This window comes from Motacilla alba, chromosome 3, assembly GCF_015832195.1.
Source record: "Motacilla alba alba isolate MOTALB_02 chromosome 3, Motacilla_alba_V1.0_pri, whole genome shotgun sequence".
NCBI classification, from domain to species: Eukaryota; Metazoa; Chordata; class Aves; order Passeriformes; family Motacillidae; genus Motacilla; species Motacilla alba.
The window spans coordinates 3,815,869-3,886,330 of NC_052018.1; the positions used below are offsets into that span (position 1 = coordinate 3,815,869).

Sequence of the window (70,462 nt, forward strand, 5' to 3'; positions counted from 1 at the left end):
AGGAAAAGGATTAAGGAGCAGAAGCAAAGGCAAGTTTCAGGCTCTTGGTGAAGTCACCGTGTCCACCTCGGTGTGTTCTGAGCTCTGTGGAGCCATGGGTTATGGGCAAGGGTTTCTTCTCCACACACTGCCCCAGGCTGCCTGCAGGTTTTGGGGCTAATCTCAGAGGTGACACAGCTAACCTGTTCCCAGAGATGCCCCCAAAGGACCTGTGGCTTGGCACAGCTGATTATTCCCCTTTTTTCCCTGCTGCCACCCCAAGCACGGCCACGCTTCAGCAAGGAGAGGTGGGGAGCTCCATGCCAGTGTGCCCAGGGTAATGAAAAGGGCTGGGATTCCTTGGGAATGGGCCAGGGCAGGCTGAGAAATGCTCTCTTCCCAGGAGACTAGTACGGGGAGCTATTTTTTCCCCAGATGCAGCATGCAAGGGTGTGTTTTCAGAAAGAAAAAAACAACCTATCCTTTTTGTTTTGTTTTGTTGAGCTCCAATCTGCCCAGCACCGAGCTCAGCCCCTGCAGGGACAACGCCAGGACTCCAGCTCCCACTGGAGACCCTCAGGCTCCAAGTTAACATGATCAGGGGAGTGGGGTCAGCCCCTCAGTGACCCCCTAATCCCCTTTACATGCCCTGTGTCCCATCCAATTATCCAAACCATGATCGTCCAACCTCTGTCCTCAGACCTGTCTTCTCCCCGTGCTGAGCTGCACCGTGGGATTTAATACCATTTAAGATCAGCTGGTTGCAAACAGACCCTCCTCTCCCTCCCCCCAGAAGGGCTACGCTGCTCTGAGGCTGATTATTTTTATTTTTTTTTTTTCTGTTTCCCTGCAGTGTCTCTGCTACATTTTGCCAACACCTAATGGCTGCGGGGCTGTTGCAAGCCCAGAGCCCGGCAGAAGTCGGATTCCTCCCGTTCTGGTGGATTTTTGTGGTGTACAGACCCCCCCTCAACTCCCCCCCCCCGTGAAGGATGGGGGGGAATTTCATGGGCATTTGAAAGCAGAGAAGAGCTGGGATGCAAAAACCAGCAGCAGCTCCCGTGTGCTGAAATGATGGCTGGCACACAGCAAAGGCACAGCAGCCAAAACAGGCTCGTTCCCGCTGGAAAGCGGGGAGTTCCTCGGATACAGGGGACGAGCAGACAAAGCCAGAGGAATCAGCTCCTCGCTGGAAGCCAGGAACTTGCTTTTCATCCATTCCCACCTCCCTGCCCGCCTCCGCTGAGGTCTCCGATGTAGGAAAGCTCCGGAGGGTGCAGGATTGTGGAATAACAGGGGTAGCATGGCAGGGAAGCAGGGAGGGGGGTCCTTAGAGAGGTGCCTGTGCTGGGAGAGGTGTCAGCCCTCCCGGGCTGTGGGATGGGGATGCTGCCCCTGTGTGCAACACCCCGGGGCGTTCGGGCTGGGCTCGCACAAACACTCGTGCTGGGAGGGCTGCGGGCTGGCGCTATTATTTTAACAATTAGCCCCAAGCTGTTATAAAGGGCTCTGAAGAAGTTCTGCCTGTTTTTTTATTTTTATTTTTTTTTTTATCCCCCTCTCCTCGGTGTAAACGTGAGCTGCGAGGGCCAGACCCGAGCAGGTGGAAACCTGCTCTGCTCAGCACACGGTTCCTCATTCAAAAACCCGAGGTAGCTACGCCCTGCGAAGCCACCACGCTCACCCCACCATGTCTGCACTGCACAAGCTCACAAACCTTTCCAGGTTTGGAAAGGTTTCCAGTGCTCCCGCACATCTCGGGCTGGGGGCAGAGGGAGCAACAGGTGATTGTCCCGAAACCCTGTCACACCTCACCCAGGGCGGAAAAATCCTCCCGGAGCGGGTGAGAAGCCTCACGCTGCTCGCAGCTGAGAGCAAAATCCACAAACATCACGGGAAAGGAGGACTCAGACATTCCCAGTCAATGGGGAGCCAGCGTGCCGGCCATCTCCAGGGAATGCCGGCGGAGCAGGAGATTGCGGCAGGGGGGACGGGGACACTTTGCAGACCCCAGCCCCGCCAGAGCAGAACCGGCTCGCCAGACCCCGGCGCTGAGCTGGTGCTCGGTGGGATCCCCGTCACCCCTCTCTGCTGCTCCTGGGCTCCCCTCCAGCCCCGGGCAGCTCGCCGACAGCTCCCGTGCTGGGTGTCCCCAGGGTGGCTCTGTCCCCCCAAGCCACAAACTTACCGGGGCTGCAGTCGGAGAGGGGATTATTGCACGGACATCTTGGCTCTCTCCTTCCACCTCGGGTCCCCAACTTGGTGTTTGCAGAGCGGTGTCACCAGTGACTCCCGGAGTCTGTCTCATCCTCCTCCTCTGTGTCTCGCTTCAGCAATCTGTGCGTGTGGTGGTTGGTTTGTTGTTTTTGGTGGTTCTTTTTTTTTCATTTAGGGGACTCTTTTTTTTTTTTTTTTTTTTTTTTTTTTGTCCCCCAGCGGTTGCGTCAGGGCTGTTGCCTGGAGACAGGCGAGCTATTCCAGTTTGAGCTTTTCAGCGCCGATTTCCTCTCTCTCTTTCATTCATACCACCGAGCCCTGAACCCACCTCCCACCAAGCAATAACCCTGGAGAGACCTGGAAGGGAGGAGCTGCACAGCCCGGGTCCTAAACATCCTCCGGCACCCAGGAGAGGGAGGGAAGATCAGCGATGCTTTCGGCGTGGAGAGCAGGGATGGAGCGGTCCAGTGGAGGGCAGGTACCCTCGAGGCTTGCAGGAGATGCCCGGAGAGCTGCTGTGCTCCCTGAGGAATCTGTGGCTCTTCCCGACACCAACCTGCTGGTGTCCCCGTGCTGATCGTGTTTCTTACCATGGATACCAGCCCCACAAGGAGTTTGGGGTCCTCTGGCATTCGGGAGAGCTTTGGGATGACGTTTTCCAGGTGCCACAGCTCGCCCACTGCGTGTGCCGAGGGGAATTTTGCAAGGATGCATCAGCATCTCTGGGAAGCCCCAGGGGGGGGCCTCGGGGTTCCCTGGCTGGTACCATCCATCCCCGGGCAGAAACCAGCTTAGGAACCACCCTGTGCCTGAATTTTGGACAGGGGAAGCTCCTGTTGCTTCCACAGCTGCCCCGGCGGGGCTGGAAACCATTTTAGCTGCTTCCGAGGAGGGACTGAGAGAGGCAGTGCCCCGGCTGCCGGCGGAGTGGGGTCCAGAATCAAAGGCAGGGGACAGAGGGGGTTTCCTTCCTTCCTTCCTTCACCAGAAGTTGGAGGTTAACCCCTCAAAGCCTGGGGGCTGCTGTCCAAGGCATCCCACACATCGCACATCTGGGGGCTCAGAGCCACCGCCCGCGTTTGCAGAGCTGGTGCTGCGAAGGGTTAAACCTTGGCCAGCGGCCCCCAACCATCCAGGTCCCTTCCCGCATTCCCACATTCAGCTTTTGTGAGAGAAACCCCTTCACAGCCTTTTGATTCCTTTTTTCACCCTTCCCTTCTCCTGCCTGAACCATCCCCCTGCCCCCCGAGGGCAACAGGGAGATTTACAGCCCCTTCCTGAGCTCCAGCATGGGAGGGCTGGGATTTCCCACCTTCCTTCGAATGCCAGGGGTACCCCAGACCCCCACAGTAATTTAGAGGCTGTGCCTGCGCAGGGTTTGGAAGTCTGGAGTGCTGGAGTGCAGAGAAGGGGGGTGTCCTGGATGCAGCAATGCAGAGTCAGAATGAACAGCAGCATTTCCACATTTCTGATGAAAATGCAATTTTTTTTCAATTTTTTTTTATTTTTTTCCTTTGCCAGCATCCATTTTTTCAGATCTGCATATGCAAACTCAGCCTGGTGATCAGCTCTCGCTGCGCTGCAGGGAGGCACCTGAAGGCTGATGATGATGGAGAGGCACCAAGGGAGATGGAAGAGCTGTTGGCTGCCTGTTAAAACTGTCTGACAAAGACCTACAAGAGTTTTAGCAGCTAAAGGAATCCCAGAATCCCAAGAGGGGTCAGATAGGAAGGGATCACAGTGGATCAGCTGGTCCAGCCTCCCCATCCCAGAGCACAGGGCAAAGAATTGTGTCCAGATAATTCTGGAATATCCCCAGTAAAGAGACTCCACTCCTTCTCTGGACAATCTGTTCAATGCTCGGTCACTGCACAGGAAAGTTCTTCCTTGTGTCCAGGTGGAACTTCCTGGGCATCAGATCCTGCCCATTCCTGTTATCCTGTTGCTGGTCCCACAGAGCAGAGCCTGGTCCATCAAGCACGTGGAGGTTCAACATTTTCAGCAACATCTGCAAATCAAAACTGAGTCTGTGCCCAGGAACCAAGCAGCACCAGGGAACAGACAGGCACGGGGGAAAACAGCTCCTGGCCTGGTTTTGGTGTGGGATGAGCAATCCCAGGGCATGGCTTTGGAATGACCACAACTGGGGCCCCTTCCTGACAAACAAATTGCATTCAGCCACCCAGATTTGATAGCCAGGAGCATTGAATCACAGGGATGTGCCCAGACAGGGCCAGTTGGCCTCAGGGCCAGAGCCCAGGTCTAGCAGGGTGAGTTTACAGCAGAGGTGTTGCTCCCAAGGCTGGATGTCTGTCTGTCTGTCTGTCTCCTCACAGGAACAGACCACACACTGTCACCCGCTCCCTCTTCTGTAAATGTTTATTTTCATTTTGTTTGCATAATGGATTTCGAATGAGCTGCCATAAGATAGCAGTGAAAGGCTGCAGCCACATCCCTCTGAAGCCAGTCCATGGGTTTGAATGTTTTTTTGGCCTGGATTTATCTTGGATAAGTTGTGTTCATCCAAAAACCACTGGTGGGGAGCTGCTGAAGAAGACTGGTGCTCCCACTGGTGATGCTCTAACACCAACCACCTGCAATGGACACCTGAAATTAGGTGTGATCAGTCAAAATGAACCTGTGCAACACCAGCAATGTCCACACCCATGGCTCAGTATTCTTTTCTTTTCCTCAGACACAAGCAATCCTTTCTGTTGCCCACAGAGCTCCAGAGACTGCCAGTTCCCACAGCATCCCTGGGCACAGGAGCTTTTCCAGAGGACTGCTGAATTCGTGGGAACACACAGATCCAAGCCTGATCTTTTGCTGGGATGAGGTTTTGCAAAGCCCAAGCTGGAAATTGCTTGCTGTAGTGTAGTTTGTAAAATCATGGAAGGGTTTGGGTTGGAAGGGACTTTAAAGATCCTCTCATTCCACCCCTTGCCATGGGCAGGGACACCTTCCACTGTCCTAGGTTGCTCCAAGCCCTGTCCAACCTGGCCTGGGACACTTCCAGGGATGGGACAGCCGGATTTCCTTGGGATCCCCTGTGCTGATCTGAGCACCACAAACTCTGTAAGGTGCCTTAGAGCCCCCTAAATCTTACCTGGACCTTTCTGAGCTGCCTCTCACCACTGAAAATGGGCAGAAATGACCATTACTTTATTACAACAGCAGCAGATCAACTCAGTTTGGATCTAAACCTTCTGCTTCTTGCCCTTTCTACTGGATTTGGGTGGTTTCTCCCTGCAGGTATCCTGCTAACAAAGCATGGAGGAGCTGGATCTCCTGGCAGGGTTGTGTGGCTGTTCTGTGGGACCAGTGCTGGAATCTTGCAGAAGCATCAATGGTTTATTCTCAGCTGGTCCTCAAATAAATGCTTTTCCCCTAAAGCAAAGTCCCTGTAAAGAAAAGTTCCTGAAGTACCCAAAGGGAACATATAGGGAAGGTGGGACAAGAACATGGAGTTACAGGACAAAGGGGAAAGGGTTCAAAGTGGGAGAGAGTGTCTTTAGATGAGATATTAGGAAGAAATTCCTCCCTGTGAGGATGGGGAGACCCTGGCACAGGTTGCCCAGAGCAGCTGTGGCTGCCCCTGGATCCCTGGAAGTGTCCAAGGCCAGGTTGGACAAGGCTTGGAACACCCTGGGATAATGGAAGGTGTCCCTGCCCATGGCAGGGGTGGAACAGGATGGTCTTTAAGGTCCCTTCCAACCCAAACCATTCTGTGATCTTACAGTTCCCTGGGGCTTGGCCTTCCAAGGATGGGAAGGGGAGGCTGTGGTGCTCCCAGCCATCATCATCCCATCCTGGGCAGGAGCAGCCTCCACGCCTCCACAGGAGCCAGTACCAGGAAAGTCCTCTGGCGTGGCTGGAGGATCACCTGGGAGCAAATCAACCTGGAAACGTGGCAGAGGCACCTCCAGAGGGCAGCAGGTCCCCAGATGATGCTGTCCCTGGTGTCCCCAGGGGCTGCAGAGGTCAGTTGTGATCACCTGGCTGCTCATCTCCATGGATCACTGAGGGACCTGGCACTGGCCTGGTTCAGTCTTCACAGAATCATGGAATGGTTTGGGTTGGAAGGGACCTTAAAGATCACGTAATTCCAGTCCCTTGCCATGGCCAGGGACATTTTCCACTAGATCAGGGTCCTTCCTTGGAGCATCTACTTTATTTTCTCTATGGGTTTCTCCCCGATAAGTCAAACATCAAAGAAAAAAGCAGAGGACAATTGAAGCTGAAATCTTATCAAAATCATGGTGGGAATTTTCAGCCCATTTGTTTGGTTGGTTTTTTTTTGTTCCAAAGGTAAAAGTAAATCCATTTGGTGATTCCATAACTAATTTTGTAACTGTGTGTATTACTGAATTATTTCTCCCTCAACACAAAAAAAAATTTGCCAAGATCTGAAAAACTAGAAATCATTTCAAAATAAAATCAAAATAATTTCCAAAGATTTTTGACTGATCTGTAATGGCTTTCCATTGATAAACCTACTAACCCAATTCATTACAGTAATCCATAAAAGTAAAAAACATTTAAAAATCTCAGGACTGATATATGTTTTTTTTCCACCTCTCCTTTTTTCTGGAAAAAAAGGAATTTCAGTTCCATTTTCACTCAAAATATTTCTTGTAAATTAATTCCAGAAGTGCTAGTGAATAAAAATTCCTCCTCCAGTCTCACCTGTCCACCCAGTGAGGCTTCATCACCAAAACCCACAGGACTGGAAGGGTCTTTAAAAATTCTGTGATTGCCCTGAACTTATATCCTAGGCTTTGGGAGGAAGGGAAAGGTAAGAAAAGCCCATCTCAGACTCTTGCTTTAAGCTGGGGTGAATGAAAGGTGGAGTCCAAGCTGCAGCTTCCCTCCCTTGTCACCCCAGAATCACTTTCTGCTCGCTCCTGAAGCACGAGCTGGGTGGAATTCCCTGGATTTGGAACTGATGGTCCGGGAACACTGTTCTGCTTCAGCAATTGGTGGCTTGACAAACAGAATCTGGACAATCTCCTCAACCCAGGACAATAAAATGAAAGGCAAATAAATGGATTTTTTTTCTCTCTCACCCCAGCTGTCAGATTTTTTTCTATTTCTAAATCAAACTGAGTATTTTGGGGACTTTAAAATGCAAACAGCACTTGAAATGTGTTTGCTTGTTAGATTCCTCTGCTTTGCTGTTCGTTCAGACTGATGAATGAGCCATAAAATCAAATGTCCCAATGTCCACTGTTCCAGAGAGATCTATACTTTGGAATTTGCCTCCAGACAACTTCCCCTGCAGAAATTCATCAGAAGTGGTGATCCTTGAAACTGTAGGACCAAGAGTGAAGATCCAGCCTTCTCTTAAATAATATTTTCATCCCTCATCCCAAAAAAAAATCTGACAAACATTCCATTGCTCAGCCAGTCTCAGACAGAATCCCTGTTGTCCTGTTTCATGAGGCTCTGGCCGGTTTTCCTTTGTCCTTGTCTCAGCGTGCAGGGGCTTTATCCAGAATCCAGCAGGATCAGGAGGTGACACTCATCAGCTTCCCGGCCTTCAGATGAGTTGGTGGGTCTGGAACCCTGGGGGTGAGGGTGGAAATGAGGATGATGGAGCTTCACAGCATTGCACGGTGTAAACAGGAAGGACCTGGAGCTTCTGGAGTGGTTCCAGAGGAGGCCACAGAGCTGCTCTAAGAGCTGGAGTTCCTCTGCTCTGGAGCCAGGCTGGCAGAGCAGGGGGTGTTCCCCTGGAGAAGGATCCAGGGAGATCTCAAAGCCCTTTCCAGTGCCTAAAGGGGCTCCAGGAGAGCTGGAGAGGGACTTGGGACAAGGGATGGCGGGACAGGACACAGGGAATGGCTTCCCACTGCCAGAGGGCAGGGTTAGATGGGAGATTGGGAAGGAATTGTTGGCTGTGAGGGTGGTGAGGCCCTGGCACAGGGTGTCCAGAGAAGCTGTGGCTGCCCCTGTATCCCTGGCAGTATCCAAGGCCAGGCTGGACAGGGCTTGGAGCAAGCTGGGATAGTGGAAGGTGTCCCTGCCCTTGGCATGGTGGAACATGATGATCTTTATCTTCCCTTCCTACCCAAACCATTCTGTGCTTTTCTGGTGCCCAAAGGCCCTTGGGAATGGAAGGCACTGAAATGCCCCAGAGCAGTGAGATTTGAGCTGGGCCTCACCCACAGCAGCTCCAGATGGGTGCTGGGTGCTCAGCACAGACACAGCTTTTTGCAGTACCGCAAACAGTTAATTGCACAAAACAGAGGGAAGGCAGATCTCACAAAATCTCTCACACAAGCAATAAAGAGATACCAGGATGTGCTGTCAGCTGTGTTCTGTGCTTTTTCCCCTGTGCCCTAAATGGCATCAGCTGTCTTGTACTCATTGAAGAAAGGAGGAAGAACATGCCCCTTTAGGTGAGATCTCAAGCAGAAGCAGAACCTCAAATGGAAAGTGAGTGAGGTTACAGCCCCATAACCCAGCTGATTACAAAAAAAAGAAACTTCTCAGACTCAAACTTGACTGGTGATAAGCTCTCTGAAAGTCAAGTGCACGCAATAAATAACCCCACCCCTTCTATTGGCTCAGAGTGCTCTGAGCTGTGAATGGGCCAATTTTCACAACTCTGGACCCATATTTCTCCTCCCATTTTCAGGCCAGCTTTATACCCTGAAGCTCCAGGGGCTGACTTTCACATCACCCCAGCATGAATGAAGGCAGTTCAGGGCCCTGTTTGCAGCAGGACCAGACTTCTTACAGCCTGAGGAGCCTTTGTGAGTTCTTCTAAGGTAGACCTCCTTCTAATATTAGTAGGGTGTGAGAAGTGTGGTCATACTGCCAGCCCTCCACTGCTCTAAGTGTAACAAACAAGCTCCATTTGTCATTCAGCTGTTGGCAACAGGAAACCACCAACAGCAACTCAACACACGACGACAAGAAGAATTAGGGTTTTCTCTTTCTGCGTGCTCCAAGGATTGAAACTCATCAGAAGGAGCTGATGGTCCCAAGCTGATGATCTGGAAGGGGTTTTTCAGCTCTGGTGGACAGCTAAGATTGAGTGGGATATGATTTAATCTGAACACAGGACTCTCAAGGTAAGTGAAAATGATTTTTCCAGCAGTTTTCCTTCCTTCCTGCTGCCTGTTTGTTGTCTGGTGCTCCACTGGGTATATTCCCTTCGGGTATTTAAAGATTTGGCCCATCTATGGACCAGTGATTATTAAAGCCTTTAGGCTGGGATGTCCAATGACCCAAACTTCTGCTGTGGACCAGGACTGGGGGGTGGTCTGTCTTTCCTTCTGGCAGCTTCCCAGTGCTGGAATTGGGAACGCTCTGAGGTGGGACTGATGCTCCAAGTCGGACGCTCACCCAGTGGGTTCTCTCTCAGGCACAGGCCAACCTTCTTCCTCTTAAAAATAGTGAAAGTAGATGACAGCCAGGAGGGAATGAGTTGCATCCAACTGAATTTCTTGGAAATGAGAGTGACAGGAGAAGGTGAAATCGGAGACCCAGTTCTGAAGTTGAGGGCAGGTGGAAGTTTGGGTACTCAGCTTCCAACACAGCAACCTTTGGGTGCTGTGGAGAGTGCAGGGAAGGGTCGAATCTTTGATTCTCCATTTGTGGAGATGCACATTTGCGATTTTTGAGAGTTTTTGCTTTCTTCCACCCCACAGATGGTTTAAATGGTCTCACTGGATGCAATATTTTGTTTTCACCAGCTCCTCCACTGAAGCTGGTAAAACCACTGCAAAGTTAATGCTGGTTGTAGACAAAGCTTCTGGCAAAGCTGGAAACCTCCAGCAGAGCTGTAGGAAAAGTGGACTTGCTGCTTGTACCCTGGTCACTTCCCAGGATCTGCACTAAGCCTATAACTTTTATTCCTGATAAAAATTTAGGTCAGGCTCAAAATTGCAGAGCTCCAAGTTGGAGCATGGATATTTCAGGATATCTGTGCTTGCTGTGGCACTTTTGAGAGGGAACAGCACCTGCTGTGTTGTGGGGTATTTGCATCTCAGACCTCCTCAGGTGTTTCCTCAGGGCTTTGTGGCCAATGATGCCCCACTGAATGCTCTTCAAAGTGTTTTAGTTACCCCATTCATGATTTGGTGCTATTTCTTGCCTCTCATGATGGGCTGCTCTGATATTTATTTGATTATGAATCTTTAACAGTGCAAAACCAGGACACCACTAGCAGTGAGGGTTCCTGCTGCATGCAGAGCACATGCACATGGTCCCGGCTCGGGGACGTGCTGGAGATGGAGAAGGCAGATGGAAATGAGGAAAAAGAAAAGGACAGCTGCAGGGCAGCCCAGGCACCCTCATTAATATGCTTGGTCAGTCATTCTGTCAAGGTTTAAGTCATTTTTTATCAGAAGATTTGAGGGCTGCAGAGCTTGTGGTTTCTCGTTCATATTCTGCTTTCTTCTCCCAGACCTCCTGCAGCCTTTTCATTGTATTGGTACCCAAGTCAGTGAAAAAACCCTTCTGGCCCATTCTTGTTTTGTTCTGCCAGTACAGGGCTATTACTGCCCCGTGAGGATTGCAAAGTCAAAACCTGAATTTTCTGGCGGAGGAGGAAACACCCAAGGCATATTTAAGTGAAAATTTTGCAAAAGTGCTGCTGATTATTCTTCATCATCTCTTCCAGCAAATTCCCATGTTCGATTTAATCAGCGTGGAGTGTTCTGGGATGCTGTTATACTCTGGGCTTTCAGCTTAGATGGTGTGCTCCCATCTCCTCTTAACTAAATTCACAATATCCCAGGATGGGCATCCCATTCCCACATAATTTGGGCTGTGTGTCCCTTTCAAACACAGCTATCAGCTCCTTTATTTCTGCTTTGTGGCTTTCTTCCTGACCCATATTTCAACCTTTAATTCTCTGTGGCACCTTGATGGGCATGTCAGCATCGGAAAATGACCTTGAGGATATTTTCAGAAACAGCCCAGGCTTTTTGTCATCTAAAGCAGGTGTGGAAAGGGGGGATTCACATGGATGGGTTTCCCAGGGATCACAGGGATGTGCTGAGCAGAGTAGGAGCTCCTGGGCAAGCTGTTACTTCATCTTTATTTGCCATCCTGCCTTCCCCTCATTCTTTCCATTCCATCTGTGTTAAAAAAAGGAATTTCCTCACTGCTCCTCCACGGTTCACGAGCCTCTGGAGGCAACCAAGCATTGCCTCCATGTGGGTGAGTTCCCTTGTGGCCAATCATTTCCTGTGGGGGTTCTATCACAGGCAAAAAAATCTTCAAGGGCACCTAGGGCTAAATCCTGCTGGAATCCTCACCAGCCCCAAAGTTTCCATCCATGTCTTAATTCCGTGTGGTGCAAGTCAGCTTTTTCATTAGGCTGATTCCACATTGCAAGATTAGAAGTAGCTGGGGGGGGTAAAAAAGGATGAAATTCCCCCTTGCAGAGGTCTTGGCAACAAATTACAGCCCCCAGGGTCCTGATACTGCTTGTGGAAGGCGCAGTTGCACCACTGGACATCACTGGACAAAACAGGCTGTGCAGGGTCACGGTTCTTGCTTAAACATAAATAGGAATGCAAACCAGAATTCCAATACTTCATACTGGACAAGACATTTCCCTCTCACAGGTGAGCCTGTTTTCCATACCAGGTTTAAATCCATTACAATAATCAGACAAAAATATCTCCACCACCACCAAAAACCAAGCTGAAACCACAGCAGTTCCTTGTGTTGAAGTAAAAAAATGGGTTTCAATTATAATTTTTTCCAAGAAGTTGCAACTAAGCAGGAGAACAATGTTCCTGTGGTTTTACAGAGCAATTTTGTCTTTGTTAATGCTGGTCAGTTTTAATTTCAAAAACGTTGTGGCCTTGCCTATTCAAACTTCCAAACCCAGTGATAAATGCCTGCAGGAGAGGGATACGGTTGAGCAAAGGTGTGGGAAGTGTGAACTGCGTGGAATTACTGCAAGAAATGATGGTGCTTCATTTGCTGGAAACACAGCAAAGAGGGAGGCAATAAACTTGCAGTCCACCATGGGATCATGGAATGGTTTGTGTTGGAAAGGAACCTTAAGGGTCAGCTCATTCCAACCCCCTGTCATGGGCAGGGACACTTTCTACCATCCCAGGTTTTTCCAAGCCATGTCCAACCTGGCCTTGGACACTTCCAGGGCTGGGACATCCACCATGGTCAGGACAGGCAGTTGTGAGTCTTTCAGGGAAGGAAATTAGTGGTGGTCGTTAGAAAGTCATTTTAAGGCTATGGGAATTGGAGGGCTGGGATAGACTGATAGGAAGCAGTGGGAATTTCCATCACTGAAAGCTTTGAAGTACAAGTTAGGGGGTCTCTGAGATTAACGACCTTCATGGTGGCAGTCCTACATTTCCACCCCGTGGAATACACGTGGCTTCGGCACTGAAATGCGCTTTTCAAAATCATCCCCCTGTATTCCCCCTCTTTATTTATTTACTTACATATGTATGAAGTAGTTTTCCAAATTTGACCCAATCTCACTGACGATTTCTGCTCCTCTGGAAGCCGTGGAATGTGTTACTGATCAAAAAGCAGCGAGCAGCACCCCTGGGGTCCTGCGTGTCAGGCACGGAGGAGACACAGCAGAAATAATAAACACATGGTTCACAAATGAATTCTTTGCTACTTAACGAGTGGAGAAGAATGAAAAATTACTCAGTGTCCAGGATGTCTGGTCTGCCTTGGTGATGGCAGAATCAGGAATGGTTTTGGTGGATGAAGGTTGGGTGAAAAACTCTTTGTCACTTGATAAAAGGACCTTACAGTTAAGAAGCAAAAGAGGTGTTTGCCCCGTGCCCAGGTCCCCGTGGTCCCAGCTTACTACAGGATGATGTTTCCTCAATTATGGACAGTCTCTCTTCTCCGTGAAACCTGGGGTGGGAAAGAAAAAACATAACAAAATGCCTGGTGCAGAGGAACTGCTGGAATTCTTTCAGCCCAGACAGCTCCTTGCCCAACACCTGAGCCTTGGTGGCATCCAAGGTTATGTGAATGACTTGGGACCATGAAATTTGGGGCAGAACCTCTCAAAATGTGTCTGTGGGAGGATGATGATTGAGAAGTGGGCTTTGAATAGAGGTTAAATTCGACCTGTGGAAAAATCAAGGCGTCACCTGTAATGCATGATGAAAAGGGGGAGAAGCGATGCCAATCTAAGCAGGCAGAGAAATTGATAGAAAAGCTTTAAATTTACTTTTATCTCAACGTTTTTTCCTGGCTGTCTCTTGCATATTTGGCCTTGACCATTTTAGAAGCAGAGGAAAAAGAGCACAGCTGCTTGAGACATTAATGCAGCAGACTTGCACAATTATTATTCTTTTTTTCCAGTGAAAGGTGCCAATATTCGTGCCGTTTGTGCGACAGAACCTTTTGAAAGGTGGTGGTTTCCCAGGGAATGCTTTTCTTTCCCCTGACAATTGCGGTGAAAAAGTCGGAAAAAGCATTCTAAAAGTCAGTGAGTGGTCTGCCAAGGAATAATAACTGTGAGTGGAAGGGAATTGTGAATGTGGGACTCTGTACAAGACTGGTCCTAACCAGGTGAGAAGAAATACTGGTTGTTTTAGTGGAGTACTGCTGGTGCCAGGCAGAGGATGGGCACTGGCAAAGCAAGAAACTTTAGGAAATAAGTTTTCTTCCAGCTCTGAGGCAATAAATTCAGGCCAGATCAAATGTGAGGTAACCTGAGAGTGGATCAGCCCCATCAATCCAGTGCCATAAATAATGACTTTCTGTAACAAACCTGGTTGTGAGGTTTGGCTTTGTTCTGTCACATTTCTGTCTCCTTTGAGCACCATAAGGATGTTTTGATATTATTTTAATTCTGAAAATCGAGTTAATCTTCTAATTTTGGGTAAGGGATTAAAAAGTAATGGGTTCCTTCTTTCTTTACGAACATCAGAAAGGAAATAATATTGAGACAAGGTCTTGGCTGCTGCAAGTAGTCAAGAATAGTCATGTTGTGAGTGTAGGACAGGCTTGGCAGGGAGGACTGGCCTAGGCAGGAGTCACTTTCTCTGTCCAAAAAGGCTTTTCCTCACAAGATCCAGACAAAATCTGTTTGTGGCAATTACTAGCAGAATGTCTCCCAGCTGCCATCAAGCAAAACCTTCGTTTTAGTCCCAGTCCACGGAGATATCCCTGCAAAACCAATGGGTTTTAATAATAAATAATGGCAGTGAAACAAGAGGGAGCCCATCTTCACCGTGCATTCAGGGTGGTGAAGGGTACCTGGTGCCTGTGTCTGAGTGTTATCCCAAACACAGGGATGGGATCAAGGAAAATCCTCTGTTTTCCTTCAAATCAGGAAAAAAGGGACAGCCTATCTCTTGCAAAGTAGAGATCCAACAGGAGGCCTGGTGAAATCAGGATAGACTTTAAATAAACATAATAAATAAACATGGATAAATATAATCCAGAAGCCACCACAGCTCCTGAAGAATGAGGGTCACCAGGGGTTTGGATGCAGCCACCAAATTTTTAAGAGGGAGTGGAACCCCAATATTGCCTGTTTTAGTAGTTGAGATGCTGCCTCAGAGTTCAAAAAGTCCTCGGAGAGCTCTGAAAATGAACTCTCAAAATGGAGCCTAGTGGGTTGGTTGTAATACATCAGCATCTTCCAAGAGCAGCAGGACACTGTAAATTAGCTGTTCATCTGCTAGAGGAGTGGGAACAGGGAGGTTCTGATGGTAAAGGAGACTACTCATTCCTAAAAAGGAAGAGAAAAGCTTGGCCAACCCATGAAAACAAAGTCTAGAGGAAATGAGCTGCCCAGCTTTTGCAGCAGCAGGATGGGGAAGCAGTCCTGGAGCAGCTGGGAAAGCAGAGGTACCTTCATCCTCTCAGTGGGCTCAGTTCAAAGCTGGAGTTGCTTCTGCAGCAGAAACCTCAACAAGAATGCCTTTGGTTCAGTGTGAAATGGATAAAATGCCATGGGATGGGCACTGCTGCACAAGGAGGCCATGCAGGGGCCACCATTGCAAAGTCTGGTTCTGGGGTCATCCTGGTGGGCTGTGGGGTCATCTGCAGGGAGGCTTTCCCAGGAATGGCTTCAAACTGACAGAGAGTAAGTTTAGATTGGATATTAGGGAGAAATTCTTCCCTGTGATTGTGGGGAGGCCCTGGCACAAGGTGCCCAGAGAAGCTGTGGCTGCCCCTGGATCCCTGGAAGTGTTGAAGGCCAGGATGGACAGGGCTTGGAGCAACCTGGGATAGTGGAAGGCATCCCTGCCCATGGCAGGGAGTGGCACTGGATGACCTTTATGGTCCCTTCCAACCCAAATTGTTTTGTGATTCTAACACTCCATGTTTTCACACTCGTGTCAGGGCCTGCAAAGACACTGGAGAACATCTGGGGGCTGACGTATGAAAACAGGGTGGAAGCCACCACCAGAAGGACCCTGCTTGGCTGGGTGAGATCACAGCCTGTCCTTTCTGGTTGGGGGAACAGGGACAGATGGAGCCCATCTGGAGCGACTGGGAGCTGCAAATGAGAGACTTTTCCCCTTTTTAGTGCCCTTTTTCACAAGCTTTCTCAGGGTTCCCCCTCCAGCTGCTTTCAGAGGACATCCCTGGGCTGAGGAAGCAAATTGTCTGGGCTCCTGGACTCCATCTCATGGCTATAAGATCCCCAGGATGAGGAAACAGAGGAGGCCCAAGCATGAAGGGATGTGCTCCAGGTGACACACAGGATACCTTAGATACCAGAAAAACCTCCCTGGGATGCAGTAGACAAACCACACCATACCCAATCGTTTTTATTTTTAATTCTTGCTTTAGAGCTGCTTGAACTGCGGCCGTCACTGGGAGAGCCTCTGCAGCAGGCGGCTGCAGCTGCTGGGTTTCCCCTCTGTCAGCAGTGGGAATGTGTGTCAGATCAGAAGCAGGTTTCTCTCTGGAGCTGCCACGCTGTCACCCTGTTCCCAGGATGACTTGGCAGACACTACAGCAGTGCTCAGCCTTTGCTGCACCTCGTGGTAGCTCCTCCTTCCCACCTCAGTGGTGGATGACAGCAGCTTTCTAAAAGAGCAACTTCCCTTTTCATAGGGATAGGAAGTGAAGCTCATTTAGCAAAGAGAGGTCGCCCACCAAATGCTGAAGCCCTGTCCTAAAGCTCAAAGCACTCCCCCTAACCTGACACTGCCCTCTTCTTTCCTAACCCCAAACCTGAGGAGCTCCACCTCCATCCCCTGCCCTTAGCTGGATGAGAATCAGGAAGGGAAAATGGGAATTGGCAAGGGGGAAGTTTGGCAAATCTGCAAGGGCTTCCTCATTTCTGTGTGTCTAAGAGCAGGCACACCTGGCTGAGGCCTGCTGGGCTGGGTGTCTGTCCTGGTTGTTTTCAGTGTCAACCAGGCTTGGAAGGTGTCAGAGGATGGTGCCAGGCTCTTTTCAGTGGTGCCCAGCCACAGGATGAACAGAAATGGACATAAAATAAACCGCAAGAAGTTCCACCTCAACCATGATGAAGCAATTCTTTATGTTGAGGGTGTCAGAGCACTGAAACAGCTGCCCAGGAGGGCGTGGAGTTTCTTCTTTGGAGACATTCCAAACCCACCTGGTCATGCCACATGATGCAGGTCATCCTGCCTTAGCAAGAGGGTTGGACTGAGTCATCTCCAGAGGCCTCTTCCAATCCCAAACTATTCTGGGATTCTGGGATTCTAGGATTCTGGGATTCTGGGATTCTGAGGTTTAGAGATTCTGAGATTCTGTGCTGACCTTCCAGGGTGATGGACTCAGTGTGACCCCCCTAAGGACTTGCAGACCCCTGTGTATGGCCCAGACAGCCTTGCAGCCCTCCATGGGGTTGTCTTCCTCTGATAGGAGCACAGCTGCTGAGCCAAGGCTGCTTCCCATCCCATGTTTCCAGAAGGGGCACCAGCCCCGTGCACCCTGGAGCAGCTGCCCCCACCTCACACATCATTGTGTCCTCAGCCACCCTCTTGTTGTTCTTGTGTCCTGCAGCGGCTGTAAAAGGTCTTCTGCCATGACCTCAGCTCAGATCTGCCCCGCAAAGCTTTTCCTCCTGCAAACAACATCACCAGCGAGGGGTGACCTTTAGCTTGTGCATCACTCGCGGCAGATGCTGGCTCATGTTTGTCCTGCTCAGTGGGGGCAGCTGAAGTGTAAATGATGTGAGGTCATCCCAGCCTCCAGCTGGCTGACACCAAGCGTCCTTTTCCCTCCTGCTGCCGCTTACAACGCAAAGATGACGCCATGCAGTTACCCACAGAGGTGTACACGGTGGTTTTTGGGGGCCTCGTGTTTGCAACAGCTTAAAAAATTATGCTGAAAATACCGCAGAGGAGCCAGCTCATTACACATCCACCATGGGAAGCCTCTGTAGAAACAAATCCTACTTCTTATACAACATTTATCTCCCAGGACAGAGTTTCAGTCTCTCAATAGAACATGCTGAGGCAAAGTGAGAAAGTCACTTCCTCAGAGCCACCCACAAGTCCCTGACCAGGTCTTAATTCGTTAGACCATGCTGCTACGGTCGAGTAGGTTCATAGAGGGATGGGGCTGGCTGGAAAAAGATGTGTTTCATCAGTAAAAGGTCTTTTTATAGTGACAGAAAGGAAAGATCATTGCAAAGCCAGTTTGTTGGGTTGTTTCCTAAAATTTGGTGGTTTGCATAGTGGAAGAACAATCCATTCACAGTCATTTTCACTGCCTTTAACGACAGCTGTTAATAGCCTGTGGCATTTGCTGGGATTTGTGTCTGGATTTGCTTTGTGTTTCTCGCCTTCCTCATTGTTATTTTCATTGGCCAAGTTGTCAGGGAAGTGCAACTCCCACCCCCTCCCAGGTGATCATTTTTACAAGCAAAATAGAGCAAAGAATCCTTAGGGGGGGAGAAAAGAGTCAGTTCTGACACAAAGACCTGATTAAAAAAAGAAATCCCATTAAAAGCGTTTGCAAAACCAGGCTGCTCCTGTGGTCCGGGGGTGTAAAGCTGTTGGTCTCATGGATGGTGTGGATGTAGTGGAAGCCAGAGGCCTCTGAAAGAAAAATTTGGGAAGGGCCTTCAGCCCCATGGAGCATCCGTCATGGGTCCGACCAGCGGCTCGTACATCCTCGGATCGTGTCCCCAGGAGCAGCAGCGTGGGAAGCAGGCAAGTCGGGAACATCCCACCCCCATCCACGTTCCCCTGAGGGTGGGAAGAGGCACAGCAGGTTTTTCTCAGTCTTCATCCACCCTCCTGATCCTCCTTGTCCTATTTCTTCTCCCCACAAACTGTGGGTTAAAGAGATGATGGAGGCACTTCCCAGCTCCTGCTGGATCTGGCACCGAAGGATGGTTTGCAGGGATGCTGTTCCCTTGGTCTGCTGCAAAAAGAGGGGAGGAGAAAGAAGTGCCAGGTATGCACATCCTGGCACTCCCATCCCCCCCCATTCTCCCAGGGCCTGGAGGGGAAGACAGGATTTATGTGTGGGGAAGGCTGGCAGGAGCTGGACACGGCTTCTGATGAGTAGGGAAGTGCTTTGGCATCCCATTGCTATTCCTGACACTCAGCTGGAGGTGTTTAGGTGGGGAATTGGAGATGTACATCCTTCCCTATCGCCCTTTGCCTCAGCTGAGTGTGGTGGGAGGGAGCATCATTCCTTCTGAGACACAATCAAAGGAATTGAATTCCTGAGCACCAGCCTGCCACCAGGTTAATTTCTCCTCCTGGTCCTATAAAATGCTGTCTTGTTCCTAGGAAAAGTCATCCTCTGGGATGCTGGGCCTCCAGGAAGGGCCTTTCCCAGTTTGGGTGGCCACATACAAAGGTGTGGAGCCCATCCATCTCCTCATGTTCTCTGGGCTGAGAGGGCCAGGACCTCCCCACATCGCTACAGATTCCTGTGATGTGTCCTCCACGTGCCGTGGAATGGAGCATCAGGGATTCTGGCCATGAGGCCATGGCCTGTGCCCACTTCCATAGGGTTTGGATGTCAGATAGGGGTGGCCTGCAGAGGGGACATCTCCCTCCTGTGCCCCAACTCACCCAGGACGCATCCACAATTTGGCCCACACCCACATTGGGCAGAGAGAGGTTTGAGTTGAAATTTGGATTGAAATTCCGGGCTCTGCAGGAAGTGCAGTTATACGGTGTAGTTTTGTCATAAAACCTGTCCCACCTGAAGAACACCAGACTGGCTGCAGGCACCCAGAGGGATGTGCCTCATTCTCCTGGACCCATCCTCCTCCTTGCCCACTCCAGTGTATCCCACTGCCCCTGAGTCCTGCAGAGACATTCCCAGCAGACATCCCACCTTGCTGCATGGGCTGAGCTCATGAGGGAAGCATGAAGGGAGGTGGGATAAGCAGTCTGCCCTCCTGTTTTTCCTCTCTCCAAGACCCTGCTCCCTGGCTCTGTTTCCTGGCCTGCAGCCTCCTGCAGCCCAGCCGAGCATCCGTTGGCTTCCAGCGGGATGCAAAGCTCAATGTAAGCAGACATTTTTCCTCCAGACAGATGTTTTGATTAGGGAATGACCGCTCTGGCAACAGGAGGCTATTTTCTTCTTCTGGAATGAGCAAGAAGCTTTTATTATCTTCTTCTCTTTATTTTTTTTTTTATTCCCTGTCAAAAGACTTTCTGCGTCTGCTTAAACTCAAAGTTCTGGAAATCTGTGCGCTCCCACAGCCCCCCAGCCTCACACAGCCTTCTCCCAGAGATTGTCCCAGCTCTTCAGAAAGGCATGGAACAGACGGATTTTTTTGCTTGGTCCGCTTGCTTGGGCCAGGCTCACCTGCAAATCATGGCCTAAGAGAAATGGTAGATTTAGGGCAGATATAAATTGTAATAGAAATGAAAGCTGGCATGGATTGTAACAGGAGATCCTAAAATAAGCCAGTGGGCTTCAGTCTCTTTCCTGAAATGTGTACCCCTCACTTTTGGATAAATCACAGGACCACAAAGCTCCCGGATTTGTTCATCTGCCCTGGGCTGCCAGGGAACTGATATTTCCAAGGCAATTTGGCCACACTGGCTGTGCTCAAGAATAGGGCCTGGACAGAATTCAAGCCAGGGAGATGGGATGCACTGGAATGGTGAAGGAGGAGGATGGGGCCTTGAGAAGGAGGCAGCTGCAGCTGCTTTGGGGTTCTTTGGGTGTGTGAAATTTTATGATGGATCAGCCCCTACAACAGCACCTCACCTCAGCGAGAGAGCCCAGCTGCTCCTGGGGGTTCTTCACCTTCCCTTCAAGGACCTTTGACATGAACCAGAGTGTTTGGCAGAGTCCTCATTGCACAAATACAACCTGGTATCCATCAAAGATCAGGACTGGAATGGGGCCTGAACACTGCCAGTAGGACATTCCCAGTTCTCCAGTGAGGATGCAGCACGGAAACCCCGCATCTGCTTCACTCCCCAGCAAGAACCAGGATGCTTCTCGCTCTGGGCTCTCCAGCTCTTCACGGGGACTTCCTGCCGTGCTGGAATCATGGAATCACAGAATGGCTTGGCTTGGATTGGAAGGGACCTTAAAGACATGGGCAGGCCAACCCTCCACTAAACCAGGTTGCTCCAAGACCTGGCCTTGAACACTTCCAGGGATGGGGCAGCCAGATTTTGGCCACCACATCACAGAGGATGGCTGTAGCCTCCACCTTCTGCCTCTGAGAAAGACCTTGCTCATAGTTTCAGTGCTCTTTATAGCACAGCACATTGGTTCAGAGCTGTCTTCTTACCTCCTCTTAGCAACGAAGCTGCAAATTATTTTAAAATATGAGCTAAAAAGGACTTGACCGAAACCCAGCAGAGGTAGAAAATGGTCACAGCAAAAATTGCTTCAGTAGCAAATCTTTCTTCTTATTTAAGGAGCTGATCCATCAAGATCTTCAGTAATTCTTCAATTTTGTGTCTTGCAAAGCAATCCGAGGGTGCCAGGTCAGGAAATGTTCGGAAGAGCTATTTTATTGAGGGGAAAGAAAATTGAATGCATCTGTGATGCACTGAGAACTAGAGGAAATTTTTTTTACTGAACTTTTTTGCTCCTTGCTGATGCAAAAATGCAAATCTGGAATACTTAAATTATTGCATCTGAAGTGAATTGATTTCAGCAATTCTTTCAGGAGAGGAGAGGACTTGCAAAGAGAAATCCAGCATTTAAAACCTTTCATAATAGGCTAGATCTGCATTTTCAAAGTATTTTTTTAAGGGTTTTTGAACGCATTTGTTTTTAAAAATATGTTCTAAAAATAGACATTCATAAGTTTTAAAATGAATTAAAATATCTGATCTTGCTGAACTGTCAAAACACTTTGTTGCACCCACCACAGAATCTGGATGGAAAGGGGGCTCATTTTGTGATTTCAGTAGGCTTAGGGGTTTTTTTTTTGGAGCTGCCCACAGAGTGAAACTCTATTGCCTTACTTGGGTATTAACCTGTTTTTCCATGGCAGTTTCATGGGGTTGAGGCAAATGGTGAGCCAAGACTTCTGCTTTTCTACTCAATTTGGTCTTGTTTCCTTTCCTATACCCGCCAATGCACTCCCAAGGCTGCCTGTCAGTGTCCTCCACATTCCTCTTGCAGAAGGTGCTGGGTTCTCATCAGAAATTACTTTAGAACTCTTTTGCCCTGGTAGAGGAAAGCAGCCAGTGGCAGTAGGTGGTGCAGGGCTGCTCATTGTGAAAATGAGACGGGCAAAGATTTGAAATGTTAGTACCTGAGGGGATGGTGTGAAGGTGAGTCCAGGGAGGTTTAGGTTGAATATTAAGGAAAATTCTTCCTCCTGAGGGTGGTCAGGCACTGAACAGGCTCCCCAGGGAATGGCCAAGGTTGCCAGAGCTCCAGGACTGTTTGGACAATGCTCTCAGGGATGCACAGGGTGAGATGGTTGGGATGTCTTTGGCCAGGAGCTGGATTGATGATCCTTGTGGGTTCCTTCCAACTTAGGATATTCTGTGATTCTATGATCTTTGAAGAGCTCCCTTTGACTCTTTCCTGCAGAAACACTTGAACCTGCACCCACGTCTCTGTAGCCAAAATGCCACCTCAACTACCCCTATGAAGGCTGCTAAAATTGCATTCCATCATTCTCCAGTGTGGGCACCCAGCCTGTTTTAGAGGTTCACCCAGTGTTCCTGTGGCCTGCGCGTCTGTCCCACAAATTCAGGGCTGGCTGCATCACAGAGCTCATTGTCCTGGTGTCTATTGGCTTCTTTAGCTTGACTCTTCCAGAAACATCTAATATTCTTTAATCATGACCCAGGAGCAGCTAAGCTGGACTCATAAAATTGTAGAATATCCTGAGTTGTAAGGGGCCCATAAGGATCATTGAGTCCAGCTCCTGGACCTGCACAGGACCACCCCAAGAATTCAATCGTTCTGTTTCTGAAGCTGTTTTTTGCTAAATGTTTTTATGCATATAGAATCATAAAATTCTGGAATGATTTGGGTGGGAAGGGACCTTAAAGACCATCCCATTCCACCCCCTGCCATGGGCAGGGACACCTTTCCAGTATCCCAGGTTGCTCCAAGCCCTGTCCATCCTGGCCTTGGACACTTCCAGGGATCCAGGGGCAGCCACAGCTTCTCTGGGCAACCTGTGCCAGGCCCTCACCACCCTCACAGGAAGAATTTTTTCCATATATTGGACCTAAATTTCCCTTCCTTCAGTTTAAACCCATTACTCCCTGATGAAGAGCGATATGGAAAAAACTTTGTGTTGCCTTAAAACTTTTTTGTTCTGCTTGTTCTGCTTTGATTTTTGGTCACTTTAAAAAGAAGAACTTGTTTTGGAAGCTTGAAGGAAACCCCCCCCCCCCCCCCCCCGTTATTAAATAAAACCAACATTTTTAGATGAGAAATACTATAAATTCACAAAAGGAAATTTCTATGATTTTCTGAGTTATTGTGCTCTCCCCAGCACTCCTTTCCACTGGAAAAAAAAGTAAAAAAAGGGTGGGAGAACTACTCTAAGCGGCTTTTCTCATTTGTTTTTTCTTGTGAAGATAATTTTTAAAAGCATTAATCAGAAGGGAAACGCATAGTCATGACACACTCTCAACTCAGCCGCCTTTATTTTTGAAAATGAAATTACTTTTTACCAATCGAAGATTCCACCAGCTGTGAAATGGGAACCAGCAGCTCGCTGTATCCAGCAATATTTGCCCGCAGGGCTATTCTGGGCTTTGTAAAACACCAGCTGGCCCAAAGGGTGGTTGGCGTTGGCTGCCGAAGGTGTTGGAGGCAACTGGGAGAGAGGGACTGGTGGATGTTGTAGGCATTGTGAATCCCCAGAGCTGTTCAAACCCCTTCTGTGTGTGGGTGGGAGCGAGTGACCTTTGTGGGAGGCTTGACTCGAGGTGGACTGTGTTGTTCCCCTCTCTGAGCTGCTTTTGCACTGCCGTATCTCCGACACGTGCGTGGGGACAAAGCTGAGCCTGTGCAAGGCTGCAGAGAGGTGTTTCCAGTCTCAGCAGGGTGCAGAAAGGGCTGCAACGTCCCCACAGGGGTTCACAGGTCAAGTTGTGGTCCCCACTCCTCTCAAACCCTGCCAGAGGAGCTGGGATGGCCCCAAGCCCCTGGCTGGACTCGCTGAGGTTGATGTTCCTCCAGGCCTTTCCCATTCTGCCCTGCCAGTGCTGCCACTGGGTACCAGAATAGTTAAAAGAAGATTCTTGGCCCAGGGTGAGAAGTAAGACACAGTGATGGTGTGGATGATTATAATAGGATTTATAGATAATACAATAAATATTGCCAATAAATATCTAAATAATAGCTCCATCATCTATTGCAGTGGTTATAGTGTCACCAGGTCGTAGCTCCTCTGCTGAGCCATGAGACCTCCTCGCTTTCTAAACTGTTCAAAGAAATCTAAGTGTGGCTCACTCCACTTAGTCTCAGATTTGGTCAACAGCCTATGATTAAAGCATTGCAACGTAAGCAAGTTCAGCTGGAAATGTACAGATTTTCAGTCTTTGGTCCTGCAGAATTCACAATTGCAAAGCACCTATGGAGCTACTTTAGGATTTATCTCTGTATTTGACCAGAACTGAGAGCTTTCACTCACCCACCCAAAAGTTCCCCATCTTTGGGCTGGATGTCCTGCAGGTGTCCCTGCCATCCAGAAGCTGCCTTCCCTCTTGGAAGATCAGTTGGTCCAGAGGGTCCAATCTCCAACAGCATTTTATACTCGTTTGCAGGCCCCCAAACCACCACAAACATATAATATTAATTATTGTTTTTAAAATGTATTTATTATGTTTCCATTAATTATGTGAGCACCTGGTGTCCTTATGATTGGACAAATTACATTGCCTGACACAGAGCGGAAGGGGAGAGGGAGGATGTGTGTGGGAGGAAATATTTGATGGCCAAAATATCTTTCGTTGCCATCACACATAGAGAGCAACTGAAAACCCCAAAAGAAGCATGCATGATCCTGTAGATGGTCTGTCAATCCTCCCATAAGATCATCCTTGTGACACAACTGGCAGCCAAAGCAAATTGCTGACTCGTGCTGCATCTCACATTCCCTAAATCTGCCAAAAATATGGCAGTTGCATGAATTATCTCTCATTTGGGAGCAGAGTTTATCAGAGATCCCAGGATTTTCCAGGGAGACGGTAACAAGGACAACAAATCAATGCCAAACATGTAGGTGGATTTTCTGTCTTTCACAGTTGGTAATGAGTGATAGCTGAAACTTATCCATCATCCAGCCTTGACTTTAAATGATACCTTGCTCTTCCCTGCTGCTGGAAGGAAAAAAAAAATAAAAGAAGAAAAAAAAAAAAGAAAATTCAAGCCACTCTCGTGGCAAAAAACCCAGGGTCCTGAGTCTGAAATACTGGCACGAAGTTGAGAATGGAAAAGCAGGAAAAGTTCCCCTAACAAATCATGTGCCATTGTACCACCAGATCTGCTAAGCAGAGCAAGCTCTGGGTGCAACCTGGAGGCTGCCAAATGAAAATGAAATTGCTGCAGGAACTGCTCTGGTTGATTTAATAGGTGAAACTCCCTCTCCAACTGTGCTGTCAGTGCCTGGAGCGGAGCTGTGGCCTGGGGACAGATGGATGGGCCATCTGTAAACCCAGGTCAAAGGAAATCTCAGAGATGAAAAAGGTTTGGATGGGGGGGAAAGTGGGTATCAGGCTATCCTGAAATATTGCACCAATTCCTTCTATTTTGCACACCTTATCAGTAATAATAAAAATAAAGCAGAAGGGAGAAGACATTAAAAAAAAACCTTAAAATATTGTGGTGGCTCCATTAGAATCCTCATTTTAGAGTCACAGATTTTGAAATATTAGATCTGTGCTAGAAAGCAAAAAAAAAAAAAAAAGTTGCTTTTACTAGAATATTTTTGCTTGTGAGTCTGGCTGGCTGGGAGCTTTTCTGAACACACTGGTTGGAGTCAGACGACCAAGAGACAGTGCCAGACTGACATTTGGGGGGTGTCCCTGGACCTGAGGCCCCTGATTCTCCATGATCACTGCAGACCTTGAGGTATTTTGGCAGAAATAGGAGTTGATGTGTCTCTGCACAGCTAAGAGTATTCAGGGTTTCATTTTTGGGGTGTTTTGGGCATGTAGCCCACACCTTCCAAAGCCTTTGGCTCAAAGCAGGAGTGGGGCAGACTTTGGCACTGGATGTTGCACTTCAGCAATGCTGGCTTCATCTGCTCCTTCCTTTTTGAGGCTCCAAGAAGAGTTTGGCCATTTTGGCTACCCAGACCCATTATTATCCTTGAATTCCAGTCTGGAGCTGAAATTACATTTCTAGGATGAAAGTCAAACAGCCCCCAAGCCCAAGCTTGGAAACCTTAATGCAGACCAGATGATGATCCATGGAAAGGGTTTGGTTCATTTGTGTCTACTGATCCTTGGGGTGTCCAGGAGGTCGGAGACATCCATAGGGTATAGGGAAACCTAATCCATGATTTCTGGGAGAGCCACACCTTGTGAGAACCCAGAGCACATCAAAAATTACCAGAGTACTGCAGATGGATGAGACAAGCCCTCAGCCCACACTTTACAGGCAGGATGGATGCAGGCTGCACCACATTCCTTAAACTTCTTACAGTATTCCAAAGGGCCAGAGAGGTCCTGTGGCTTTCTGGACAAACCAAGTGTGAGCCTGAGCTGCTGAAATGTGAGGAACAGCGGGACTGGTTCCGTGCACGGTGCGGCCACATCCACGCTGGCCCTGCTGCGTGGGAGGGACAGGAGCTGCAGAAAGCCCTGGGCTGCCTGAGGTGACTCCTTCTCGGCCCAGGGGCTGTGTGACCCTCCTGAAGCCCTGGTGCAGCTGAACAGCTCAGCACAGGGCTGTTGATAAATCCATCTTCACCCCTCCAGCATCACCCAGCTCTGGAGCAACTTGGATATCAGATGAAGATCTCCGAGTTGGAGAGCGGACATAGCCAAAGCAGTCATTTGAGCCTCTTTTTCTTGTATTTCTGGTGACTTGTAGTGTCTGTTTGAACCTCATTTGCAAAGTGTGAAACACCAGAGTCATGTGGGAACAGAAACCATGGGGTTCACAAGGTCCAAGGTAGCAGAGGACTGTAGACAGGATGGTTTTCGACTCCTCTCTTCACTGTCCCATTGTCCTGCATTCTGATCTTCTCCAGCTTGTTCTTCATGAATGCAAAGACTTTGTCCCTCAGTGCCTGCACTTTTCCCCAAAAACAGTCTTATTGAAACCAGTTTCTGCTCTTCCTTCCAGGATGGGGTTGTTTGGCAGCAAAAATCAGCTGATGCCCAATGAGAAACACACTTCTGGAGGCAACTCAAAAACCAAGGGTAAACCTCCTCCTGCCCCACCCAAGGTAAGCCTGCAGTTTTGTGTCCTTTTGGGATCCCCCCACAGCTCAGTTGGTATCTGGGGTGATGCAGACAATATTTAGAATCACAGATCACATAATTATTTGGGTTGGAAAGAACCTGAAAGCCCATCCACCATCCAGTTCCACCCCCTGCCATGGGCAGAGCCACCTTCCTCTATCCCAGGTTGCTCCAAGCCCTGTCCAACTGGGCCTTGGACACTTCCAAGGATGGGGTAGCCACAGCTTCTCTGGAAAACCTGGTCCTCCCAGCTGATCCCTTTTGGACAGGGGTGGGAAGGGCTCGGAGGAACCTCTGTACATTTCAAACCCCTAAAACACTGTGTATTGAAATATCTTCTCATCAGCACTTTGAAACCCAGGCTGATGTTGCTGACTTGCAAGATGGGTCAGATTGAGGCTAAGATTCAAAGTTGCAAACCACAGTGGAAACTTCACCACTGTGAGTCCTCAGCGGGTTCAGTAAAGAGGGTCTGCAGCCAGCCTGTGTTGGGCTGAGCTGCGAATCAGAAATGCTGGGCATCTGCTGCTCCCTTTGCGTTGCCTCATCCTCCGCTGGCATGGACATAGAGCAGGAAGGAACCGGGGAAGGATTTTGGACACCTCAAATGACAAACTTGTTTAAACTTTGTAAGTCACTTCACCTCTGTTGCTCTGCAAAGGACGTGAAGTTGTTTTGTCTTTCCTTGCCCCTGCCAGCACTGCAGCCAGCAGCCAGCACAAGAGAAACTCGAGGTGCAACTCTCATGTGAAGATCATCTCGAGCCCTGGGAGAGGGAAGGAATTGCAAATCATTGCTTTTTATGACAGCTGGAGATGTTTTTCACTCCTTTACTTTCATTTCTGAGTTCTCCCACGGCTATTCAGTCCAGTTTTTGTGACAGCAGATGTCAGATTGACCAGGAAGATGTTATTTTCCTAGATTTCATTCTCTCCAGCTCACTGGAGAGGAGCCACTATCAGTATAAATACAGTATCACTGACCACCTTCTGCCATTCGTTATTTTTTGCCACAGGCACTCAGCTCTCACATGTCAGGGGAAATCCAAATTTCTTCCACTTAAATGAGAAATGGCAGCAGATGAGCAGCTCTCCCACCCCACACTGCTGCTAAGCTGGGGTCAAAAGGTGGTGCCGGCAGAAAACACGAGGTGTTTTTAGTTCTGCGTCTGTATTTCACCACTTTTGCACATGTATAAAAACACCCAGTGTGGTCAAACACCCACCATAGGCACTGCAAGGTGGGTGAAGGCCAGTTTCAAACTGTTATCCCCCAAAACAAGGTGGTTCCATCCCAGCTCATTTGGAATGATCTATGGACAATTTGCCAGTTTCAGCAGCAGGGCCAAACCAAGCCAGGAACAAAGTAAGCATTTTAAAATTGTGCCCAGATGAGTTGCTAGTCACTTGTTGCTATTTAATTTCACAGTCTACAATTTCCTCCTGAGGTACAGTGGAGGGGCAGCTGTGATCTCTGCTCTCTGTGACCAGTGACAGGACCCAAGGGAGCAGCTGGAGCTATGTCAGAGGAGATTTAGTCTGGATATTGGGAAAAGATTCTTCCCCCAGAGGGTGGTAGGGCACTGAGCAGGCTCCCCAGGGAATCTCCAAGTCTGCCAGAGCTCCAGGAGCATTTGGAAAATGTTCCAAGGCACAGGGTGGGATTTTTGGGATCTCTGTGCAGGGCCCAGAGCTGGATCAATGATCCTTGTGGGCCCCTTCCATCTCAGGAATCATAGAATCATTGGATCATAGAATGGATATCCACAAGGACCATTGAATATTCTATGATTTCTACAGTTCTCTGATTAATTAGCTGTTGCAGTCACTGCCTCTGTTTTTCTAATGTAATCTTGAGCAAAGGATATCATATACTCATGATCCTTGGGACAGTCACAGCAGACAATATCTCTGGTTTTCTGCTTCAAACAACTCTGCAATTGCCATTTCTCAATTAGACCATGCAGCTCTCATCCCTCACCGATCTGAAATCTGGCATCAGTGGACAGTGGATAGAGCAGGCTCCAAATGAGGGGGCAGCTGATTTCTGCTTTAACTCAGAGGGAAGCCAAGGCTTCTTCCAGCTTTCTGTGAAGACAGCTGTGAACACCTCATGGCAAAATGTGCTAAAGCCATCACAGCTGTGGAGCCAGGCACGGGGGCTGCTGACTGACTGCAGTGGTCTCTGGACCAGACTCCCACTCGTCTGTAAAGCTGAAATCAGTTCTTCCTGAAACACAGCAAAGTGATAAATATCTCCTTTTTCCTTTCTATTTCTATCACAGGGGAGACAAGTTATCAACAGCCCTCATCTAAACCAAGGCTCTGCACAAGGTAAGGTTCTGTTTTCTTTGCCTCTCCATAGGGTTTTGCAGGGTGGTGGTCCCCAAATGTCAGGGTTTGTGGACAAGCCATCACGTCAGAGGCGTGTGGTTTCTGTATTGCAGCCGTGCCAGGCAGGGAGTTTATCAGAGCAGTTCAGAAAACTCAGTTTGCATCACCAAGTCCTTACAGCTGCCAATTTTCCCCTGCTCATCAAAGAAACCCGGAGGGAAAAGCACTCTCTCTCCTTTGGAACCAGGTGATCTTTAAGGTCGCTTCCAATCCTGTGATTCCATGATTGCAGGAGCAAAGGGAGATCTGAGCCTGGAGCTGTGGGAGATTTCTCTGCCCTGTCTGCAGTGTGACATGGATGCTTTATCCAGCCAGCTGAAAATTTCAGAGGAAATAGCAGGCATCATAGAGCCCAGAGAGGCTACAAAGAGAAAGAGAAGAAAGGGAAGAGCTTAAAATAAGGATACACAGAGCCCCTGCCTGGAGATGGGCTGTTGGCTTCATCCACCTCTGCAATTATCTGTGGGTCACAGATGGTGTTTGGAGATTATTGTCTTTTAGCAGGGACCCCTCAGCTCCCTCTTCCCAGACTCCAGCAGCAGCTCATGTGTATTTTTGTCAAAGAAATTCTGCAGATTAAGGACAGAGAGAGAGATAATTAGAGGAGGGGGGTAAATAGAGGAAGCTTGGAAGAGGGCAGTTAGCAACACATGAAAGTTCTACACATGGATGAAAGGGTAGGATTAGGGGAGATAGTGTGGGGGAAGAGAAAAGGGGGGATGGTGAATAAATGGGATGGATGGAATGACAGTGTTAGGTCTTCTTAGGTCCTCTGGAGGTCTTCTGGAGGTCTTAGGGCCCCTTGACCATGGGCCAAGAACAGGAACTCCTGCAACATCAAAATATTCTTCAAATTTGGCTTTTGTTATGGAGATCAAATTTGTGGGAGGTGAATATCTTCAACCACGTAATCTGGGATGTGCTTTCATGGCAATGCCATTTTTCCAGAAACTATGATTTCTTTTGCAGAATTGTTTTCATGGCATGTTTCCAAGTGGCCGTGCTCTCCCACCTCCCCAGCTGAGCAGGGACTGACAGTTTGTCACAGAATTTTTAGCACAGAGTTTTTATGACAGGGTTTTTATCACAGGATTTTTATCACAAGGTTTTTTCCACTCTGGTCAGAGTCACAGCAGAAATTGTGATCAAGGAGGCAGATTTTACTTCTCCTTCATGCCCAAAGGCAGAAGTTGAAAGATGCTAAAAAATGGATTAAGTACAATATTAGCCATTTTCAGCTCTCAAAACTAATTTTGTTCATTAGATTCAGTTCCAGTTCTGGAGGAATATTCACACTGACAGTCTGGAAAACTTCCTATTTTTCTCTGCCAGTGTCTGAGTTTCCTGAAATGATGCTACATCTGACTGTGCCCTTTGTGGGAAAATGGGCTGATAAGAACCAAGCAAGATATTTGAGACACCAGAGATCTTCTACCAAGTGACAGCAATTCAAGTGAAACGAAAGAGAAAATACAAAATCCAGGCAATCACATCATATAAAAAAATAAATTCAGAGAGATTAATTAAATCCTATGGGAGCACTTTAAATTCAATCAGGAAAAATTATTGGCTATATAATGTAAAATCAACCCTTTCTTTTCCTGGTTTTTTTTTTTTAATTTTTGTGGATTTTTTGTTTTTACTCTCCTTGCATTTTGCATTATTTTTCTTTGTTTTTTTTTTTCTGATCTCGAGCTACTGAAATTGTCTCACATTTTCCAGCTTTTACACCTCTGCCTCAGAAATCATTAATTTATTTATTTTTGACAAAAACCAAATTCCTCCTGACATTATTTATCCTCATGGAAATAACACAAAGGCAGGCAAAGGGTGCAGACCTCTGCATTCAATGTGGTGCACGTGGCATCACCAATCCTTTTTTCACTTCAGGTGATTTTCCCGTGGTGTGAGTCATTCATTTTAACACCATTCCCTGAGCAACCACAAAGTTTTTAAGGCTGGTTTTAAGTCTCTGTGAAGTAAAAATTTTAATTCTGAACACCCAAAGCTCCCAGCACTGCAAACTCCTGGCCCATGGTAAGCCCCAAACCCAAGAGTGCCAGAGCAGTCCAAGAGTAGGGCTGCTGTTTGCTTGCATTGGATGGATAAGACAGAGAAAATAGGTAGAATAACCCCTGCCCTTGCCCTGCCAGCTGCTCACAGCTGGATTTAAATCCCACTGATGGAAAGGGCTGGTGGTTTTGGGTGCTTGTCCTCAGGCATTTTAATAACCTGCAACAGCATGAGGAGTCAAAGTCTCTGCAAGGTCATTTCTTCTGGTGAGGAACCACAACTTCTTCCACCTCTTCACTTGCTTCTTGCTGGCCAAAATATGAGCAGGACCGAGTTTCAGGATGTGGAAGGTTAGCATGCTCTGGAAGTTGAGGTCTTCTGTGGCATCTCAAAGTTAATGCCGAAATTCTCGGTTGTTTTTATCGTTGTTACTTGAATGTGGTTTTGAGCTTGAAAGGAATGCTGTCAGAAATGTGAGTTGGAACTGAAGTGGGAGAGGGAAAGGTTGTTTCTACTGAAAAAAAGGGCTGAGTTTTTAGTGAGAAATTAAAAATCTTCTAATCAAAAACGTTTGCTTTGATGTGGAGCATGTCTGAGAAGAGGCTGAGGGAGCTGGGAAAGGGGCTCAGCCTGGAGAAAAGGAGGCTCATGGGGACCTTCTGGCTCTGCACAACTCCTTGCAAACAAATTGTAGCCAGGTAGGGGTTGGGCTCTTCTCCCTGGTAAAAAGTGAAAGGACTAGAGGAGATGGCCTAAAGTTGCACCAGGGGAGGGTTAAATTGGATATTAGGGGAAAAAAAATCATGAAAGGTGTTATCAATCCTCAGATCAGCTGCCCAGGCAATGGAATCACCATCCCTGGAGGAATTTAAACGCCATAGGAATGTGGCATTTGGGGACATGGTTTAGGGGTTGCCTTGGCACTTGCCTAAGTGCTGGGTTAATGGTTGGACTTGATGACATTAAAGATCTTTTCCAAATTTAGGATTCAGTGATTCCAACCAGCCCGTGCCAGGCTGAAACCAAAAGCAGACCCCATTTCCAGCAGCAGTAAGCCATAGCTCAGTGCACCCAGCTGGCCAACGTGTCCTGCAAGTTGTCACTCACACCATGACCATCCTAAAACGGCTCTAAGCCAATGGATGATCCTCTGGGACACCCTGGCACAGTCTCAGCCCTGCTTTGTGGCCATGAGGTGGTTGCAAAGACCTTCCATTCAGGACAAGCCAGCTGTGGGAGGACTGGTTGAATCATTCCCATTGAGCCACCAAACTGGCACTCAGCCTCTGCAAACCCTGCTGGTATCAGACTTGGCTGACAGCAGCTCTGAGCTAGGATGTGTTTGGCTCCCAATCAAAGTCCTGGGGCTGGCAGCTTTATCTGAGAGTTCCTCACGGCCCCGACGAGCCTCTCATGGCCTGAGTGGATCAAACTGATCCAAGGCAGTGTAATCCATGTGTTTCTCATGGGGTGATGGACTCAGGGACAGGAAGAGCCCCTTTCATCATGAGATGGCAACTCCTGCTAGCTCAGGCGGAGAGAGCTTTTCTTCTGGCTCATTTCAGTGTGCAGTGTTCTCAGTGCCTGTTTTGGGATAAGAGGTGATAAAGTATATTTTTCAGCATGCAAACCCTTTTTGTCCTTGCTGTATTCTCTCTTTTTAATTCCATTTATTTTCACTTATGTCAGTTGCTTTGAGATCAAAACTCCATTTTCATTTTCTGGAGTACACAGCCACTCTGGACTTGAAGACATTCACACACTTGCTCCTATTTTTCCAAGCACGAGTGTGATCACTGCTTTATTTCCCTTTCAAGAGGACCAGGAGGGTGTGTGTGTGGATGGCAGGCTGGTGGTGCACACCTCACAGGGGGCAGATGCCCCAAACCCTTTCATGTCTGAGCAGATGTGTGATAACAACTTTCTCAAGGAGGCAGACAGAGTTTGGGTGCGTTGCTAATTCGAGCTGCCTCAAGGGGAAGCCCCCAACCGTGCCAGCTATTTTCAGACTTCAAAGCATTCTCCCTTGTGACTGATCATCCTTTTCCCATCCTGGGAGAGAGGCTCTGCTGGAACCTCTCATGGATCTCCGATTTCCTTCTCAAAAGCCTGAAGGGAGCTGCTCAGGGCTCTGCTTTCCAAAGCTGCCTTTCCTCCCACGCTGACCCTTTCTCCTCCCTAACAAATTGCCATCGGAGCAGCAGCCAGCCTTGCACAGACACAAACCCCAAGTCGCCCCAGAGACACGGTTATCTTGCTGTGACAAAGGGCCAGTCTGGCTCTCTTGCTGGTGGCATTATTTGAAAAGGTCACCCAAAGACAGTGGCTTGACAGGCTGTTTTGAAAAATGATAATAATAGGCTGTCCATCGGTCTCAGTGCATTAATTAGGCTGAGCACAAGCTGAAGCCTTCCTGCAGCACAGTTCCCATTCTTTTTTTCTTCTTTTTTTTTCTTTTTATTTTCCTTTTTCTTTTCCTTTGTCTTTTTTCTTTTTATTTTTATTTTCCTTTTTCTTTTCCTTTGTCTTTTTTTCTTTTTCTTTTTCTTTTTCTTTTTCTTTTCCTTTGTCTTTTTTCTTTTTCTTTTTCTTTTTCTTTTTCTTTGTCTTTTTTTCTTTTTCTTTTTCTTTTTCTTTTTCTTTTTCTTTTTCTTTTTCTTTTTCTTTTTCTTTTTCTTTTCCTTTGTCTTTTTTTCTTTTTCTTTTTCTTTTTCTTTTTCTTTTTCTTTTTCTTTTTCTTTTTCTTTTTCTTTTTCTTTTTCTTTTTCTTTTTCTTTTTCTTTTTCTTTTTCTTTTTCTTCTTCTTTTTCTTTTTCATTTTTTCTTTTTCTTTTTTCTTTTTTTCTTTTTCTTTAAATTTCTCTTTTTCTTTAATTTTTTTTATTCTGTTTTTCTCCTCCTTCTCCTCCTTCTTCTTCTCCTTCTTTCACTCCTCCTTTCTTTTTATTTTTCACCACGGTGTTTTGGTTTGATTTTTGTGATCCTGCGCATGTGCTGATTCTTTTTATACATTTTGATTTGCCCCAAAATAGCTGCTCTTTTCTGCTCCAGCAGCTCCGAGCGTGCAGAGCACAGGGGAGAGGTTGCACTGCTTCCCCGAGAGCAGCCCCAGCACCTCCGGGGTTTGCAAACCGAGAGCTTCAGGTCCAGCCCACAGGGATCAGCCCTGGGCTGTGCCAGAGCATCGTGGCACATGGACAGGGCTCATAAAACCAAGAGTGGGACTTTTTATGTGGGCAGAAAGTGACAGGACAAAGGGCAGCAGTTTTAAACTGGCACAGCGCAGGTTTGGGTTAGATGTGAGGGAGGAATTGTTCCCTGTGAGGGTGGGGAGGCCCTGGCACGGGGTGCTCTGAGAAGCTGTGGCTGCTCCTGGATCCCTGGAAGTGTCCAAGGCCAGGTTGGAAGGAGCAGCCTGGGGTAGTGGAAGGTGTTCCTCCCGTGGCAGGGGGTGGAACTGGATGATCTTTAAGGTCCCTTCCCACCCAAACCATTCTGTGGAATGGAAAAGTGTTCAAGAGGGAAGAATGGCAAGATACCAGATGAGACCAGAGCACAGGCAAGAGACCATGAGCCCAGGGATAGCTAAATCCTAGAAACAGCCTCAAATAACAGAAATTTTAATGACTTAATACTTTTTTCAATTAAAAAACCCTACATCATTTTGAGTCAAATTCCACAGCCACCATGGGAAATGCTGCAGTTTTCATTTACCACTGTGTAAAAGTCAGGCTGAACTCTGACAGGTTATCTATGACCCTTCTAATTCCACACAAACTCCTTTTTCTTATTTACACTCTGGGTTTTTGTGGATTGGGGGGTGGTTCTGCAGTGTTTTAAAAATACATACACAGGAAATGCTTTGTTGAATCAGTGTCAATCCCTGAGCAGAGGTTGTGGTGAGAAGGAAAGCTGGGTTGGTGGAAAGGTTGGATTTGGGGGTGGGAGGATGACAGAGCCCTGTGTTTAGGGGTTGAAATGCCCCACCATACACCCAGGTGTGCCTCAAACCACTCAAGGAACAGTCTGGATGCAAAGGAGTTCATTCTTCTTTCAGATCACTTGTTTGTGGTTGCACTGTACGATTTTCCTGCCTCAAGTGACCGTGACCTGGAGCTGGTCAAAGGGGAGAAACTCCAGGTCCTCTCCAAGTAAGTGACCCAGGAGGAAGTTCAAAGATGAGCACAGGGAGGCTGGGAAAGGGAGGACCTTGGGGTCAGCCACCACTTTGCAGCTGACCAGAGCTGAGCCTGTGCCTTGGCTGTGCTCCAGAGCATGGCTGTGGGTACTCTCTTCTCTCTGCAGGGTGACAATTCTGTGGGTCACAGATACTCTGGGGCTGGGTACTGTCCCTGCCTAGGTGGTACTGGGATCCTCTTTGCTGTCAGTGCCTGTGGGTGCAGAAGTAGCATAAATAAAAACAACAAGAAAACAACAAGAAAAAACAGCTCCTGTCCTGTGTTCGTGCTGATTCTGCTTCTGCAAAGGATGTGGGTTGGGTGTAGTCAGAGGAAAGGACAGAACTGAGCCAGACACTTGAGAGGTTTCATTTCAACTTCTCAAACTCACCACAGAAGAGGCCCAGTCCATAACAGGGCAGAGGTGAGCTTGGGGCCCCCAGACCTTGAAGGGCTGCTCCATCCTTGGCTGCTGGAGGTTTGAGATGGCCTCCAGAAGTGACATTTCTCACCCAGATGCCATGGGCTGGGACCTGCGGGACAAGGGGTGGAGAACCCCCTGCATGGGGATGGCTTTGGGTCACGGCTGGTGGCTCAGTCAGCAGTGGGACAGCAAGGTGGGGTGTCTGGAGCACAAAGGAAGGAGCAGAAAGGACCCCAATGCCCCGTTCAAGAGACAAAATAAACCATGTGACCCTGATGCCCCTCCTCTCACTCGAGGTGTGTGGCAGAGGTTTGGGTCTGTGGTTGCTGCACGTTCATGGAAAGAGATTGTCACCTCCACAAGTCCTTGAAACACCAACAGCCACCAGCTTTGTTTTGGTGCTTGGGAGCCCAGAAGGAACTGCAGAGTGGATTACGGAGTCCCAGTCCATCTGCAGTGCTCAAACCCCACAGTCCACATCCCCACAGCCTCAGCTTGTCACAAAGCCTCCTCTGGGCACTCACATCTTTTCCTCTGCTCCCTTTGCAGAGAGGGGGACTGGTGGCTGGCAAAGTCCCTCAGCACTGGGAGGAAAGGATACATCCCCAGCAACTTCGTGGCAAAAGCGGACAGTTTGGAAGAGGAAAAGTAAGTGGGAAAGCTTTTGAGAGGCAAACACAAATGCTGTGCCCTAGATCTCAATGAGCTCCAGGAGGAGCTTTATTGATGGCAGGAAGATGTCACTGCCAGGCTGGATGGCAGGAGGTCTTTCCTCACCCCAAACAATGCTGCCCAAAAGCTCAGGACAAATTTTTAAGCATTGTATTGGCGTGGAAAGGGAAGATGAGGTCCTTATGGGAAAGTGGGCAAAGGTTCTTGTCCCATTGATTGCACCCACTGTGGAAAACAAGGATTTGGGGGCAACAACAGAAGGGTTATGGTGGCAGTGCCAGGGACCATCCTCTGGTCCCACTGAGCCAGTCCACCCACACAAATGGCTTTAAACCTCTTCACCTTCCAAGAGAGTACCCATATGTAAACAGGAATCTCTGGGTGGGGTGCACTGATCCAGGTCTCGGGTCTGCCAGGGACCACACCAACAATTTAACAAGACAGGAAACTGAGTGCCAGCACCCAGACCCACAGCGCTGTTTTTTACATGAGCCCAGATGCAGCCTCTCTGCAAAGAAGATTGAATGAAAGGCTGCAGTCAAAAGAGTTTATTTTGCCTATAATACAAACAGAAGGAGGATTTTTTTTTCCATGAGTTATCCTCCTCTATGGCATTCAGCTCTAAATGATCAGTCCTGCCTGCAATCTCTTCTTGGAGGGACCCAACCTCCACTGAGTTCAGCAAATATTTAGCAGGGCACAGAAATGTGGCTGAGACATAAAAGTTCTTTGTATGGGATACTGCACATCCCATCTACTCCCCACACTGTCTGAATTTCCAGGCTGTGAAACAAGCCCAAAATGACCCAAATCTGGTGTTAATCTACCCAAAACAATCTATTATTGCCACTTTCCAGCAGATAAAAAGCTACTTGCTGATAAAAACAACCTTCAGTTTCACAGTGTAATGATTAATAAAAACAAACAAACAAACAAACAAAAAAACTAACTGGAAAAAATTCCAGTTTTTGTAGAGTTTTTCCTTTCTAAGCCATGCTTTTGCCTTTTCTGTCTGCCAGGTGGTATTTTAGAACTCTGAGCAGAAAAGATGCTGAACGGCTTCTGTTGTCTTCTGGGAACAAAGTTGGCTCTTTCCTCGTCCGGGAGAGTGAAACCACCAAAGGTGAGATCCATGGAGCAAAGGTAAATCCTCATTGTTGCCCAGGCTCGGAAAACCTTCAGCAGGGCTCTAGGAGTGAGCTGGGGGTTTGGAAAGCAAAGATTTGCTCATGATCTACTCATTTGTGCAGTTCTGGCTGTGGTGAGAGTGGCTCTTCCACCAGACTTCATGGCATAGACACAGGAACACAAATAAGCAGATTTTCTAAAATAGTTTAAGGGTTCTATTTTCCTTTTCTTCCCAAGGAAATGTCTCTCTCTCTCTTTTTTTTTTTTTTTTTTTAAGATATTAAGATATTTCTACACACTCTTGAAGGAATATTTCTCCTGTTTGCAACAGAAACTTGCACAGTTTTGAAAAAGTCATTTTCCCAGGGAAAACATGTTTTTCCTGATTTTCTGTAGCAAGGGGATTTCATACAAATCAGAACTTTTATTAGGAGAGTGACTGGAGCAGGATAGATGGATTTCATCCACTTTCCTTCCATATGAACATGTCTGACTTTTGAAGAAATGATCCAGTGAGGATGGAAAGGCCAAAGAATTGCTCCCACTCCTCTTGGGCAGTAGATATAGTTATTAACCAAAATATAAAACCATTTAATTTCAATTTCTTTGTTCCATGCTATTAATTCATAGAGTCTGGAAGTTAGTGTAGGTTTTCCCATGGGAATTCCTTATTTTTTCTTTCCTATCTTTTTCTCCTGGCTTCCTCTGGTCCATCATGTGTATTTACAGCACAGAGGAAATAATGTTCATGATGGTCCCGTGGTTCTGCTCTGAACCAGATCCATGGGTTAGGTCAGGAAAGCGTTTCAGTCTTGCTGTCATTAGGTTCCTTTCCTTCCAAATGGATGCAGGAGTCTTTCCTTAACATTTGGAAGAAGGTACTTTGTGGCTTCCCAATAGAATCAAGGAATTGTTTGGGTTGGAAAACTTCTAAGATCATGGTGTCCAACTGTGACTTGTTCAGTAGAGAGTTGGAGCATCCATCTGAAACCATATGGAGCTTTCTTTTCCTTGACTTGTTTCCCAAATACTTCCAAAGGCCAGGCCAAACAGTAAGAGAGGGAACAGTCTGGTGCCTCCATCTTGCAAATGGCTCTTGCCCACTGTAGCATCTACTTATTCCTTCCTTGTCTCTTTTTTTCTCCTGTTCACAAGGGAGGTCTCCAAGGCAGCATCTATTCCTTCCACCATGGAGGTGTTCCTTCCACCATTGCCAGAAAATTAAACAGTGCCAGGGTGTGGATGCAGCAGCTGGAATCTCATCCTCCTGTAGCTGTCTCCCTCAGCCACCAGGCAGTGGGGCTGTGTCAGACTGTAACACCCTGCTTTGAATTTCCCCCTCTGCCCCGTGCCTGGACTCACCTCCACACATCCCTGCTGAGCTGGTGCTAAGCAAGAGGGCTGCTATCCATAAGGATTTGCAGCTTTCAGAATTTTTAGGGAACATTCAGCTCAGGAAACATTTCAGATATTTGTTTCTAAGCATTTCACTTTATTAAGGCACTTATTCTGCTGTATCTCTCTGCTGCTTTTGTGGTGCTTTTGCAGTGATCAGGTTTGGACTTGGAACAACGTGCTGCTCTTCTGTTTATCCCATTCCCACTCTCCCTTTGTTTGCTGGGATATCTGGGTAGCTGGTGTGTTCATTGCACCCAGGAAGGGCAGGAAGCACCACAAAGCAAACACTGGAGTGCTGTGTCTGAACCTCTGTCCACACATGATCCTGGTCTTTGTGGCATCTCTAAGTGCCACACATGCATGGAATCAGACCTTTCCCTCTTATTCAGGACAATTGTCCCCAACTTCTGCAATTATCTGGAGTGTGGGTGGGTCTTGGTCACACAGGGCTCAAGCAGAGGTGGCACTGTCCTGAAATCCAAGGAGAAATCACCAGATCCTCAATGCCCTGTCTCTGCTGTCAAGAAGAATGAGGTGTGGGATATTCTGCATTAGCAAATATGGCTTCCACTCTATGAAAGCCCCATGTGAGTCCCAAATGCTCAGATGTGTCTCTGCCCTGTGCCTCTTCTGATATTTAGGATAAAATATGGGTGTTATTCCTTCAAACACCTCATCCTCTGAATCGTCCTGTGTGCCCAGCTGCTGCCTGAGCACCCTGTGCTTTGGGCTGCCTGAATGACCACGTTTGATCCATCTTAGCCACAGCTTCCTCCTCCCTGAAGAGAAAGGGAAAAGACAAAGCCAGGCATCTCGAATGTGTGCCATGAAGCTGAATTCCCTGATGTAAAGCACCCCTGTGGCCCACCAAGAGATGTCCAGAGCAATGCCATGGAGTTAACCCTGCCCTTAGAGCCCCACTGTTTTTTCCTGTTTTTCTGTCCCCATGACGTGTGTTTTCACTCATTTGGCACATCACCAGCAAAATTTGACCATCAGGGACAAATTTTAGCCACTGGGCTGAGCTCAATCCCATTAATGACTTAAATAACTGGGGGGTGGTTGTCTCATACTGGGATGTCTCAGGCACAGCAGGATGTGTTCTGCACCCTGAGTAGGAGCAGCACTTATTCCCAGCCCATCCTGGGCAGAGTTTTGTTTTCCTCATGGTTTGAGATGCATAAACTCTGCAAATCTTCAGAGCCAACATTTCTCAGAGTCCCCAAAAGGCACATTCAGCATCCTGGGAAGACGGGGACAGTGTGGGAAGCAGTGAAATCATCGGCAGAGCACTGTCCTTGCTGAAGCTGCTGCAAATAAACAAAGTCCCCCTGAAGTAACAATCATTCCAAAAGCTGCAGGAGCACATTCCCCCAGCTGAGCTGAGCCACAGGCTCCTGGCTTCCAGCAGCATTCCTGCATCTCTGCTCCCAGCAGGAGAGACCTCCCTGAGCTCAGCCTCTGCATCCAGCTCAGCTCCTGCCCTTCCTATTGGGAAGGATCTAAGGGGCTGCCGAGAGCTATAGGAGCAGGAAATGGGCTAAACACATGTCCCCAGGTGCCACATCTACATGGCTTTTAAACCCTTCCAGGGATGGGGGCTGCATCACTGCCCTGCAGCTGTGCCAGGGCTGGCCAACTTTTTGATGAAGAAATTGTTCCATAGATTTTTGTATTCTGGACTCTTTACCATCCAGGTCTGTGCCAGGATGTGGTGTGGGACTGAAGAACAGGTGAATGTCCCTTGAGGCTGAGGAGCAAGAACTCCTTTTGTCTATCCCGGATGTCATCAGAGGGAATTAGGAGTCAATGATTTTCATTTCCTGCTGTCACAGGGAGCAGGGACCAGGTTGGACGGAGCTTGGAGCAACCTGGTTTAGTGGAAGGTGCCTCTGTCCATGGCAGGAGGTGGAACGAGATGAGATTTAAGGACCCTTCAAATCCAAACCATTCTGTGATTTTGTGAAGGAAGAATTGAATCTTTCCAGCTTCAGTGCATTGACTCTGCACAGCAGCTCCCAAGGGAACAGTAACTGGCCATGGAGAAGGACAGGGAAGCTCCACCACACTCCCTGCAGCAAATTAAACTGTGACTGGGGCTGAGATGCAGTCATTAGCTTAATGACAGGGTAAGAATTAAAACTGGCAGCTGAGAGATTGGCCCTGTCTCTGTTTGAAAGGTGTGGGAGAGTTTAAAGGGTTGGTGGGGCCTGGAAAGGAGATCCTGTGGGAGAAGAGTATTTTGGGTGCAACCACACTGGCAAGCAGGGCAGGTCTCCTCTTCCCTGCTGACTCTCAGCCCCCAGACACTCCCTTGCAGTGGTGTTTTGTCATCAATTCCTGGATTTCCTTCTGCAGGATCGTTTGGCCTCAGGCCAGCTGCCTTCACACCATGTTTGGCTCCTTCCTTGAGCAGTCCTCACCCTGTAAAAATCCCACACAAACCCTAAGCTGTGTCCCAGGCATGCCAAGCACCCTCCTGGCCTTGTGCCACATGAGCCCAACTCTCTTGGGCTGCAGCCTGGCCTGGGCTGTATTTCAGTCTCTTTGAAATTAAAACAATGCCATCACCCTCAACAGCAATAATGGAAGTTAATAATAGTTAATAGTAATAATATTAATAATAACAATAATAATAATAATAGCAATAATAGTAATAATAATATCAATAATAATAATAATAATAATAATAATAATAATAATAATAATAATAATAATATGTGTTGTCATCAATGTAATATTCTTCTTCACAGAATCATTTAGGTTAAAAAAGATCTCTTAAGATTATCAAGTCCAACCTTTGGCCTTGATGTTTATTATCATTATTTTGGAACTTAGGGCCACGTGGGTACTACCGAGGAGCCAGCAGAGCCATTTCTTTGCCTTTCCCTCGAGGTTTTATTGCCCAACTGAAGATGTTTCAGGGCTGTTTCTCAGTTGTTCAGCTGCAGGACTTATCAAATCAAAAAGGCTTCTTAATTTGTCTTCTGCCTGGCATTCATGGTGAAGGAAAGAGAACCAGAAGAGCTTCCTCTGCTGAGGAGACCACCACGTCAAATTGAGGTTCTCTGGTTCTGCATTTAAACCACCAGTTTTTTCCGTGAGTTTTACACCAGCAGATCTGGTCTCTGCAGGAAGGGACTCCCCTCAAAATGATTGCTGGCACTTGGGAAAACTTTAGACTCTTCCAAACTCTGCTTGTAAAGATTTATGATCACTCCAACAGAGCAAATATCCACAGAGGTGGGGGAGAGGGTTTTTTGCTGCTTTTTATAACTGCAAATGGGTTTCAGGCACAGTGTAGGGAAAACTGCTGGTGCTGGGATGGAGAAACACCAGTGAGGATTTTATGTTAATAAACTTTCCCCTCACGTGCAGGATTAGGGTTTCAGAGTTGCTGTTGCTTTTTTTTATGATCCTGCATGAACAGAGACACACTTTTAAACATGTATAGCCTTGCCTTTTCATTAAAAAAAAAAAAAAAAAAACAAAAATGGGCAATTTATCAGCCCAGGTGACATGTTAGACTTAGATCAGCCCAGCAGGCTTGTAACAACTCACTCCAGAAATAGGATCAGACAAAGGGGAAAAAGCCCCACTGCTAAGCTGCATTGAATCACACAGGCTGGAAATTCTGCTCTCCAGCATCATCTAGTGATGCTTCTGTGCACTGAAAACCAGCCTTGGTTTAGACAGTCATGGAGGGAATAGCAGGTTGGAGTGGTGGATGGCTGAGCAGCTCCCTTGAAGCCCAAAATGGACAAGATTCCAGATGGGAATCCCTAGATCTGGTTTACCCATGGTTACAAGTTTGTAGCTGAACAAAAAAATTTCTCCTGAACCCACCTTCTGTATCCCCCCAGCTGAGTCACTGACCTTGGCACAAGGTTTGATAATGTTTAATCCAGAGGAAAATGGTTTTAAAGGGCTTTAAAATGAAAGATGACAGGTTTAGATTGGATGTTAGGAAGAAATTCTTGGCTGTGAGGGTGAAGCCGTGGCACAGGTTGCCCAGAGAAGCTGTGGCTGCCCCTGCATCTCTGGAAGTGTCCAAGGCCATGTTGGACAGAGCTTGGAGACCCTGGGATAGTGGAAGATGTCCCTGCCCATGGCAGGGGGTGGAACTGGATGAAATTTAAGGTCCTTTCCAACCCAAACCATTCTGATTTCATGATGCTGAGGTTGGCAGAGCTCAGATGGGAATATGGAGCTGTGGAAAGACCATCCTGAGCTGAGGACCATCTGACTGCTCTGCCTGCAGAGGTGCTGCTGGTCCCCACAGTGCTTCCACGGGGCTGTTGGCCACAGCACAGGCAGATGTTACTCCAGGAAGCCTGGACAGGATCAGTTAAGCTTTGATGAACTTTTATCCTGTCCCCTTGCCTTGGAGAGAGGGAAGCTCTAAATTCTGGGGGACTTGCTCTGGAAAGGCATCAGCCAGGGCTGCTTTGGAGCTGTTGACAGCCATGGAAAGAGGAGGCAGCTGGTCCCTGACTCAGGGAAGGGCGTTTGTCCTCACAGCTCCTTCTGCTCTTTCTCCAGATGCCTATTCCCTGTCTGTGAGAGACAACAACTCTGCTCATGGGGACATCATCAAACACTACAGGATCCGCTCCCTGGATGGAGGGGGGTACTACATCTCCCCCAGGATGACTTTCTCCAGCCTGCCAGAGCTCATCCATCATTACAGCCGTGAGTTGTCTGTCTTCCCTCATGGATTTGTGTCCTGGAAGAGGGTGGGGACAGAGGGAGGATAGGTTTAGGAGACAGCACAGCTGCTCCACCCGCTCTCGTTGGCCAGGTGTGATCCTACAACAAGAACCCATGTCCTGGTTTCCACCCTAGGGAATTGCAAGGGTGAGCTCTGCCCCCAGCCCTAAAGTCAGGGAGTGTTTCTCATCAGGAAGGGAAAGAGGTGAATGTTGCCAGGATATGCAGGAGGGATGCATGGGAAGCAGGGTTTGGAATAACTGGGCAGGATAATTTTTTCCTCTATGGCTCCCTTTGAGCTTTCCCCTTTTATTGGGGCCGTTCTGGGTGCCTTGATCCCTGTGGCTGAAGCTTTTGATGAAATCATAGAATTATAAACATTGGAAAAGCCCTCTAAGGCCACTGAATCCAACTGTTCCCCCTGAACTTCCAAGGCCACCACTAACCCATGTCCCCAGGCGCCACATCCACACAGCTTTTAAATCCCTCCAGGGCTGGGGGCTCCACCACTTCCCTGTGTGGTTGTGGAGGTTTCCATGGGTTGATTTTCCCTGGCATTGTGGATGCAGGAAGAGGTTTTCTCTGCCATCCCACTGAACTTTCCTGTGCTTTGTCTTCATCCAGAGAAAGGGGATGGGCTGTGCCAGCGCCTCACAGCTCCCTGCACATCCCTGGTTCCCCAGAGACCCTGGGCCCAGGATGAGTGGGAGATCCCTCGGGAGGCCCTGAAGCTTGTGAAGAAGCTGGGCAGTGGGCAGTTTGGGGAAGTTTGGATGGGTAAGTGGAATTCCCTCCATTCCAGGGGAAAAAGACCTAAAGAGAGGAGATGGAAAGACCTCTTTTTTTCCCTAAGGCAAGACTTTTCTGAGAGTGGCGATCCTTAAGAACCAACACATATTTATGGGCACACACAGAGAAGGATTCCTGGGAAGGACTGGACAGCTCATGTTTGCAGAGATCAGGGGTTGAGCAAGAGTTTCACAGGGAATAGGTGTTGCAGTCACTATTTACACATCTCTTGGGATATGCACTCATTCTTCCTGGGAATCCTGGGCACAACTGCAGTGATGCTGCTGGTCCTATGTCACACCCAGTAGGGTACCTGGGTAACATTTTCCCACTTTTTATGCCTCCCTGTTCCACTTTTTATCCCAGATCTCCATCCCTGATGCTCTCCTGCCCACTGCTAATCAGCAGGAGAGGGAGTAGGGGGAGCTCAGCTTCCTTTGCTGCTCTTTTTGTGGTTTCTGGTTGCCTTGGAAATGGAGATTGTGGACAGGACCAGGCTGAGTTTATGTGCTGACTGCTCAGTCCTGCCTTTTTGGCTGCATTTGGATGTTTTGAGAGCCCAGCTGGTGGGAGGCCCCAGGGGTTTCACCCAGGAAGGGTCTGGGAGGGCTGTGTGAGGATGGGCTCACTGCAGGGACCATCCCTGATGCAGCCTCATGGATTGACAGCTGTGGCACGAGTGTCCCTTCACCTCTCACACCTGCTGGCACTGATTTTCCACATGTTCCTTTATGAGGGATCCAAGCTATTCCTGTGGTTTTCTGCTCCATGAGCTCTCCTTATTACACAACCCCATAGATCCTACAGAGAGCCCCAGATTCCTCAAAACATCGTAATCTCTCTGCAGGCTACTACAAAAACAACATCAAGGTGGCTGTGAAGACCATGAAGGAGGGCAGCATGGATCCTGATGCCTTCCTGGCAGAGGCAAACCTGATGAAGAAGCTGCAGCACAACAAACTGGTCCGGCTGTACGCCGTGGTCACCAAGCAGCCCATCTACATTGTGACAGAGTACATGGCCAATGGTAAAATCCCTCCCGGAGCTCTGTGCTGGGCTTCTGCAGAACCAGTTTGGTGATCTGACCCGTGCTCCCGTGCAGAATGAGGGTGGGCAGGAGGGGTTGCACCAAATCTGCAAGCAAGTGACCCAAAAGTTTGATTCTAACACAGAAAGAGACTTTCTGGGTGATGAAAAAACTATGGTGATGATCCATCTGAAGAGTGTTTAAAGTTCTCTTCCTCAGTGTTCTCAATGGAAGTTTGTTTCAGGTTTTCACTCCCTTTGTGGTGAAATTGTCCTTTCTTTTGCCCCTCTTCTTTAACAGTTTAAACTGTGAATTCCCAGCAGTTTGCAACAGATCTGTGCAAAACAGAGGGGAATTTGAGCTGTTTGGGAGCTTTCCTAATGAAAGATGCTGCAGTGGACACCCATTCTGGCTCCTCAGATTTCCCTTAGGATGGAGGCAGATTTGTTGCATATATTCAGAGGAGCACCAGGGAAAACAAATTTATAAATTATTCAGAAGAGTGACAGCAGTCTCTCCTCTCCTGCAGGGTGTTTGCTGGATTTCCTGAAGACAGAAGAAGGAAGCCGGCTGAACCTCCCCAAACTCATTGATATCTCTGCTCAGGTCAGTGGACAGTCGGGGGGAAAAGCATTGAAGATTTGTTATAACTCAGTGAAATTCCTGCAAGTCTGAAGTCAGTCAGAGCAAAGATTTCCGGGAGAAAAACAGCTCCTCCTGGTGTGTTCTCTTAGGGATTCTCCTCATGCTTTTCGTGTCCATGTGCATATCAGTTCTGTCCTTCTGATAGCTTAGTGCAGGGCTAGAGATCTGGAGTTTGGGGGTGTTTAGGGTGTGGTTGGATTTGTTTTGGTCTGATTTATTTTGCTTTTCTCCCTTGCTGAGCAGGAAAAAAAGTTTCTTTTTACCAAAAAAGGAGAAAAAGCTCAACAAAGAGACTTCCAATGCAGGACCAGCAGTCCTGCCCTTCTGAGGATGAGGCATAAAGGATGTTCTGATCCTCAAATCTCGGAATATTGCTCTTTAGGAAAACAAACTTTCATATTTTAAACATCCCCGGGCTGCAAATCCTCATAGCTGCAGCTGCAGCTTAAAATTTTAATCCAGAAGTGCCTCTAAACACAAATACGGCAAAATTAGGGAAACCACATGAAGAATGAGCATGGCTAAATCACTGCACTTTGGTCCCAGACAGATGTTGACAGAATTTGGCTCATCCAGAGCAGAGTTAGGCTAATTAGGAAATATTTGCAAAAAAAAATTACCCTGAAGCATCAGGCTGAATATCCATAAAATCACTCAGCTTCTCTTGTCAAAGTGGACTTGAGAAAACAATGTGTAAAGTTTGCTCATTCCAGCCCTCATACAGAGTTGTTTTTAATAAATTAACAACTGGAAAATCTTAATATTTGAGGGGATGGTTTATTATAGTGAAATACTTTAATTCTTGCTTTAACCAGAATGAAAAGATTTAAATGCTTTAAAGCAGTGCCACCTTCTGTCATTTTTACTTTGAACTTTCCTTAGGGGTGCAGAGGAACCTCTTTCTGTTCCTTCACTCTTCACTACTGATAAATTTTCCATACCTGCAGCTTTATCTTTGTTCTCTGTGAGATGTTATGGAGACAAATGCACGCTCCCTGTTTAGGGTATTTGACTTAATTACTCCCCTCCTTCCCTCCTCTCCTGAAATCTCCACTTCACTCCCTCCATCTTTCATTGTTTCATTCCCTCTCTTGAAAATTACAGCCTGTGCTTTGTGTTAAATTCCTGGGGATAAGGAATTAATTGATTCCTTTAATTCATTAAATAACTAATTGATTCCTTATTCCAATTAATTCATATTGCAGAGCCCTTGGGATTAATGGGAGCATTCCCCAGAAATTGGCAAGATGCATTTCTGTGCAGGATCAGAGTGGGTGACTTTGCTCTGGGAGACTCAGAGCAAAGATTTTGGTCAATGTTACAGAATTATGGAATCATGGAATGGGTTGGGTTAGAAGGACCTGAAAAATCATCTCATTCCAACCTCCTGCTATGGGCAGAGTCACCTTCCTCTATCCCAGGTTGCTCCAAGCCCCATCCAGCCTGGCCTTGGACACTGCCAGGGGTGGGGCAGCCACAGCTTCTCTGGGCAAACTGCACCACAGAGCAGGACCAGGATAATTGAACACAGACCAAACCCCCACACCCCAATAACGCAAAACCCACATAAGTCACCCTCAGCATGGTAGGAAGGATTTTACCCATCCCTGAGGCATTGGCCTCAACTGGCAGAACAACTTTCACCCTTCCCTCTCCCACCCCAGCACCACCTCCTCAGGGCAGGGACTCCGACACTCCCTGGGTATCTCTGGGAGGAGCAGCAGGAGGAAAGGGCAGTCTACTGAGCTATTTTGCAATCTGCTTATCTGTGGTGTTGGGGTGACATCACAGCTCAGCAGGCGCCCAACCCTCTCGAGCGCAGTTTTTGATCCAATGACATCCGTGTGAGTTAAAATTAGAGCAGTCTGGGCTGATACACTCGATCCTGTGGTCAGTCTTCAGGGTAAATGCTTGAAAACACTCTGGGCTGGAACGGGCTGAGCACCAGGTCCTATCTCATTAACATCAGGACAGGAAATTACATCAATTCTTCCATTTTCCACTGCAGAAACCAGCCCTTGCACTAGAGGGGTGTTGACACAGGTTAGAAATGCAGTATTGGAAAGTATGTGTGAGTATCCTGTTTGAAACCACATGTGAGTGCAGAGGCTCATGTGAATCTGCATGGAGTGGAAAATTGCTCTGCCCTCACCCACAGGCACTTAAAAGCTTTAATAGGTGCTACCCCTTGCTGGCAGGGGCTGCACACATCCACTCACCTTCCCAATAAATGCCCAATCCAAATCTGAGATTCGACCTGGCAATCTCTGTCTTCCACCAATCTCCCTTTTCGACCCCCAGCACTCATCAATGAAATATCACTGCTGTCATTGATAGAGGCTCATCACACACCAGGTGCCTCAATTAGATTTTAGGGATAAATTCTTCCCTGTGAGGGTGGGGAGACACAGGTTGCCCTGAGAAGCTGTGGCTGTCCCTGGATCCTTGGAAGTGTCCAAGGCCAGGTTGGGTGGGGTTTGGAGCAACCTGGGATAGTGGGTGTCCCTGCCCATGGCAGGAGGTTAGAGTGAGAGGATCTTTAAGGTCCTAAGGTCCCTTCCAACCATTCTATAATTCTGAGATTTGCTAGTTTGATTTTCTTGTGGTTTTTTTTTTTTTTTTTTCCTTTTCTTAATTCACATATTTAACTTGGAGCGTTTATGACTAAAATGCCCACTGGAGAAGAGAGACTTGTGGCAGAAACTGGGAATCCAGTGATGTGGCTTCAGCTCTCGCTGCAGACACAACTCACGCTGTGACTTCTGAGCAAAACAGAGAGTGCTGCTTCTGTTCTGCTTCACTTGGCTGCTCAGGATGGTAAAGCTATCAAGGGCAATATCTATTTATTTACCTGTCTGCTGATCCACCTGTCCATCCATCCATCCATGAGCAACGTAGGCACATCCATGCTTATGGAGAGACAACAGCAACCCTGTAAAAATGCTGTGCTTTGCAAAGGTGGGTGAAAAACAAACATGGGGAGGTGATGATGAAGGTGGGCTCTTCCTCCCCTCCCAGGTGGCAGAGGGCATGGCCTACATCGAGCGCATGAACTTCATCCACCGGGACCTGAGGGCTGCCAACATCCTCGTCTCGGAGACGCTGTGCTGCAAAATCGCCGATTTCGGCCTGGCCAGGCTCATCGAGAACGAGTACCTGGCACAGGAAGGTGGGTGTCTCTGGTGTTTTCAGGGTCCCCCAGATGAAGGGAGGAAAGATGAATCTGACTCCGTGTTCTTAGAAGGCTAGTTTATTATTTTATGATACTATATTATATTAAAGAATGCTATACTAAAACTATGCTAAAGAATGGAGAAAAGATACTTACAGAAGGCTTGACAAGATACTAATGAAAAACTTGTGACTCTCCCCAGAGTCCCGACACAGCCTGTCTGTGATTGGTCATTAAGTCAAAACAATTCATATGAAACCAATAAAACAATGACCAGTTGGTAAACAATGTCCAAACCACATTCCAAAGCAGCAAAGCACAGGAGAAGCGAATCAGACAATTATTGTTTTCATTTTTTCTCTGAGGCTTCTCAGCTTCCCAGGAGAAGAAATCCTGGCAAAGGGATTTTTCAGAAAATATGACAGTGACAGGTGTCCTTCCCAGCACTGCCCTTGTTTCCCACCCTCCTGCCCCCAGGCATGCCAGGATACCAGGCTGGCATCAGGCACAGGGCAGCAGAGCCTGCAGCAAGAGGCAGAGAAACAGAAACACCAAATCCAAAAGAAACAAAACCACCCAAAAGTCCTGGGAGAGGCAGCAATGCTTGGGGGCTATGAAACCAACTGAAAACAGCAGAGGGAAATAGGAAAAAACTCTTTTGGTTCTGTCTGGGAGAGTCCTGCTGACCCCCCAGTTGTTTGCTGGAGAAATTTGACCTCTGCTAATGGAGGCTGCTGCCTGTGGCTAGATTTTTGCAGGGATTCAGTCCAGAGGGAAGGAAATTACAGAGCCACAAATCTGGATCCAGTAGCAGCTTCCAGGTGTGCCAGGCAAACCAAGCCCTGACCACATCAGGTCCCTTCCACAACAGAGGGACCACATAGAAAACAACTAATCACGGAATCTTTTAGTTTGGAAAAAACTTCTGAGATCATCCCTGTACTGAGCTCTGACTCTGAGGTCAGGCATGAGATCAAATCATTCAAATTGCAAAGGGACTCTACAGAGCATCAGGGAAAGCAGCAAAGTGACTGAAATAAAACTATTCAGTCAGGCATAAGTGGCACTTACCAGAAGATTTTCAAATTTTGGAAATCTGTCCACTTCTAGGGTTGGGATGAGATAAAATTCCCCTTAAAATATACTTTGAGGAAAGGAAATTTAATAGTTTTTGTGGGCTTTTTTAATGAGATAAGAAACATTTCTTTCGATTTCCTGTCCCCAAAATCCTTTTTGATACAAATTATACCCATTTCAACATGCAGAACTATTTCAGAGTAGTAAGAGATCCCAAATGTAATTCAGAAACTGCCATGAAGGGGAATTTTGACTTTGCGGCAAATTTTTAAGGCAGTTTTATCCTTAAGAGAAGCTTTGATGAAATCAGAATAATTTGTTAATAATCAAAGGAGCTGCTTCCCCAGCAGAAAGCAGCTCCCATCAGCATTTTTCCAGCTAGCTTTGCTCTGGAATAACACCTCCCCTCTATCTGCTTTGAACAATTCTCACTTCATATATTGCATTTCTCAGCTTGTCACTCAGAGTGTGATGTGCAACAACTGAGGTGCTTATTTCACACCCTGCAGTTGGATTTCCAGTCCTGCAAGGATGTGTATAAATAAAAATGTGGTTTCCTCTGCAGTGTAACATTATCAGTTCCCACTTATCAAGGTGGTTTTGCTGTTGGTTGGTTTGTTGTTTTTTTTTTCCTTAGCTAAACTGAAATTGCAACGTTATGGCCATTGCTGTCCACAGTGGGTTAAGCAAGAACTTGGTGGACAAAATAAAAAGGGACTTATTTTGGTTTTAATAAAACTATGCAGGTTTAAGGACTGGGGAATTTATATTTGATGATATATTTATGCACTTTTGCTAAAACAACCCCCTTCTAATAAGTGATTTCACAGAATCACATAGTACCAGGTTGGGAAGAGACCTCAAAGATCATCTGATCCAACTATTCTTGGCAAAAGCCAAAAAAAATTTATACAGAATAAAATCCTACTGTTGTTGTCCCGTAATAAATCTGCCAAATTGGTTTTGAATATTCCATCCAGCTCTGGGATGGAGCAGGTCCAGAGGAGGATATGCAGATAATCAAAGAGCTGGAGCCCCTTTCCTAGGAAAACCACAGAATCATAACCAAGAGTCTAAAGGAACCAAGGAACCATTCCCCCAGTTTGGGGGAATTCTTGTGCCTGTGACACGTGAGAGAGATGCTCTAACTCCAGGAGTTATTTCCCTTTGTTTCCTTTGGGACAGGTGCCAAATTTCCCATCAAATGGACAGCTCCAGAGGCCATTAACTATGGGGTTTTCACCATCAAATCTGACGTGTGGTCATTCGGGATCCTCCTGACAGAGATCATCACCTTTGGCAGGATCCCTTATCCAGGTACAGGACCCCTTTTCTGGGATCAGGATCCCTCATCCAGGTACAGGATCCCTTATCCAGGTACCAGATTCTCTATCAGGGTACAGGATCCCTTATCTGGGGACAGGATTATTTATCCAGGTACAGGATCCCTTATCCAGGTACCAGATTCTCTATCAGGGTACAGGATTCCTTATCCAGGTACAGGATGCTGGGAATGCAGGATGAGTGTCCAGGCACTTCCAAGGATCCAGTGCTGCTCTAGGCTTGGAGGCACTCACTGAGGTGTGCCCAGACACACCCAGCTGTCTCTCAGATCATAGAATTGTTTAAGTTGCAAAAGGCCTCTAAATTGAATTAACCCAGCACTGCCAAGGCCACCACTGCCCCTTGTCCCCAAGTGCCACATTTACACATCTGGTAAATCCCTCCAGGGATGGGGACTCCACCACTGCTCTGGGCAGCTGTGTCAGTGCTGGACAACCCTTTCCATGAAGAAACTGTTTTTAATACCTGATCAAAATGTCCCTTGGTACAACCTGAGGCCATTTCCTCTTGTTCTCTGGGAGCAGAGCCCAACCCCCCCGGCTGTCCCCTCCTGTCAGGGAGTTGTACAGAGCCACAAGGTCCCTCCTGAGCCTCCTTTTCTCCAGGCTGAGCCCCTTTCCCAGCTCCCTCAGCCTCTACTGGTGTTCCAGCCCCTTCTCCAGCTCCGCTCCCTTCCCTGGACATGCTCCAGCCCCTCAGCGTCCCTCTTGCCACAAAAGCTCCTTCAAGTTGGCTTTCCTTCCCTCAGTTATTCCTGTGCAAAGCCAAACTTAGAGAGGGGAATCAGGGAGAGGACAGAGGGATGGAGAGGGAGCACAACCCTGAGGAAGGGACAATTCTCAGATGCAGGAACCACCGCAGCCCCTCCAGCCCTGGGTGTGAGCTTTGGGGAGCACTGACCTCCCCCCCGCTGGGTGCTGAATAACCCCTGCTGGGCTGTGTTTCCCCCCAGGAATGACCAACCCCGAGGTGATTCGCAACCTGGAGCGGGGTTACCGCATGCCCTGCCCGGAGTCGTGTCCCGGGGAGCTCTACAGCATCATCCTCAAGTGCTGGCGCAGCAACCCCGAGGAGCGCCCCACCTTCGAGTACCTGCAGTCGGTGCTCGAGGATTTCTACACCTCCACGGAGAAGCAGTACGAGCCCGAGCCGCAGCAGTGAGCCACCGCCCCGCCAGCTCCTGGGGACAGCGCTGCAGGACAGCCACCACCCGGCCGTGCCTCGGTGCCGGCGTTCCCCTTTCTCCCATCCGCGAGTGGAGATGGGGAACGAGGAGAGACATGAGGCAGGAGCATGCTGCCGGCTCTGCGGTTGTCGCAAAAACTGAAAAGGTGGCTGAGAGGTGGCACAGCTCCTCGGAGGGCTGTGCCAACCTGGCAGGCATCACCTCTGGCGCGAAGGACAGAAAACTCCTTCGTGACCCACCTGGATGGAGAAAAGCCCCTCAGCCCCACAGCTGCATCTCCGGGAAGAGGGCGCCGTGGCCAGGGTGGTGGTGTGGGGGTGAAGAATCACTGGCCCACTCTGCTGGCGATGCTACACCCCCTCCGCGCCGCGGGCAGAGCTGGGAGCGCGTCCTGTCCGCACCTCCTTGGGCCGCACCAGCTCTGGAGCGTTCCTGCCGGGTGATGCCCCCTCTCTGCCTCAAGTCAGTAATAAAAAACTGGATACGAGGATTTCCCACTTCTTTATTGAGGCGTCAGGGTGTGAGCGAACCCCTGGAGGAGAAGGGATAGGCCGGGGGGCTCCCCGGGCAGAGCAGGGTGATGCTGGGGTGGTACCCGGGGAGGGGATGGGGGGATGCCCGAGGAGCAGAAGAGATGTTCGTGGTGTGGCCACGAGATGTCCCTCCTTCCCAGCAAATCTGGACGGTTCTTGGGAAGTAAAAACTCATGTAAAAAAATACTTCAGAAATAAAAACCTTCCTCGCTTGGCTGAGCCCTCGCTGCACAAGCTCCCGGTGCAGCAGCCCGGAAGGTGCCGCTCCACACCCAGCCTGGGAGGGTTCAAATGCCATTTCCCTGGTTTCTGGTGAATCTCCAACCCGGGGGAATGCCCACAAGAGGCTTCAGGCTGGTCTCCAGTCAGTGGTTTCGCTGTGCTGAGGAGTGGAGGCGAAGAAAAAGGGCACAGATGGCACATGGGAGGAGTGTGAGACCACAGGAGTGAGCTCCAGGCTTGGGCACGGGGGAACGCTCCAGAACCATCTCTCCGGGGTGTTTCATCTGCTGTTTTCTCCTCCATGAAGTAGATTTTGAGTCCAGCTGTAGAGGGTGCAATTCACAGTGGAAAGGGGAAGATACGGGAAAGAATCAGCAGAGATGGAAAGAGAAATCTCCAGTAGAACTTAAAATATTCAAATGGGGTTTGTAAGAAAGATAGGGACAGAGTTTTTACCAGGATGTATTGTGATGGAACAAGAGGTGATTTTTTTTTTATTAAAATTTGGTAGATTTAGACCAGTTATAAGGAGATGGTTTTTTTAGAATGAGGGTGGGGAAGCCCTGGCACAGGGTGCCCAGAGAAGCTGTGGCTGCCCCTGGATCCCTGGAAGTGTCCAAGGCCAGGCTGGACAGGGCTTGGAGCAGCCTCAGATGGTGGAAAGTGTCCCTGCCCATTGCAGGGAGCTTAGAATGAGATCATCCTTAAGATCCCTTCCAACCCAAACCATTCCATGATTCTATGTCATGTGTATCAGAAAAAGCACCCCACCAAGCCCAAGCCATGGCACAGAATTACCTGTTCATGCCACTGCTGCACAGGGGCCTGGGAGAAAAAGGAGTTTCCTGAGGGGGAAAGGAGGATTTAATAACAATAAATGATCTCCCAGACAGAGAAAGAAGGGAGCTGGCTGAGATGACCCGGTCTCAGAAATGCTAGGTCTAGTGAAGAAACCATAAGGTGTCTGGGATTTTTCCGTAGGGATGATGGATGGAGGTCTATGGGAGACCTGCACTGCTCTAGGACTACATTGGAGCTGGATGGGAAACCTTGGGCTGTGGAAAAGATCTCCATCCTCCCAACCTGAACCCTGTGAACTCAAGGCTAGTCAGTCCTAGAAACAATTTAAGATTAATCAGGGTCGGTCCAGTTCCTTCATGATTCCCAAGGGACAAATCACATGTGCTATAATTACGCAAATCCCTTTTTAAACCACAAGGGGAAAAAAGCCATTTATTCAATAACTTCATTGGAGTTGAAGGAAAAGTCTTTCCCCTTGTTTGAACTCCAGCTTGGTCTCTACCAGATACCAGGAGCTCCATGCAGAACCAGCAGATTCCTGTTAATGAGATGATAGTCAGGAAATAAATACAGATGAAAGCTATTTGACTCCTTGGCTGTTAATATTTTATTGAAGTGAATACTGTGGATTATTTGTGCTGGAGCAAAGCAGGAAGAAGGGCTGCAGGGTGTCTGCTGAGCGCTTGTACATTGCATTATCACCCAAGGCCAAAGTGTCAAGTGTTGTGGCTCAAATTAGAAAGGAAATGGATATTTTTATGGCCAGTTGCAGCACGTGGCCAAGCCCAGGGTGAACATAACAAGAGGCTGTGGGCTGAGCTTCCTCTGCACTGGACACCATGGTCCTTTTTGTTCTTGCTGAACAATCACGTTACATTTGTTCCTCGGGGCAGACCTGGCTCCATGAAGCCACTGGAAACTCTTCCATTGCTTTGGGGAGCAGGCTGGGGCTGCGCCACCAAGCTGAGCCTCTCCAGAGGATGGAGGGAGAGCATGGGCTCTGTGAGCAGCCATGGTTTTACAAAACATCCACAGTTTTACAAAGCACCCACCAAACCTGCTGGGAAATGGGCCCTGCAGCTCCTCCACCACAGCTGGACAGAAAAGGACCTGCCCTCCTGAGCATGGACATCAGGGGTTGCAGCCACAATCCCAGGTGAGGAGTGGGGTGCTATCATCTGTGACCTCCAGCCCAGGATGTCTCCAGTGCCATCAGAAAGCTCTGGAAAAACCCTTTCATCCCCATACCAACGTGGCAGCCCCAGAGGTGTCTCTTCACATGGGTGAGCTCCAGCCAGAGGCTCTCAGGGGAGTCTTGGAGCAGGAGAAAGGTGATAAAAGTGATCCAGGCTCTCAAATTCAACCTGCCCAAGAAGAACTTGTGAAGCTGTGCAAAGGCATTTCACAAGATATGAGTCAATTCCTGCCACAGACAGAGCATGAAATCCTGAATGGCCCAGACAAGGATTAAAAACATTATCAAGAGATGTGTATCCTGCATAATATCCAAGATCATCCTTTCATTTCTTCCTTGGGTGCCACTGAAATGGTCTTTCCAACTCTCACACTGGAAGATTCAGGCCTCCTTTGTTGGTCTTTGCTTTCCTGTGCAGCCTTGGTCCTGTTACTGCATCCCCATCTTCTGTCTGATATTTCATCTCTGTGGGTAATGTCTGGTGCTGTGCTGAGTTCATTGTCATTAACACCCTGTTTACAAGTGGTTTGAGGCTTTGGAGAGAAGGTTTTTGTGGCATTTCTCAGTTCCTCACCTTGAAGATGTAGAAATAGCCCATGGCTGCAATGTAAATCCTTCCCTGGGCAATGGCTGTGCACTGTGACATCTTGGCAAAGTGGGGAGTGCATTCTGGAAACTCGGAGCCAGGGCCAGCAGGGGAGATTGGCATGGAAAAATCAGCAGGTGCTGAGGGGAGAGAGGAGGGAGAGCAAAGGAAAACCAGTGAGAGGGCAGGGCTGCGGGGAGCTGCAGCGCTGGGTGGTTTTTCTGCTGTCTCTCCGGTAAGGTGTGAGCTCCAGCTTTCCTCAGAACCTGAGCACTCCCAGCAGTGTGGATTTTCTCGTGTCTAATGAAAGATTCAGCACAGCACACACTCCATCTGCAGCTGGATCCTGGAGCTGCAAGTTGGGCTTGGGTTAAACCAGAGCAAAGCAGCATCAAAGTCACAGAGCCGTGGAATCACTGAATGCTTTGGGATAGAAGGGACTTGAAAGTTCATCTTGATCCAACCCCCTGCCATGGGCAGGGACACCTTCCACTATCCCAGGTTGCTCCAAGCCCTGTCCAACCTGACCTTGGATCCAGGGATCCAGGGGCAGCCACAGCTTCTTCACAGACAAGAATTTCTTTCTAATACCTAATCGAAATCTATCCTCCTTCAGCTTAAAGCTGTTGTCCCACCTCCTGAGAAATGGGATTTTATTTCAATGCCATCCCGTGCTGGGTTCTTGTTTGTAGCAGGACACCGCTGCTCACCCACAGGCACACTGCCACATTCCAGGAGCTCAGGATCTCTCCCAAGGGGATAAAAGGAGGGTCCAAGTGTCTCCACCTGCTCTGTGCAGAACAGGCTGCCTGGAGCTTGCCTTGCTGGCACTGCAAATCGAGGCTGCCAGGGAAAGGAGGTTGTGAGGAGCCCTCACCTTGCTCTGTTTTGACTCCACCCACACACAGCAGCAAACACTGCAGAGCAAACAAGGGCATCAGTGTCCTGCCAGGCTGGGCTCTGGTCTCTGAGCTGCTCCACCAAAGGGAATAATGATCACTTTTTCCAGGAGGGCCCCCTCCCTGGCCAGGCTGCTCAGTAGCCCAGTGCCAAGGGAGAATTCACCCAGCTTGTTTCTCTGAGGAGTCTTGGTTCAGAGCACCCCCAAGGGTGGTGACACTCTGGGCATTTGTGGTCATCCCTGAGCACCCCTAACCAAGGAGAAGCTGTGTCTGTGTGTCACAGCCAGGCTGTGAGGGTGGCAGCTAGCACAGATGTGTTCCTGGTGGGAAGCAGAGAAAGAACCTGCAACAAATCAGCCCAAGGGAAGTCCTTTCCATCCCCACTGGCTGCTCAGGGCAACATTCCATCTCTGCCAGCAGCCAGGAAATCCCTCCAGGGATAACAGGGCTCAAGGGAAGCATTTTCCTTGGTCACTCAGCTGCCCCAAAGAGTTTTGTGTTGGGTTGCAGGCAGAGGGCTGGGGATGTTTCTGGAGGATTGCTCATCCCTCAGCGGGCTGAGCCAGGTGCTACAACACCATCCCTGGCTTGGAAAGTCTTTCAATCACTGATTTCCTTGTTCTGCTCTTCCAGGGCTCATGCTGCACCCTTCCCCATGACATTTGGGATTGCCCACCACTGCAGACAGGCTGTGACCTGCCATGGGTTCTCCTTTCCGAGGCTGCTTCCAGACCTCCTTTCTCCAGGGTTTCCTCCTCCCTTAATCCGTCCAAGGTCACTCCCAGCTAAAATTAGCAGTTTATCCAGCGTTGGAGAGAAGGGAAGGCCAGCTGCTCTGGCCTGCTCACGATCCTGGGAGCTGGCAACAGGAGATCCAGCTCCAACTCCCCTTGGAGATAAGGATGGCCTTGCCATCCTCATGGTCACCAAAAAATATTTGTAGCCAGCTTGTCCTCTTGCCTTAAACCTGAGCTACAGGTCTCTGCCAGCAAAGCAGGAGGGAGGAACATCTCCCTGGAGCCACCAATCCCTGCCACCATCCTCTAAATGCCAGATGTCACCCTGATTGTACCAGGGCCAGACATCATTGTCTCTGTGAGAGATTCCCCTCAGCCTTTCAAGTGTATATTTAACTCATCCTCACCTGAACCTTCTTTCTGACCTTATCTTTCCTCTTTTCTTTCAAGGGTAGGCTGAAGCCACAGGGTGGAGACAGTGGAAAAGCAGCTGTGGCAGGGTGGTGGAAGTTTTCTGTGGTCAGCCCACTGCCCTGAGCTGGGGGTGCTCAGGATCATGATCAGAAATGGGAGTTTAAACTATATTGAGGTCTGGGAGTGAGGACACTGCTGGAAATGAGGTAACAGCCTGCCCAGGGCAGTGGCTGAATCACCACCCCTGGAGGCATGAAAAGCTCTGTGGATGTGGCACTTGGGGACATGGCTGAGTGGTGGCCTTGGCAGTGCTGAGGGATGGTTGGACTTGATGATCCCAGAGGGCTTTTCCAACCTAAATGATTCCATAACCACAGGAAGCCTCCAAGCCATAGGGATAAGCCTTGACTGGGGATTATTGTGCTCTGGCAAACAGGGGGATCTTCAGCTGCTCTGAACAGGTAAATGTGAGAGACTTTACCCCTGGTTTCTTATCCAGATCAAACCTCCAGAACCACTGGTCTGCCCCATCCAGGAGATCAGAAATTAATTCACACCTTGCGTCTCCCATTTGCATCTGACCAACTTTCATAAAATTACAGAATCACAGAATGGTTTGGGTTGGAAGGTGTCCTAAAGATCATCCAGTTCCAGCCTCCCTGGACAGGGACACCTTCACTAGACTTTGTAATCTTCAAACAAGGACCTCAGGGGCCTTCCTTTGGCAGGACAAACACTGCCAGGGCTGCTCTGACTGGTGTTGACTCTTCAGTACCTTAAACTTTGGCACCTACCCAGTACAGCTGTGCTTTTAAACAAAAAATCACCAGTTCTTTCCCCTGGTCCTGATGCCAGTTGGTCTTCTCTGGCCATGTCCATTCTATTAAACTCTCTCAACCTCCAAAGCAGTGTGGACGGATCCAAAATATATTTTGGGAGTTGTTCTTGATGCATGCTGTCTCCAGTCTGATGCCCAGGGATTGTTTGGATTTTTAGTAGTTTCTGGGAGGAACAGGTTAAGAGTTTAGCAGTGCAGATGTTCACATTCCTGGCTGGGTTGAATTTAATACCCCAGATACAACAAATAAACACAAATTTGCCTGAAATCACCAGTGTTGGTTTTCATCTGGTGGACAGAGCCACCTCTCTCCATGGGCCAACACCACAGAGGACATCAATCAACCCAATTGGTCAGACTGGAAAAAGCCATCTCTGCCATCCATGGGCTGGCAAATGTTTATCCCAGGTGTTTAGATGCTCCTATAGGTTCCCAACCCTGTCTCTATACAGGCCAGGAGCCCTCTGTATCTCCACATCTCCTCCCCTTGGGCTGTGCAGCATCTCCCCACAGCTCCCCTGGCACCGTAGGTGGTCCAGCCCCACCGCATGGTCGCTTCCCCCTGATAACTCCAGGGTCTCAAGGGTCGCCCCAAGGGCAGCGGGGGGACATGTATCAACCAGCCCCGACACGCTGCACTCCAGGAGTAGCTGTGTTTAGAGCCAGTGACTCTCTGATCTTCAATAACCTGGCAGCAGCTTGTAAACAGTGCGTTTGACGTGATAGCATCCTCCGTGAGCAATTTGCACCCTTCCCCCCCAGCCCCCTGCCCTCTTCTCACTCCCACTTTGGCTGCTCGGAGCCAAAATTGCTGGGAGAGGCTCAGACTGTGGCTGAGTGTCAGATACAGTGGGCTGGGGAGTCAGGGAAGGCTGCAGGGGTGGGAGCACTGGTTTGTGAGTGTGCTCTGTGTGCACAGTTTGGGTGTGTGGTGCTACAGAAGCACCGATGGTGCTTCTAAAATATTGCCTTGCTTTGTATCTTACAGATTTGACCCAAAAAGAGTGGGACAGTGGGAACACTGCAAAGCCTTTGGCATGAACTAATACCATCCCAGTCCCACAAATGGCATGAAAATGTAAAGCCATTTGTTGGGAGCAAAGCAACACCTACCAGGCTGATGATCTAAATTCACCTCCAGTTTCACAGAGTACTTGAATGGTTTGGGTTGGAAGGGACCATAAAGACCAACTTGTTCCACTATCCCAGGTTGCTCCAAGCAACCAACCTGGCCTTGGACACTTCCAGGGATCCAGGAGCAGCTACAGCTTCTCTAGGCAACCTGTGTCAGGGCCTCACCAGCCTCACAGGGAGCAATTCCTTCCCAAATTCCCATCTATCCCTGCCCTCTGGCAGTGGGAATCCATTCCCTGTCTCCTGTCCCTCCATCCCTTGTCCCAAACCCCTCTCCAGCTTCCCACCCTCAGCTCCTTGTACACAAGTAAGGAAGGCCTGAGCCCTGGGGATGGACTGTGTTTTACTCAGAGGGGCTCTCTTGGCCTTGTCCCAAGGATGAGACTTGGATGCAAAAGGAAGGAACATTGGGATAATTAATTGCAGAGGAAATGCCCAACCAATGTCCACTCGGAAGCAGGAGGAGCTCAAAAAGATGGATGAAGGGAAAGGGGATGGCCCCATTTCTCTGTCTCTCCTAGAAACATGGAAAAACCCCTTTGAAGTTCCATCTCCAAACTCTCCATCTTGCTTAGCCTGGCACAGGTCTGGCATGGCCTGGGTAACACTGATCAAGGTGAGTCCCAGGCAGTTTTAGGGTTTTTATGAGCCAGACACCATTCCCAAATTCCCAATAATCATTGTGAGCCCGGCCTTCCTTTTCTGAAGGCGAAGAGAGCTTAAAAGGATGGACTCAACCCATGCTGCAGGACCAGAGGATCCTTCCACCTGAGGAGAAAATAAAATATGAAAGCAGGAGAAACCAAAGAGCTCGCCAGCACATCTCTCCTCTCCTCTTCCCTGGGTAAAGCAGCAGATGAAGGCCACGGGACAGAGCGCAGCTGTGCCGGCTACTTCCAGCACAATCTCCCATGAAATCCCTGCTGTCGGCCCCACTCCTCCTCCTCCTCCTCCTCCTCCTCCTCCTCCTCCTCCCCCTTTCTTGCTTGGAGCAGGATGGCAAAACAAGCCTGCCGCATCCCTGCTGGCTCTGGAGCCGCTCAAGGTGACTGTCCTGCGCGTCTGTGCCCGTCCCCCTGGGCACCCCTCGCCTCCCCTGGGGAATGTTCTGTCCCCGGCAGCGGAAGCGTCACGGGGAGCGCCTGCGTCAGGCTCTGCTGCCACTGAGGCCTTGACTCCTGCTGGGAACAGGGAGGACAGGCCAGGGCTGCGCTGGCAGACCAGTGTGGAATAATGGGGTTGGCGCGTGGGATGCTCCAGTCCATGTCCCTGAGCTGGTGGCTCCAAGGTGGAGCAGCACCTTGGTGGCAGGACCCTTTATGTGGCAGGACCTTGGTGGTCACAAAGACAACTCTTGAGCCTCCCGAAACCTCTCCTTGCCCTGTGCATCCAGCAGAGGAAAGGTCCAAACCCACCTACAAACACCCCACATCTGACAGTCAGCCCTCTGAGGCTCTTCACACAACACCCAGCCCACACTCAGCAAGAAAACAACAGAATTTGGGTGAAATGCAAAGTCCAGTCTGCCCAGAAATGTTTCTTCCTGCTTCAACAGAAAGTGCTGGATACCCCCAGCAGCAGGCTGAGCAGATCCCATGGGATATTTTTTAGATCCCATTCTTCTCCTCCTCGTCCCCTCAGACATAGGGTTTGTACCCTTGACAAAGCCCTGGTGTGCTGTTTAAAGTCTTGCTGGTGTAGAATTGGGTTTTCTTTCTATCCATATAAACATCCACACTATTTTCACGTGGATTATAAATCCACCATGACTTTGAACAGGATTTTCCCTGGCCCACAGGCCCAATGACCTCTTAGTGCTAACCCAAATGAGGACAAGGAATGGTCAAAGCTCTGGAATCCCCAGAGATGAGATGCAGAACTGCACCGGAGCCTGCACCCACCATGCACAGGGACTGTGTTTCAGCCTTTGCTGCAGTCTTGGCAGCCCACCAGTATGGATAGTGAGGAAAAAAGTATTTTCCATCTCAAAGAGAAATCTGTTCCTAGTCAGAGAAGGTTTCTCCTTCCCTGGTCATCCACTGAGCACAGCCAGCCCAGAGGATGTCAGGTCTTCTCATGCTTTCCTCCTTTAGCCTTTCCTCTGAGGTGCAACATCTGCAAGGCCCAGAGTGCCCAGCAAGATGGAATCAATTCCTCCCTCCTCCCTACCTGAACAGGAGCATTGGAGCTACTGGGAGCTCAGCCATCCATGAGCAGGGCAGCCCCTTTGCCCCATGTCCCTGAGAAGAAAACTCAGCACCAGGAAGTGCCACAAGATCTCAAAGATAAGGTAATGCCATCTTGGTTTTTACCATTTTCTTTTATATATTCTCTGTATTCTTTACACATATATTTTTTAATGTGGCAGGACCTTGGTGGTCACCAAGACAAATCTAAGCCTCCCAAAACCCTCACTGCCCTGTGCATCCAGCAGAGGAAAGGTCCAAACCTTCTAAAGTTCTTCACACAACGCCCAACCCACACTCAGCAAGAAAACAACAGAATTTGGGTGAAATGCAAAATCCAGTCTGCCCAGAAATGTTTCTTCCTGCTCCTTCACCTCCTCCTGTTGTTTCAGGAGACATCTCCATATCTGTCTGGTTTTTAGCTGCCTTTTTTCAGCACAAGCCAAGAGCAAGAGAGGTTGGCTGCCACTCATCTGCTGCTGCTGAGGAGATTTGGGTAGGCAAGAAGCTGTTTGGCACCAGAGCTGACATGAACAGCTCAGGCTATTTAAAAAGGGTGATTTAATCAGCAGAGGTATTTCTGCCCAGCTCCCTGCACAGTACATTTGGCATTTTGCTGGAATCAGACCAAGGTGTTTTATCAGGAGCAGCGAGGAAGGGAAGGAAAGGGCAAAGCAGATGTGAGTGCAGATGAAGGAAAAAAGAGAGGCTTCCAAGGCTCTTCCACAAAGAAAAGCAAGGAAGAGAAAACAGAGTTAAAAATAATATCATGGCATGTTCTGGGCAGAGATACCAGCATCCTAGGAAAAATATAGGCCTTTATTTTTTGCCAAGAGGGAAATAAAAGGGAGGATGAGGGAGGATGCTGAGGCTGTTCTTTGATTTGAAAACGAAACAAGGCCAAAGAGTAGAGACAGTCACTGGCGTTTGTCAACAGAATCTGCATTTTACTGCTACATCTAAAGCAAACTGGACTTGAAACATGCCAAGTGCAGGAATTTCCTCAGAAGAAGGGTCAGACCCAATCCTATGCCACTAAATGTTGCCTTCACAGTCCTGTAGGAATTCTGTGCAAATCCTTGGATGGAGTGAATGGAATAAGTGTGAATGCTGCCTTTTGCTTTCGGTGGTTGTTGGTTCAGTCCCTCCTGCTGTCAAGAACAGCCATCACCATCTAAGCATGAAGGGCCAAAGTCATCCAAGGATTAAGTAGTGACTCTCCATCATTTGAGAGGGAGTTAGGTACATGCATTCCTTTAAGGAGCTAACCATAAAGACTTGTCTGGAAAGACTTTTGCACCATTTTAACTTTATCTCTTCGAGACAGCTCTGGGTTTTGTCTCAGCTGGCTGAAATTTTTCATGACCATCATTAATTCACTCAAAAATGTAAGTTTTGGCAGATCGAGTCTCTTTGCAAGTTCAGGCCAAATTTGGCAAGTTCAGCCAAAAGAAAAAAAAAAAAAAAAAAACAAAAAAATAAACAACAAAAACCCCACAAAAATGGAGAAAACTTTGAAGCATTTTGCCCTGAGTTTCAAAATGACTGAACAATGCCAATTATCTCAGCCTTTCTTTGAATGATTTCCATGGATTCCCATTTCCTTCCCAGTGCAGTCATAGGAGGAGGCATTGCAGCCAGGACAGCTAAAACTCTAGCTCTGTATCCCACTGCCATGTAGACAACAGGAAACACCAGAGCATTTCTCTCTCTGGTTGGCAGCTTTTCCCTGAGCAGCTCTTTGGAAGAGGGGTCCCAGTTTCTGGTGCCTTTTCTAGACTGAACTTGCTCATTTATGGCTCTGTAAATGAGGAACAAGTGCTGGCATGGACTGAACAGCACAGCTTGGAGAAGCTGAAGGTCTCTGAAAATCTGGGAGAAATGAGCAAAACAGGTGTGCAAGGTAATTTCTGGTTTGGCCCAGAATAAGAAATAAATGGTGTGGCTGCACCACAACTAAAGACAACCTTTGAAAATCTCTTCAGGAGAAGTTGTAACAAGTATTTCCTTCCCTGGTGAACTGGATCACTCAGCTCAGTTCACTGATACAACGTTGGCTCCCACTGTAAAATCCCAAGGTGAGAAGTGCTGAGCCACTGGGGTCTGCACAAACTACTGATTGTCTTTCAAGAAAACCTGCACACCCTGAGGTCCTAAATAGCTGCAGAAATTAGGAAAAAGCCATTAAAGCTGGTCCCATAGGGATTCCTCATTCATTTCAGCCTACAAGAGCTGTACTGCACAGCCCCACATCTGCTCTTTGGTCCATAAATGTTGATTCTGGTCTGTTCTCAAGCATCCTTTGCTGCAGAGACACAAAATCTGCCACACCAGCTCATGGATCTACATGAATTTCCAGAGTGCTTTTCCAAAGGATGATCAGAAGACAGGCTGGGTCACATGAATGGGCTTTGCTGGACAGCACAAGTATCACTCCCAGATAAATGGGACCACAGCACTCAGCACTCAGCATCAGAGCCAAAGGATCCCAAGCAATTATCAAATATGTTTTTGGGCATCTGAATTCATCGTAGTCCCCTGGCTCCACAGTCAGTGGAGCTTGGAGAGCTGGATGAAAGTGTCTGACATGAGCTGAATCCTTCCAGGGTCTGCTGAGGGTCTGGATGACACCTCCAGTGACCATCACAGGACATATTCGACAGCCAAAAAGGAGCTGAAAAACCTCTTTGCTGAGATATTTTCCATGCAAAGCAATAAATGATTAAATCTTCTCCTTTTCCTGGAGTCTGATCTGGAGGAGGTGTTGAGATGTGTAGGAGCCTTGAGATCTGAGAGAATCTTGCAGCACTGGGTTTCACTTGGAGGAAGTGGAAAATCCTGGTAGAAGTTTCTGTGCTCATTACATGGTTGTGGCACAGAACAACTTGTGACAACACAGGGACAAAAATCCCTGCTGAAATCTTCACCTCTCATTCCCTCCACCCTGCAAACTCCATTTCTAACTGCCATAGGTGCTTTGGGAGAATTCCTTGGTTTGGGTGGATTTCTGTGTTCCAGGAGGGTTAAAGGACAATCAGTTTGCTCTGGAGGAGCAGCGTCCATTACAATCAACCCTCGGTCACAAGGCACAGGAAGAGCACTGAACGTTGGGGTAACTGAAGAAAATTTGGATGTTAAAAATGTGGAGGGACTGCCAGGAAACACTGGGAGGACATCTGAAAGGCAGCAGGGGAAATGAGATGGAAGCGAGGTCTAATTTAGGGATAAACTCTCCAATTTACATTTATTATCCTCATCCCCCACCCTGCCTTTGCTTTGGTCATTTTTAGATCCAGAACCTTTTTTTAGGCTCCCAGATATTCAGGACTGCTTTCATATTTACTCCAGCCATGCAGAGGTAAATGATCCTCTGGGATTTGCTGCCTGTCCAGACACCAGAGGTAAATGAAATCTGCACAACAGATACATACACAGCTCCATTGCTTCCAAATCCACGTCTAGGGACTTCCTCCAGCTGGGGGAAAGCTGACTTTCTCCTGACAATTCAGATCTTCTCCCTGGATCAAATTCCCCAAGGCAGGGGATCTGCAAAACATGCAGTTGAGCCCAAAAATTGTTTTTTTAAGATGTTCCTTCAGGTCAGAATTTGCTAATCACAATCACCTTGCACGAGTGGTGACAAAATTTTAGTAGGGCCTGTTGTGACATAGAGTGATGATTCTAAACTAAAGGAGGCTGTATTTTGACTAGATATAAGGAAGAAATTTTTTACAGTGAGGGTGGGGTGGCCCTGGCACAGGTTCCCCAGAGAAGCTGTGGCTGCCCCTGGATCCCTGGAAGTGTCCAAGGCCAGGTTGGATGGGGCTTGGAGCAACCTGGGATAGTGGAAGGTGTCCCAGTTTACTGTGAGAGGACTGGACTAGCTGACCATTAAATGTCCCTTCCAACCCAAATTTTCCATGGTTCTTTGTGCAAATCCCAGAAGATCACAAGAGAGGGGAGTCTGCGCCTATAATTCAGACTCCAGCTCCATCCCCACCGTGTCACTGCATCAAGGCAAAAGCAAAGACAGCACAGCCACCTGTGCAGGGGAGCAGCCTGAAGATGAAAGCCACAGCCTTCCCTCCCCTCTGTTACCTTCACGCTCTACAAGTCACTTATTTTTTGTTACAGACTCAGCCACCTTCAGCAAGAGGGCTGAAGAGAAGGTCATGGCTCCTCTCTGGGAGCCAGATGATTTCAGTTTCGTTTTCCTGAGCCTGAGAGAGGCTGTGAACTGAAATCTCTTCTTTTCTCCTGAACAACTCAACCATGAGGCTCCTCTTCCCCTTCCCTGCTGTGCCACAGAGAGGGTGGCCGCACTGGGACATGGCAGGGATGGGGACCCAAACCTCTCTCATTAGGAAATCCCTCAGTTGCCTTTCTAGAGGGAATGAGTCCACTTGCAACCAAACCATGAAGAATTTACATTTTTTCAGCCATTCCTTCTGGTGATAGTCATTTCTACTGCAAAAGAAAGCATAACACACACCACAAAAAAGAATTAAGCAGAAGAGCATTGAGAGGAAAACCAAATTCTCAGTCCCACATCCCCTTTCCCCTTTCAAACACATTTCAACTGAATAATTTCTGACTGCTGCCACTGCTGTGCCACAGGCAGAGCGAATGGAGGCAGCTGAGTCTGGCCAACTCAGTGTATGCAGGATTCCAGCTGGGAAGAACCACTGGGCAGTGGGTCACAGATCCCTGATCACTCATCAGCAGGCCCTGAAAAGAGATGCAAGTCACTGCAAAGAGTTTCACTGATTGGGGGGGGCAGGGGATGGGGCCAAATCAGTGTTTTCTCATAAATCTGGACAACGTGTATATCACTCTAATTGATGTCAAACTTTCAGCCTGACATGCTTTATAAACCCTGGGCAGCTTTGATCTCCTTGTCTTTGCCTATAAATGCAAGGATTACAAAAACATTCCGAAAAAACGTCACCAAAAAATGTCTTTCACCGAGGTACTTTGCTCCAGCAGATAAGGCTAATAAGCAAAGAAACCCCAGGTATTAGGAAATGAGGCTTTTCAGGAACATACTCTGGGGTGGAGAGAGAGGGGGGAGAAGCAGCTGAAGGATATTGATGCTTATGCTCCCCCTGTCATTATTCCAGGATATTGTTTATATCCCTGGGATGTGGATAAAGGTAGCTGTCACTTCTGGCACCGCTCTCCCCCCGGGAGATTACAGCGAACTGTGGCTGACACTGCCCAACGTTGCTCTGACTGACAGCCCCCGTGGCATGGTTACTGTCAGAGCCCTCCCAGGGCTGGAGGTGCCCAGCTCTGAGAGCCATGGAAAAGAGAAGGGGGGCTTCCATGAAGGAATGGGCTCTGCTCAGCCTCCAGCACATCCCCGGGCAGGAGGAGACAGCTCCTCTCCATGCAAAGCTCAGCAGTGAGAGGGGAGTTGAGGGAAGGTGTTTTACCATCCCTTTCCTCTGCACAAGGCTCAAATCTCAAGTGTTGGGGTCCCTCTCAGGTGTTCACTGCTCTGCTCCCAGGGGATGATCAGGGATGGAGAGGGAAGGGGTCCTGCAATGCCTCCACTGAGCAGGGAAAGGGGTAGAGTGATGGGAATGGAGAAGGGAGATGGGAGAGAGCAAGGGAGGCTGTGAGATTTGGCATGCCAAGTCAGGACTTAGTTGTGGATTAAGACTAATACATTTCCCCAGGCCAGTGTCTTTGAGCGATCTGGATGTCTAAATTCCCTTTATTCCCTTAGATATGATTCAGTTGGCCAAACAGAGGCACAGGAAAAGTCTGAAAGCACCTGAGATGTCAACAGAAGGCCAAATGGCAGCAGGACCTCAGACTAAAGTGATCTTAGACACCCCTGTGGCAACCAAATCCCACTCCAGTATTGATGGAGTCATCACAGCTCCTGTCTCCCCTCAGCAGCAGAACCCGAGGCTTGGCCAGGTGGATGTGGACATCAAAATGTGGCTGTCTTAGATCTGCCTTCCCCTGTCTCCTTTCATAATGGAACTCCTCTTCCCAACCTCTGGGAAGCTGGGAAGTGTCTGAGCCATTGGGAAGCTCCGTGGAGTTATGGCATTATCTTTGAAGTCAGCTCTGGAGTTATCTCCTTGGTGCTGGGAAGGTCTCAGCTGGAGCACTGGGCCCCCCTCCAGGCTTCAAGGGAAAGAGGGGTCAGACTGGGGACAGCCCAAAAAAATGCCAAGAGAATGAGTAAAGGAGCAGGAAAGTCAGATTAAGGAGGGAGCAGTGAAATTGGTTAGACTGCAGAGACACTTGAGGAGTGACATTCCTTCATGAGAGGTGAAAGAAAGGATGGAAGGGACTTTTTTTAATGGCAAGGACAGGGAAGTGTGGGAAGGAGAAACTGCCTGGGAAATTCAGAATCGTTTAGAACAGCCCTGGCAAGGGTAAGCAGGGTGGTACTGACTGCCTTGGGGCAGGAGGAGGGGAGAGATGCCCTCCAGGAGCCCCCTCACTCCTGGCGTTCTTTGGTCCTTGGCTGGGGCTGTGGCAGCTGCCATGGGATGAGACTTGCCCCAGGTATCTTGGGATTTTTGGAACCAGACCCATTTCTGGAGGCATCCACAGAAGTGTTTGGCTGCAGGGCCACTCCCTCTGTGCCTGCATCCGTCAAAGGAGCTGATTAAAACCTCGGGAAAAGCAAAACCCAGGGGCTGGGACTGGTTTGTGATGGTGTTACTTGGGTCACATGAGGTGAACTCCAGGAGATTCCATCAATGAAAAAAGGAGCAGTGATTTCCAGCCCTGACAAACACAGCCCTGGCTGTATCATTCCAGTCTTGGATATGTTTCTCTGAGACATTTTCCCCTTTCTCACTTTGTAGGCTTTTATTTGTACAAACAACCTCCCTGCAAGGTAGATTTCCTTTCCATCAGGCTGGGGAATGCAACTGAACTCCCTACATGATGAGTTTTGATGGCAATATGGGGTTCTGGGAAAAAAAAAAAAAAGGAATCAGGCATTCTATAATTAAATGACATTGTTAATTAACATGATTTAAGATGGCAGGACGTGTAGAACGCACATTAACTCTCCTGCTTTGGAGTTGAAAGCAAGCTCCACTTTTTGCAAGTCCAGATAAGTCTGCTTTGAGAAATGGGAATTTGGCTCCTAAATCAATTAGGCCTGGCAGCTCTACAAAGGGAAATTTATAACGGAGCACAGAATTAACCCTTGGACCTTGCAAACTGTCTGTCAGAGCTGCTGGGCTCTGCCTCTTGCCTCTTCCTCTGCCGAAGTCACACGGCCCAGAGAGAGAAATTACTTTGCAGTAATGTTGTCAGAGACCAAAGCAAATCTGATGCTCCCAGACATGTGGAGGGCACAGGCCTTGACCTGGGACTGCAACCCTCTGCAAAAAAAAGGATTCACCCCTCTGAGCACGGGAGAAGCCAAAGCGTGCGGCATCACCAGTTTTCCACGGAATGCCTCTTGGCTGGACCTCAGTAGGGTGTGTGAGGAACCCTGGAAAAGTCCAGGGTATTTCTAAGATCCACCAGCACTGTCCTGAACTCATCTCCATACACATAAAAACATTGAATGGTTTGGGTTGGAAGGGACTTTAAAGCTCATCTTACCCCAACCCCCTGCCGTGGGACACTTCCACTTGCCCAGGTTGCTCCAAGCCCCGTGGACCAGCCTGGCCCACACCATCCATCTTCATGAAAGGTACAGTTGGGACCCTTCAAGGAAGTGAGTTTCACCACTTTGTCTGTCAGACATCATGGGCACAAAGACTGATGAAGGTGGAGTTCATGCCTAAACAATCTTGTA

The 70,462-nt window shown here is 48.4% G+C and overlaps 2 protein-coding genes across 3 annotated transcripts in view; one reads left to right on the forward strand and one right to left on the reverse strand.

Moving 5' to 3' along the window:
- The window catches only part of FAM167A (family with sequence similarity 167 member A), a 19,456-nt gene extending 17,054 nt beyond the window's left edge, over positions 1-2,402 (reverse strand). Inside the window, exon 1 of the mRNA XM_038133890.1 lies at positions 2,168-2,402. The gene's annotated coding sequence lies outside the window, so the exon portion shown is untranslated. The remainder of the gene's footprint in view (positions 1-2,167) is intronic.
- Positions 2,403-8,811: 6,409 nt separating this feature from the next.
- BLK (BLK proto-oncogene, Src family tyrosine kinase) lies at positions 8,812-54,029 on the forward strand. 2 transcript variants are annotated; one of them, XM_038133298.1, is made up of 13 exons: positions 8,812-9,275; positions 26,857-26,959; positions 29,260-29,308; positions 35,439-35,532; positions 36,533-36,631; positions 37,675-37,778; positions 43,724-43,873; positions 44,516-44,668; positions 45,528-45,707; positions 46,237-46,313; positions 49,371-49,521; positions 51,787-51,918; positions 52,898-54,026. In XM_038133298.1, exons 2-13 carry the CDS (start codon positions 26,858-26,860, stop codon positions 53,104-53,106), a joined length of 1,500 nt encoding a protein of 499 aa, XP_037989226.1. In that variant the 5' UTR covers positions 8,812-9,275; position 26,857; the 3' UTR covers positions 53,107-54,026. The 2 variants fall into 2 exon arrangements, with proteins under 2 accessions (XP_037989226.1, XP_037989225.1); XM_038133297.1 differs by lacking the exon at positions 8,812-9,275 and adding an exon at positions 16,842-18,305 and having other exon boundaries at positions 52,898-54,029.
- Positions 54,030-70,462: the final 16,433 nt, after the last annotated feature.

Coding starts and splice junctions, on each gene's coding strand:
- BLK (XM_038133297.1), top strand. CDS start 18,226: ATGGAGCATCCGTCATGGGTCCGACCAGCGGCTCGTACATCCTCGGAT. Junction 44,669..45,527: donor GTTTGGGGAAGTTTGGATGG/GTAAGTGGAATT, acceptor ATCTCTCTGCAG/GCTACTACAAAAACAACATC. Junction 45,708..46,236: donor GACAGAGTACATGGCCAATG/GTAAAATCCCTC, acceptor CCTCTCCTGCAG/GGTGTTTGCTGGATTTCCTG.